The sequence below is a fragment of the Sminthopsis crassicaudata genome, chromosome 1 (genome assembly GCF_048593235.1).
Source record: "Sminthopsis crassicaudata isolate SCR6 chromosome 1, ASM4859323v1, whole genome shotgun sequence".
Lineage (NCBI taxonomy): Eukaryota > Metazoa > Chordata > Mammalia > Dasyuromorphia > Dasyuridae > Sminthopsis > Sminthopsis crassicaudata.
This window is the reverse complement of record NC_133617.1, coordinates 511,083,216-511,144,163: the sequence shown is the minus strand read 5'-3', so window position 1 is coordinate 511,144,163 and position 60,948 is coordinate 511,083,216. Positions and strand designations below refer to the sequence as shown.

The 60,948-nt window shown below is 37.2% G+C and overlaps 1 protein-coding gene across 2 annotated transcripts; it reads left to right on the top strand.

Annotated features, from left to right (window-relative positions):
• The first annotated feature begins 924 nt into the window (after positions 1-924).
• Positions 925-28,647, top strand: NT5M (5',3'-nucleotidase, mitochondrial). Of its 2 annotated transcripts, XR_012484664.1 has the most exons (6): positions 925-1,826; positions 23,497-23,597; positions 24,339-24,399; positions 24,807-24,921; positions 25,905-27,790; positions 28,463-28,647. XR_012484664.1 is itself a non-coding variant. In XM_074281596.1 (5 exons), the coding sequence occupies exons 1-5, from the start codon at positions 1,554-1,556 to the stop codon at positions 26,066-26,068; spliced, it is 714 nt and encodes a 237-aa protein (XP_074137697.1). In that variant the 5' UTR covers positions 925-1,553; the 3' UTR covers positions 26,069-28,647. The 2 variants fall into 2 exon arrangements, 1 of the variants encoding a protein (XP_074137697.1); XM_074281596.1 differs by having other exon boundaries at positions 25,905-28,647.
• Positions 28,648-60,948: the final 32,301 nt, after the last annotated feature.

Below are 60,948 nucleotides of genomic sequence, written 5' to 3'. Positions count from 1 at the left end.
GAATGTGACTCACAAAGTACCTTGAATTTGGGAATAACCATCCCCTGCCCCAGCTTCCCCCCAGACCACAGAGGTACAATACATTCTTGTGGAGTCCACACTCCTTGCTCAGGGAATTTTACTTCATGCACTCTTGACAAAAATCTTAGGATCGTAATGCATATGTATAATTAAAAGTGAAAGCTAAGCTCAATAGACCAAGTCAGAGGGGCCCTCTGAAGCAACAGCAAAGGGAGGTGTTTTTAAGCTCTAAGGCTCAGTGTGTGCGCGTGTGTGTTGCTAAGAACATCGGTCTTCTGGGGCAGCTGAGTGCTAGGTGGCGCAGTGAATAGAGCACCAGCCCAGAAGTCAGGAGGACCTGAGTTCAAATTTGACCTCAGACGCTTAACGCTTACTGTGTGACCTTGGGCAAGTCACTTAACCCCAATCCCTCAGCAATAGCGGTCTCCCACAGCCGATCATCCTTATAATACTGCTGTTATTGTGTGCAGTATTCTCCTGGTTCTGCTTCACTCTGCATCAATTCATAACAGTCTTCCCAGGTGTTTTGAAAACCACCCTTTCTAAAATTATTACCACCTATCAATCCTATGCCGAAACAGCCGTTCTACTATTGATGGGCATCCCCGCGATTTCCAATATTTTGCCATGCCACTACAAAAGAGCTGTATTTTTGTACAAATAGGCCTTTTTTCTTTGAGAAACGGTTTAATGACATTTCTGGGTATGAACAGTTTTATAGTCCTTTAGACATAATTCCAAACTGTGTAAAATTAGTGTCCCAATTTTTCCATATCTAGGGACTCTACTTTGACAGGCGTTGGGAAGGAGAAAAGGGGGGGAGGGGAAGGGAGGAAGCTTGAATGGCCGGCTCACTCTTAAAGGTACACACGCCCTTTCGACTTATTTTCCGTTAGCTCCGGCCTTCCTAAGAGGGTTATATAACTTTAAGTCTTCCACTGGCGAAGAGAACAGGAACTTCAAGGTTAACACTGCCGGGTTATGGCGGTTTCCAGTTGCTGGGCTGCGGAGATACTTGATCTCTGCCGGGCTTCTGGGGACTAGCGGCCAGCAGCCGCTGCAGCTGCCGCTGCCTATCCCTTCCAAACCCCCGAGATTCTCCGGCTCCACCCAGTGTAAGGGTCTTTCCTCCGCTCCCTGTCTGGGCGGCGTGGGGAAAGGTTCAGGGTCCGAGGGGACTCCTGGCCTCGGCAGCTGCTGTTCAAGCTGCCCAGATGTTCGTCCGCTGACGATCGCCCTGGAGGCTCGGGATCTCCGGGGAGCGGTGGCTGCAGTGCCCGGGGAGGCTTTCCTCGGCTCCGGCTCCGGCGGCGGCTGCGGCGGCTCTCCGGCGCTCCCAGCGGGATCATGCACTTGAGTGGGCCCAGGAAGGGAGGGGCAGCTAAGAGAGAAAAAAAGGAAGAAGAAAAGCCCGAGAAGCCGGGAGGAGGAGAAACTCTTCTCCTTCGCGCCTCCGCTCCGGGGCCCGCGCTGCCGGACGGCCCGGGGGCTTATGCTGCAGAGCTGGGGCCTTCCGGCATCTCTTGGGGGCCATGATTCGGCTGGGGTGGTCTCTCTGCTGGTCTAAGGGCCGGGGCACCTGCGGTAGCCCTCGGACCCTAGTCCGGTCCTCCTCTTCTGGCAGCCCGGCGCGGGGCAGGCCCCTGCGGGTGCTCGTGGACATGGACGGGGTGCTGGCCGACTTCGAGGGTGGCTTTCTGAAGAAGTTCAGGGCCCGATACCCGGACAAACCTTACATCACTCTGGAGGACCGGAGAGGCTTCTGGGTTTCGGAGCAGTATGGACAGCTGAGACCCGAGCTGAGTGTGAGTCCCCCTGCCTTTCTCTTGTATCCCTCTCCGAGTGGGAAGAATTGAATACTAACAAACAGTAATAGTGCTGGTAATAATAAATAACAATTATTCTGAGTTGGGGGTGAGCGCCCCCCCCCCTTTTCTGGTACATCTGTCTTCTGCGAGGCAAGGGCTCGATACTATCTAATCATAATATGAAGTTGATAAACTTGACCTGAGCGTGAAACATTCCTTTTCTGTGTAGGAAGAGGGCAGTTCTTAATGATAATAATGACAACATTTCTTGGTTTAAAGTTTGCAAAACTTTTACGTACGTTACCTCATTTCTTCCAACAACCCTGTGAAACATTATTTACATTTTGCAGATAGGGAAAGAGACTCATAGAAGTCACATAGTTAATAAGTGTTTGAGGATGAAATTAACCTGGTCAAGATTAGACTTGAAAGTTACATGAATGTTATCTAAACTCAAAGATGAGTATCTGAAACTCAGAAAAGGGAAGTAGTTTGCCTAAGGTCTCGTAACAAATTAAGAGATAGTAGAGTCAAGATCTTGGTTCAGTTTTTGCCTAAATGTGCTAATGTACCCAAAGCATTCTGTCACTGCCTTAATATCAATTTGAATAATCATATTCTGTAATATTTTCAAAGTATTTTCATACTTATTATCTGATTTTATTAACTATCAATCCAAAGAGAAAAACAGGGAAAAAACAACACATTCCCTTTTGATGTATGAAGAAACCAGCTTTGAAAGTCACTAGTTAGCAAGTCATTTCCTTCTGAGCTTCATTTTCAAAATCTAGAAGTTGATCTCCATGGTAACTTAAGCTCTGACATTGATTTCAATTTCTTCCTCTTCTATCTGGGTTGAGATTAGACAAGTCTCTTATCCTTTCTAGGACTACAGTTTAGGTTCTCTTCATTTACGACATTAGTTCAATTTGGAATTGTAGACTTTAGAACTGGAGAAATCTAAGACATCACTTCATCATTTTTAAAAAGATACATTTTGACAAACACTCCTCAAAAAAAAATCTAATAATCTTTCCCCCATCCTACTATATTCCTTGAAAATAGGTAAGCAACAGTAAACTGTAGTATATATTTGTGGGGGCAGCTAGATGACTTAGTGGATAGAACACCAGCCCTGAAGTCAGGAAGATCTGAGTTCAGATTTGGTCTTAGACACTTAATTCTTCCTATTTGTGTGACTCTGGGTAAGTCACTTGATTCCAGTTGCCACAATAAAAAATAACAAGAATAAAAAGACCTCTAGTGAAGGGGAACCCATTGCTTCCTGAGACGACCCAGTGTACTTCTCTTGTTTGGAATAAAATCAGTTGTGTTTTGCAAATATTACTCATTTCTCCCAGTTTTGACCTTTTGCGTATGTAAGTCTAGTCCCTCTTCTGCTTGTCAATCCTTCAGATTCTGAAGACAGCCAAGATTCCTAGTTCCTTCAACCAATAATCATATGTAACATGCTCTCATTGACCCTTTTGGTCTTCTACTGGATATTCTCCAGCCTTAGCAATGCCCTTGATATATATATATTGTCCTGAACTGAAAATAATATTCCAGATGTAGTTTTAAAAGGGCAGAGTAGAGTGGAACTGTTATCCTCCAGGCAGTCTAAGATTGCACTGGAGAGCATTCTTGCTTAGTGACAGGAGAACTTTGCCTGGGTATTAAGACCTAGATTCATGCTCTGCTTCTGATATTTCTTAGTTCTCCCACTTTTCAGTGCCACAGCAAGTTTTCTTAAGACTTGAAGGTACAGACATTTTGCTAATCTGTACCAATGGAGGGTATTTCTATATTAATAGTAACCTGCATGGATGAAATAATGAGTTTAGACCTAAAATCAGGATCACACTAGCTTTTTTGACCACTATGTTACACAGTTGTTTCCTGTTGATTAAATATAGATTAAGTAATTCCACTAAAACCCAGATCTTTTTATCTGATGAATTGCTTTCTAGCTATACCTACTGATGTATAGTGGTATATCAATAACTACTTCAAAATAAAGATGTAACAAATTCACAATGGCCATTCTCTTTGACAAAAAGTAGTTTTATTTAGGGGAAGGAATTATAGACAAAATGAAGGAATGGTAAATATGAAATAGAGTTGGAAGAGCATATAGTTATAAAAGGAAAAAGATAAGTTCCCCAGAGGAACCAAGAGAAAGAAAATACTCCATGACATTGGAGAAAACTTTTGTCTTTTAGGTTAGACTGATTAATTAACGTAAAGGGAATGGCGCCATTAGAAAGAAGGCACTATGAAGGAGAAAAAGAGAGTAACTCATAGTGGGCTTAGTCCTGAAGAGAATTTAACAAAGATCTTTTATAGGAGAAAAAAAATAGGAGGATTTCCCAGGTGTAAAGGCTTGAACTCAAGAGGGAGAGGTGATCTAGGAGGAGAGGAAATGCCTCTGAGCTCAAAGGTGGGGGAAATCTAGCTAAATTGAATACACCTGGCAGACTAAGTTCCCAGACCTGTCTATAAAGATTTGCTAATCAATATCTCTAAAGACTGTTTGAAGATACCCAGGTTGGGGGATGGACTATGGGGATTGCTAAAGAGTTCCTTTCTAGATAGTCTGGGAATTATTTGTTAATGGAATTATCTGATAATAGCTTCTTCCTGACAAGAAGAATGTAAGTCACTCACCTCTTGTATTTGTGAGGTATGTTGTTGAATCAACATGAAGGCTTTCAAAGCAATTCTTTGGGGAAGTTTTATATCTCTAGATGCTTACTTGCATAAAATAGAGAAAAAGAAGATAATTGAATTGGGCATGTGACTAAAAAAGCTAGAAAAAGAACAAATTAAAACCCCCCCAATTAAACACCAAATTTGAAATTCTGAAAATAAAAAGGGAGATTAATAAAATTGAAAGTAAAAAAAAAAAAACTATTGAACTAATAAACAAAACTTACTGAAAACTTTATGAAAAAATCAACAAAATAAATAAACCTTTAGTTATTTTGATTAGAAAAAGGAAAGAAGAAAATTAAATTTAGTATCAAAAATGAAAAGGGTGAACTTTCCACCAATGAAGAGGAAGTTAAAGAAATTATGAGCTATTTTACCCAAATGTATGCCAATAAATCTGATAATCTAAATGAAATGGATGAATATTTATAAAAAATATAGATTATACAATAACAGAGGAGGAAATAAATTATTTAAATAGTCTAATTTTTAGAAAAAGAAATTGAACAAGCTGTTAATCAGCTCCCTAACAAAAAATCTCCAAGGCCAGATGGATTTACAGGTGAATTCTACCAAACATTTAAAGATCAATTACTTCCAATATTATGCACACTATTTGGAAAAATAGGGAAAGGAGGAACCCTACCAGATTCTTTTCTTTTCTTTTCTTTTTTTTTTTTCTGAGGCTGGGTTTAAGTGACTTGCCCAGGGTCACACAGCTAGGAAGTGTTAAGTGTCTGGACCAGATTTGAACTCTGGTCCTCCTGAATTCAGGGCTGGTGCTCTATCCACTGTGCCACCTAGCTGCTCCCAGATTCTTTTCTTATGACACAGACATGGTGCTGATACCTAAATCAGGTAAGGTCAAAACAGAGAAAGAAAATTATAGACAAATATCCCTAACGAATATTGATGCAAAAATCATATATAAAATATTAGAAAGGAGATTGCAGCATATTATCCCCAGAATCATACACCATGATCAAGAAGGATTTGTACCAGGAGTGCAGGGCTGGTTCAATATTAGGAAAACTATTAGCATAATTGACCATATTAATAACCAAACTAACAAAAGTCATATGATTATCTTAATAGATGTAGAAAAAGCATTTGACAAAATCCAACACCCATTCCACAAAAAATTCTAGAGAGCACAGGAATAAATGGAGTTTCCTTAAAAGAATCAATAGGATCTATTTAAAGCCAATAGCAAACAACATATGTAATGGGGTAAACCAGAACCGTTCCCCAATGGATCAGGGGTGAAACAAGGTTGCCCACTATCACCGTTACTATTCAATATTGTATTAGAAATGTTAGCTTTGGCAATAATGGAAGAAGAAGAAATTAGAGCAGTAATGAGGAAATGAAATTATCACTCTTTGTAAATGATATGATGGTATACTCAGAGAATCAACTTAAAAGCTACTAGAAACAATATACAACTTTAGCATAGTTTCAGGATACAAAATAAATTCACATTAATCATCAGCATTTTTATATATTACCAGCAAAGTCCATCAGCAAGAAATATAAAGAGAAGTTCCATTTAAAATAACTGTAGATAATATAAAATATTTAGGAGTCTTCCTGCCAAGGCAAAGTCAGAAACTATATGAACACAATTATAAAACACTTTCCACAGAAATAAAATCAGATCTAATCAATTCGAAAAATATCAAGTACTCATGGGTAAAAATACGATATAAATTAATCTATTTATTTCATGCCATAGCAATCACATTCCCAAGAAGTTATTTTACAGAGCTAGAAAAAATAATAACAAAGTTCATGTGGAAGAACAAAGGTAAAGGATTTCAAGGGAATTAATTTTTAAAAATGCAAATGAAGGTGACCTAGTTATACCAGACCTACTGGTGTATGTTTTGATGATCAGTGATCATCAAAACCATTTGGTACTGGCTAAGAAATAGTTGAATAGTAGAATAGGTTATGTTTACAGGACAAAATAGTCGATGATTATAGTAATCTAGTATTTCATAAATCCAAAGACCCCAGAGCTTTTGGGATAAGAATTCACTATTTGACAAAAATTGCTGGGAAAATTGGAAATTTGTATGGCAGAAACTAGGCATTGACCCACCTAACACCCTATAACAAGATAAGGTGGAAATTGGTTCATGCTTTAGATATAAAAAGTGATATTATAAGCAAATTAAAACAAAGGATAGTCTACTTTTCAGATCTGTGGAGAAGGAAAGAATTTGTCATCAAAGTAAAACTAGAGTACTTATGGAATGAAAAAATGGATAATTTTGATTATATTAAGTTAAAAACAAAAACAATGCAGATTTAGAAGAAAAGCAATAAACTGGGGGGGGGGATATTTATATTGAATGGTCCAGATAAAGCCCTCATTTCTAAAATATATAAAGAATTGACTCAAATTTATAAGAATTCAAACTATTCCCCAATTGATAAATGGTCAAAGGAAATGAACAGACAATTTTCAGATGAATAAATTAAAACTAGCCATGTGAAAAAATGCTCTAAATCTCTATTGATCAGAGAAATGCAAATTAAGACAACTCTGAGGTACTATTACACTTTTCTCAGATTGGCTAATATGACAGGAAAAAATAATGATGAATATGGAAAGGGATGTGGGAAAAGTGGGACGCTGATACATTGTGGGTGGAGTTGTGAACTGATTCAACCCTTCTGGAGAGCAATTTGGAACTATGCCCAAAGGGCTATCAAACTGTGCATATCCTTGATTCAGCAGTGTTTCTACTGGGTTTGTATCCCAAAGAGATCATAAAGAAGGGAAAAGGACCCACATGTGCAAAAATGTTTGTAGTGGCAAGAAACTGGAAACTGAGTGGATATCCATCAACTGGGGAAATGGCTGTATAAGTTATGGAATATTATTGTTCTGTAAGAAATGACCAGCAGGATGATTTCAGAAAGACTTACATGAACTAATGCTAAGTGAAATGAGCAGAACCAGGAGAACATTGTATATGGCAACAGCAAGATTATATGATGATCCATTTTGACTTCTTTTCAACAATGAGAAGATAGAGACCATTTACAGTGATCTTGTGATGGAGAGAGCCATCTATACCCAGAGAGAGGACTGTGGGAACTGAGTGTGGACCACAACATAGCATTTTCACTCATTTTATTGTTTGCTTGCATTTTGTTTTCTTTCTCATATTTTTCCTTTTTTTTCCTTTTTTTTTTTTTTTTTTTTTTTTTTTTTGACTGAGTCAATTGGGGTTAAGTAACTTGCCCAGGGTCATACAGCTGGGAAGTGAAGTCAAATTTGAACTCAGGTCCTCTTGACTTTAGGGCTGGTGCTCTATCCACTGCACCACCTAGCTGCCCCATTTTTTTTCCTTCTTCTTTTTTTTTTTTTTATTAATTTTATAATTATAACATTTTTTTGACAGTACATATGCATAGGTAGTTTTTTTTTTTTTTTTTTACAACATTATCCCTTGTACTCCCTTCTGTTCCAAATTTTTCCCCTCCTCCCCTCCCATATGTATTAAATATCTTATAGTATATCCTAGGTACAATATATATGTGCAGAACTGAATTTTGTTGTTGTTGTTGTTGCAAAGGAAGGATTGTATTTGGAAGGTAAAAATAATCTGGGAAGAAAAACAAAACAAAACAAAATGCTCACAGTTTACACTCATTTCTCAGTGTTCCTTTTCTGGGTGTAGCTGATTCTGTCCATCATTGATCAATTGGAATTGGATTACCTCTTCTTTATGTTGAAGATAACCACTTCTATCAGAATACATCCTCATACAGTATCATTGTTGCTGTGTATAATGATCCCCTAGTTCTGCTCGTTTCACTCAGCATCAGTTGATGTAAGTCTCTCCAAGCCTCTCTATATTCCTCCTGCTGGTCATTTCTTACAGAACAATAATATTCCATAACATTCATATACTATAATTTACCCAACTATTCTCCAATTGATGGAAATCCATTCATTTTCCAGTTTCTAGCCACTACAAAAAGTAGCTGCCCCATTTTTTTCCTTTTTGATCTGATAGTTGTGGAAATATATATAGAAGAATTGCACATGTTTAACATATATTGGATTGCCATCTGGAGGGGGGGAGGAAGGGAAGGAAAAAAATTTGGAATACAAAGTTTTGCAAAGGTAAATGTTGAAAATTATCTATGCATATGTTTTTAAAATAAAAAGCTTTAATTAAAAAAAAAGAAGGCTTTACCTTTATTGTTGTTGCATTTCATATGATTAGGTTCTGCCCAGTGTCTTAAGTTATATAGAATTTTTTTCAATCTGACTCTTGTATTTGGTGTTTTAGGTATTTCACCCAGCTTTAATCCATATACAAATTTAAGAGGCATGCCGTCATTAACTAAATCATTAATAATTTAATAATTTAATAATTTCAAATCATTAATAAAAGTGTTAAATGGAATCCTTCTATTTTGACTAAAAGCAAATCATTAACCTCTCTTCTTTGGTTTGGACTAACTAGTCAGTTCTAAATTCATGTCATTGTTCTATTGCCGATCTCTGGGGCCTACAGGAAGATTTAGTTAAGAATGATTTTTCCTTTTAAAATAAGGCTTTATTGTATCTTAAATGTAAAAGTAAACATATAAAAATAGGTTCTTGGACTTTAGTTTGCTGCTCCTGGCCAAGTTTTTTTTTTTTTTTTCCAAGTGCTTTATTTTCAAATGCTTTGGCTCTCTGTCTCCAATATGAAATTGTATACCTTTGAGACCACTTTTAGTGCCACAGTACAAAACTAATGCTATCAGACACTTAAGCAAGGGAAAGAGAACTGTTTAGTTGTGTTTGAAGTTGAAAAAGAACTGTTTAGCTGTGTTTAAAATTGAATGAGTACACATAACAAATATAATCTGGTGTTTTTCACATGGAGTATGTTACTTTTGTGAATATTATTCAAGGGCGAATCCAAAATGGGATTGCACTGCAAATGTGATTCATTTAATCCTGTTCAGAAGTAAAAGGATGGCACACATTCTTTAATTGGGCAGACTAAAGGATGGTGAGATAAATAGATTTACCACAGTGCAAAGAAACAGCAAAGACCATAGAAATGAGTTGAGGTGATCCATGACAATTCAGTACTGTTTATCTGAGATCTTGGGAACTTCAGAGATATAATTATTCTCTTTATAGATGATTGCTTCAGGATGGGCCATATGAATGACAGAATAAATATTGATGGAATTTCAGTGGTATCCATCTGGTTCCCAGAATACTTTTCCCACTTAACTTACTAGAAAACTACAGAATTTTACAACTGAATATGAAATAGTTCTGCCCTCAAGGAGTTAAAATTCCATCAAGAGAAAGAGATTGTAGGGATCTAGGTAAATACAAAATATATACAAAGTATATGTCAGATGATATCTGGCCTGAATAAAAAGGCAGTAATTACTTTGGGCATCAGGGAAGGTTTGTGTGGTAGAACATGATCGTGTTGAACTTTGATAAAAGTAGAGGATATAAGAGGCAGAAAGGAGAGAAGACTTTGTGTGCATTTCAGATTTGGGAAACAGTTTTTGCAAAGACAGAGACAAGTGGAGAACAGCACATGCTCAACAGAGGAGTTCATATCTCATCCTACCTTCAGTCAGGGATGCTATTGAAAGGTTTTTTTTTTTTTTTTTTTTTTTTTGTAAAAGAAGATAGCTTGCTCAGATTTTAATCATTTTTGACAGACAGTTGAAAGATTGATTGGACAGGGGAAGTGTAAGACCAAGAAATCAAATTAATGACTAATGCAGTAGGCTCTATTATTCTGTGTAGTAGAAGGATCCAGCAGAATGAGGATTGAAAAAAGGCTATCACATTTGTAAATTAAGAGCATAACTTCTAATTAAGATGGAAAGGAAAGGAAATATGCATTTACTAAGTTCTATCATGTACCAAACATTGTACTAAACACTTCACAAATATCTCATTTGGTCCTTTAGTACTGTTGTGCTAAAATTATTATCTTCATTTTACATTTGAGAAGATAGAGGTTAAATTGCTTGCCCAGATTCATATAACCAATCAGTATCTAAGGCAGCATTTTAACTCCGAACTACTTGAAGCTAGCCTAGCACTTTATTCACTGTATCACTTACTTGCTTCTGCAGATAGAGATATGCAGAGAGAGGACTGCCAAGGAATTTGATTCCTTCAAACAGATGTGAAACTTCCAATACTCTGAAATGAGGGGGCAGACTTTCAATCTAGTGCAAACTGTAGCTTTCCATAAGAATAGTATATGAACACACAGAACTAGAACAGAACTGTCCAAGGAGAAAGGACCTATCTATGTAATCCTTGGATCAGGAAACAGAACTAGGGTAGAGTCCTAGATATTAGTGTCAGGTGGATCATATAGGAGGCCTGAGAACATCACAATTTATAATATCATCCTGGGGTCTATGAGGACACAATTAGAAATTGTAACCAATATATAGCTAGGAATTATATCAGGAGAAGACAAACTAGCCAATGCCAGAATCCTTTGTTAACCACCAAGAAAGTGACAAAAATTGTGTCAAAAGCGGAGTTCTAATTATACTAACATAATAATTCTTTATAAAATTAATAGAATCTGGACTATATAGAGGACAGGACCAAACAAGAAGATGCAATGTATCTAATAGTGCCAGAGAGGACTTGACTGAGCTTATATACCCAAACTAAGAATTGAGGCTTAAAATGCAAGTAAATAGAAGAAAAAAATTAGAAAGAATAGAAGAAGAAAAACCAAACAGTGAAAGAAATATTTCTCTTAACAGAGAAGCCCAAGGGGTAAATGCTGAAGAAAAAAGTAATACCACTACAAATGAGTTGAATCTTGAAGGAAAAAAATTTGGTTTGGCTAAAATAGTAGAAAAGGAGCTAGAGGAAATAAAGCAAGAGATTTAGAAAATGAGATTTTAGTTCTGAAGGGAAATAAAATGGAAAGAAGAACAAATAAAGAACAGATAATTGGAAACCTTACCAAATAGTGTATTGCTTGAAAAATCAAATGGAGCAATCAGTGCTTAATTACTCTATGAAAAAACAAAAAAATATTATAACAAGGTCAAAAGATCAGGTAGAAGAAAATGTAAGATATCCACTGTATTTAAATACATACACACACACACACACACACACACACACACCCCTGGAAAACAGGTCTAATAGAGATACTTTAAAAGTCACTGAAAATCATTGACTCTTTGAAAACCATAACTAAACAAAAAAGCTTAAATACTATTATATCAAGAAATCATAAAAGAAAACTTGTTCAGTCCTATGAAAACCAAAGGAAAAGTGAAAATAACAAGAATCTACTGATCATCTTTTGAAACTCTAAACTGTCAATACTTATATCATGGTCAAAAGCCAGAACTTCCAAATCAAAGAAAAAATACACTATAAGAAAGAAAAAAATAATTCCAAGTACCAGCCACACTTAGTATTATACAAGAATTTGCTACATCTACTCAAAAGGAAAGAAAACCTTGGAATACAATATTACAAAAGAAAAAGTAAAAGATTACAAAGAGTAGCTCACCCTGCAATAACATTATCTATAAAGAGGGGAAAATGTATTGTTATTAGAATAGAGGGTATTCAAGTATTCCTGGTAGTAAGACCACAGCTAAATAAAAACTTTGAAATTCATATACTGGAGTCAAGAGAAATCTAGAAAGGGAAATACATTGGAACAATTAGAAGAGGTTAAACTATGATAAAGGGCTTACATTCTAATGTAGAGAAGAGATAAATGGCTCTTCAGAATGTCATCTGTAAGGGTCATAAAAGGAGTTAAATAAGACAAATTAGGATGTGTGGGTTTTCAAGGAAAACAAGCATTTTGGTGTAAGGGCTGCTTATCCGCCTTTGGTGTCTACTTCTCACTTGACTCTCACCTGCAGCTCTAAGAATCTGTAGCATGTGCAGTAATCCTCCCAGGTAAGATGGGCTAAATCAGGTTGAGGGGAACCTGTGGGTACAAACTCATCATTGTTACCGGCATGTCTACTCCAAATATATGAATACTTATCCAGGCGGAATGGGAGGATGATAACAATTGTTACAGCAGCCATGAAGGCAGCTGAAGCAAGTGCTTTGGAGGGCTTAGAACTTGGTCAGACATTGAAGATGCTAAGATCATCCCTTGCATGCCTGGCCATCATCAGTCATCTTTTGTCTTGCTACTGGACTTCATTGACTTTGGAAGAGAGAGAAATTGACAACTTTGTGCAATTCTGCATCACTTAAATCCTGTTTGAGCATGAGTCAAGATATCATCCTGAAGTGTCATTGGTACTCTTAAAAGCAGAGAACAAACAACAACTTTCTACTCAGTAGGAATATAAGTGGGCGAGGGAAAGGAAATGTGGGGCATAAGAGGAAGTTTAATAGTCATGACTAAAACAAATTCCAGTTTTAGATGTTTAATTATAAAGAGGGATTTAAAAAGAGAGTATAAGGAGGTCTAGGTTTGATAAAGAAGGGACAGGGGAGTAGGAACAGATCATTTCAGTTAAAGAGTACTAGTGTTCATCTTTTCTTTTTCTTTTTTCCACTCTCTTCATAAAGACAAGAAGGAAAAAATTATGAGAGGGTAGGTTATATACAAAAAATCATAATAGTGAATGTGAATGGCATGGACTCATGAGAAGTAGGTAGGAAGAATAGATTAGAAAGCAAATCAAATAGTATATTGCATTCTTGAAACATAAAAATTCATTAAGTATTCAAATGGATATATTTGATCTCATTGATTTGAGAGTTCCCCTCCCATACTCCATAGCTCAATCCCACCCTGTCTGGGATTTCCTTTCCAAAATTTCCTTATCAAAGTTTAACTACAGAGGATCCACTCAACATGCTAGAGACCTTCCTCATATTCTTTGATCATCAAGGGATATTCTGACTATCTGACTGTCATTCTCACTCTTACCACAGGACCAACCCATCTTTTCTTTCTGTCATACTATTTCTTTATTACCTTTACTTCTCTTCTTCAGAGTTTCTTGTTGGTTACGTTATAACCGGCTCAGATCCACCACATAAGTTTTCATTGGCCTCTGTGTGATGCTTATCTTTAGTTCTTTAGTTGCAGTTGTGTGTAACATGTCAAACAGTAAAATGTTTGAATTGAAAAGATCTTGAGCACTCAGTAAGAGTGCTCTGCAATTTCTACAAAGCAATCCAGTTCTCTTTCTTCTTTCTTTTCAGCTATGGGCCTACCTTGTTGCCCATTTGTACTATCTCAGATAAACATACTGTTGAATAACCTCCATAGAAGGTCCATTCAGATAGCTGTTGAAATCTGGACAATAGATATTTTTCCCTCTATTTGGTCTTTCTTATGTGGATGGACATCCCAAACTCCATCGAGTGATTATAGATCTTTTTCAGGAAGGTCTGCAGCATCTTGGGACTTGATGCAATCAAAACAATGTCATCCACAAACAGGAGCATCTGGAGGACCTTTTTACCCACAGAAAATCTTTCTACTATCTGGATCTCCTCCATCTCTCTGGCAAATACTTTTGGTGAGCAAACATCTTCGTGTTTTATGCCTCACCTGATATTTAGTATCAGAGGATTATTGAAACATGTTGTTAAATCTTCTAAGGACTCCTGAATGATTTTGTTCTATAATAGGAGACATGTTGTTGTGAAAGGCTATTAGAAAATATTTTTGTCCTGACAAGTTAGTTGTTTATTGTTATTGTTGAAATTAACAAACAATAAATAAAATGGGATTTTATTTTCTCTACATCTTTCAGTTAGTTGTGAAGTGGTAATCATGGGGGCCATTGTTCAGTATGACTTTTGAATACTAATAACTCCCACTGAGAATGCCCTTTGTTCATTTATAGGTGACCTGCATAAAGATTTTGTATGGTCTGTACAATAAACCTATATGCTGATATTTATTGTTGTTATTCTCTCTATTATCTTTTTAGGGGCATTAATAAGGTTTGAGTTGGTTTCACTTTTGATATTTTCCTCTCCTTCAGATGGCTTTGCTGTTAGTTCTAAAATGCCTTTACATTTATGTACTCTTACCAATGAGCTCCTTTCTGAATATTTATTACAGTATGGCTGCTTTTCTCTTCCTTTGTTCTTTTAGTGCCATTTCTGCTTTCTGTATAAGCACCTTATGAACTGTGAAATTAAAGCCCAAATGTGGTCCTTATTCTTGGTGATCAAAAAGTTGGTCGAAATGGTTTTTGCAAATCTATTTCATATTTCTTCTTTCTATGGTCTTCTTCCATTTCATTCTTAACTATTCTTGGGATTACTTTGCTTGGTTGAATATTTTGCCAAAATTTCTTTAAACTGGTTTTATCTTCCATTGCTTCCCTTTGCTTTATGACATATGATTCTGCTTGTAATTTGTGCAATATAATAAGATTTTAACAGATTAATAAGATTTTATATAATTATAAGATTTTTACAGACCAATTTATATTCTAAAATATGTTACCTTTGGCCACTGTCTTTTTTTTTTTTTTTTTTTTTTTTTTGGACAAATGGTGTTTGCTGCCTTAGATTCCTGGACTATTTTGGCTTCTTTGTAGCAGTCAGTTTGCTGCATGAAATTATTATATTTGGTATTAATGCCATTCTCATTGTCCATTTTTCCTTTTCCATTTTCTACAGCCTGTTTAAATAAGTCAGAATCAAATCCTTTATATTTCTTTTTTTTTTTTTTAATTTTTTATTTTATTTTATAATTATAACATTTTTTGACAGTACATATGCATGGGTAATTTTTTACAACATTATCCCTTGCACTTACTTCTATTCAGATTTTTTCCCTTCCTCCCCCAACCCCCTCCCCCAGATGGCAAGCAGTCTTATATATGTTAAATATATTACAGTATAATTTAGATACAATATATGTGTGTAGAACCGAATTTTTTGTTGCACAGGAAGAATTGGATTCAGAAGGTAAAAATAACAGTTTACATTCATTTCCCAGTGTTCCTTTTCTGGATGTAGCTGGTTCTGTCCATCATTAATCAAGTGGAATTGAAATCCTTTATATTTCATCTTTTTTCTTAAATTGCATTTTTCTTTGTCTCTGAAAATTACTATATAAACCCTGATTCAGGGATAACTTAATTATAAATATTTACCATTTTCCTGTCCTTAAATTGTCAATTTTCACTCTTTGTGCTGTTATTTAGTGCTGACCAAGTCTAGCACTTCCCATTTGGTCTCTTTGAAGATAGCGTTCATGATATTAAAGGTGTGGGGCTTCTTTATAAGACTTTGGCTTCTTTCTCTCATTTCTTTTTCTTGAACTATCCTTTTCCATGTGCTTCTTCTTAACTTTACTTTTTCTCATCTTTTCATTGAAGTTACCAAACAAATAACAGAGTATAATTAGTAGAATTTCTCTACCATTTAACCCTTAGCAGTCCATATAAGATGCATATAAGTTGTAATTGTTATTATGGAGATTTTTTTGTAAATACTTATCTTCAGTTCTGTAATATGTGATGAGTAAATATTCCATGAAATACTATTTGTTATAGCTTTTGGGCTACAATAAACTTACTTTATCAACTCCTTTCTTTGACAAACCGAAGAATACTTAGCTTTCCCTCTCATTTTATTTATAACAAGAATGACAAGATTGATACTATTCAGTTTCTTCAGCAGTATGCCTTCTTAATGATCACTAGACCCTTGAGGATATCAGCAAATTAAAATTTCCTGACAGTCTAAAAACTCTGTGATTGATAATACCTTCTGCCCCTTTCCACATATTTTTCAGCATCAATCACTGGAGAAGCAGGAGGATATGCATGACTGATGATCATATATAATTTTTTCTTTGTTTTATAGATTGCTTGTCCTAAAAAAGATTTATTCACAGAATGGCCAGCTTATTGGTGATATCTTTTCTGTCATTAGCTAAGTTGGTCCTTGGAAAACAGACTTGGTCTATTTTCATACAGAGTTAAAATGAAGGACTGAAAATTTTAAAACCCTTTAACTGAATATATAAAACTAAGTGTTATTTTTATAAAAAACATAAAAGATAAAATATTACCTAGTGTGATGTAAAAAAGGAAGATTAAACTAGTAATATAAAATTAAAAATAATTCATAACAAATTAATAGAAAATAAAACAAATTATTAGTGACTGACTATTTTGCATAACAATGTCAACAAAGTTGGTAACATAAATGAAATGGAATGTTTAAGAAAATTATATGTCTAGATTAACATAATAAGAAATCAAGAATTAAACAATATAATTTAAGAAAAATAAATTGAAAATTCCATAATGGAATTCCTAAAGAAAAAAATTCAGGGAGCACATAGAGTTGCAAATGAATTCAATATTCAAAGAACAATTAATTCCAATATTATGTAAATTTTTTGCAAAAATAAGGAATGGAAATATCCTACCAAACTCTGTAACAGAAATATCTTGTCTGTGACAAGATACTTAAATTAAGGAGAGGTAAAGCAGACCCACAACATGAATTTCCCTGATTATCTTCCTTCTTGATGGATTTCTATAAGTATGTGCCCATTCTTCCCAACCAATACTATATATAATTTGTGGAAGAATATGACCCAGGTTTATGGGCAGACTTTTATGTTTGTGTTTATTTTGCTTTAATATTGAATTATTAACAGTAAAACAACAAGAAAGAAATCAACTTGTAAAGAATGTTACATACCAATACTTGTAATGGTTGTTGACATTAATTATTGAATAAAATATTAATAAAGAGGCTATATCAACTTATTAAAAAGATTTTGCACTATGATCAATTTTTTTTGCCAGGAATATAGGATTGCTTCAATATTAGAAAACTATAAACATGAGGATCATATTAATAATAACAAAAATAATAAAAATGACATAAGTATGATGCAGAAAAACCTTTTGACAAAATATAGCACCCCTTTCTGTTAAAAATATTGAAAAACATGAATAAACAGACTGCTATGTAATATAGCACATAAAACCAAGTTAAAACTAAGAACTAGCATTGTTTGTAAAAGCCAGACATTTTTCCAGTAAGATCAGGACTAAAGCAAAGCTATCCATTGTCAGAACTATTATTTTATATACCATGGTACCTCCGCACTCATCTCTTCAAACCTCGTCAAATACTTGTTATATTTCAACAAGAAAAAAATGATTCAGCACTTGACACCTTTGGTTGTTGTTTTGTGTGAGCAGTAGGGATGTGGTCATGGGCAACTTTTCTCCCCATGGAAGGCAGAACTGTGAGGTTGGAGCCCAGGATGTGGAAGTTGAGCAGGTAAATAGGCAAGTTCCAGGGCAGTTCCTTTAGGAAGATATGGCTGCACTGATTAGTCTTCTAGCTCCTTAAACAGTAACCCCAGAAGGGGCAAGGAGAGACTGGTGTGCCCAGCAGGAGAAGAAGCAAGGAGAGCAGATGCTGGGAATAACAGTGGTGGGAGCTCAGGCAGAGGGAGTGGTAGAGGACCCAGGACTCCTGGCAGCCCTGAGGACAGGACCCTGGACAGAGGAAGGTGCAGCGACTGCATATGGAGCTTCTGCTTCCATATCCAAGGCTCCTCCTTCCTCTCTCTCCACTAGGAAGCTTAGAAAGTGGGAGTGGAGAGAGGGAAAATATAAAGGTCCTCCTCTCAGAAAGTGAGATGGGTTAAGAAGGGAAGAGCCCAGCTAGATTGGTCTGGCTTGGCTTGTTTTTCCAGAGCTGGAAACCCCACTTACCCTTGTAGGGAATTTGGTAGGGAGGGATGGTTAGATTGTGGGCTGGAGATGTACTCCTTATTAAAAAAAACTTGTTCAGTACTCAGCCTTTTTGCCCTTCATAGTGCCCTCTGGAACCATTTAACAATGAGTACCAAGGAACCACTTTACTTCTAGAAACAGTACCTGTAGGTATAAGGTAAGGAAAATAAATTGGTAAATAGGCATAGACAAAGCAAACAAACTTAACTGCTTTTTGCATGGTAATTTACTTAACTCTAAAGAATCAACTAAAATTAAATGAAATAACTTCAGTATAAAATAACAGACTGTATTCAAATAACAAGCATTTTTTGAATTAGTAAATTAGCAAGTATTAAGTGCCTTCTGTGTGACAGGCACTTTGTTAGATGCCAGGAATATGAATAATTTCAGTGAAATAATCTAGACTTGAAAAGAAAGTTGGGAGAAAAAGAGCATTAATTAGTCGTTAAATATGTTAAATTTGAAATAGATAGCATCATCAGCATTTCTATGTTTTGTATATTTATAGTATATTACCAACAAAGTCCTGCAGAAAGAGATTGTAAGAGATAGAAAATATGAAATACCTGAGAGTATACCTGCCAAAACAAACCCAGGAACCAAAATTATAAAATACTTTTTACACAAATGAAGTCAGATTTAAATAATTGGAGAAATATTAATTGTTTATGGGTGGGCTGAGTCAACATAATAAAAATATCAATTTAACTAATCTCTTAGAAAAAAATAATAAAATTAATTTGGAAGAATGAAAAGTCAAGCATTTTAAAGGAATTAATGAAAAAATGTAAAGGAAAGAAATCTGGCAGTACCAGGTTTTAAACTGTATTATAAGGTAATAGTTATCAAAAGTATCTGCCACTGGCTAAGGAATAAAATGATGGATCAGTGGAATAGAGTAGATTATATAATATACAGTAGCAGATGACTATAAAACCTTATGTTTGATAAACACAAAGGTCTAAGTTTTGAGGATAAGAACTCATTATTTGATTAAAATTAATCTGGGCAGAGACTAGGTTTAGAAAAATATCTTATGCCATTTGCCAAGATAAGATCACATTATCTAAACATAAAGGGAGATATAAGTAAGTTAGAAGCCATGGAAAAAATTGCCTATCAGATTTATGGATAAGAGAAGAATTAATGAATAAATGAGAGAGCATTGAAGGATATAAAATGTAATCATTATTACATTAAGTTAAATACCTTTTGTGTAAATAAAACCAATGCAGTCCAAATTAGAAAGAAAGCAAAAGTTTAAGAAAAAAAATTGTTATAGCTAGTTTTTTTTTGGGGTAAAGGCCTCATCTTTCAAATATATAGAGAACTGGGCCAAATTTACAAGAATATGAATCATTCCCCAACTGATAAATGGTCAAAGATTATAAGAGACATTTTTGGAAGAAATCAAAATTATATATAGTTACATGAATAAATCTATAAATCATAATTGCTTAGAGGAATGTAAGTTAAAACAATCCTGAGTTATTGTCTCACATCTATTAGATTGGCTAAACTTATGGAAGAGAAAAATGACAACTATTGGAGATAATGTGGAAAAATTGGGACACTAATAAATTGTTGGTGAACCAACTGAACTGATCCAACAACTTTGGAGAAGAGTTTGAAATTATGCCCAAAAAGATATCAAACAGTGTATATCTTCTGACCTAGACCATTATTAGATCTGTTTTCCAAGGTGATCAGAAAAAAAAGAAGAAAAGAACTTATATGTTCTAAAGTTTTTACAGCAGCTATCTTTGTACTGGCAAAGAACTGAAAAGTAAAGGGTTGCCCATCAACTAGGGAATGGCTAAATAAATTATGGAATAAATTGTAATGGAATCCTACTCTTTGTAAGAAGTGACAGGTTGGTTTTTAGAAAAACATGAAAAGACTTACATGAAATAATGCAGAGAAGGACAAACAGAAAGAAAGTAACTTTTTAAATAATAGCTTTTTATTTTTCAAAATACATGCAAAGATAGTTTTTAACATTTATTCTTGCAAAACTTTGTATTCCATATTTTTTCTCTTCTTCCCTCTTCTCTCCTGGACAACAAATAATCCAATATAGACTAAATATGTGCATTTCTTCTAAACATATCTCTACATTTATCATGCTGCACAAGATAAAAATCAGATCAAAAAAGGAAAAAAATGAGAGGGAAAAAAAACAAGAAAGGTGAAAATGCTGTATTGTGATCTACATTCAGTCCCCACAGTCCTCTCTCTGGGTGCAGATGGCTCTTTCCATCACAAGTCCATTGGAATTGGCCTGAATCATCTCATTGTTGAAAAGAGCCAAGTATATCACAGTTGATCATCATATAATCTTGTGGTTGCTGTATACACTGTTCTTTTTGTTCTACTCATTTCATTAAGCATCAGTTCATGAAGGTCTCTCCAGGCCTTTCTGAAATCATCCTGCTGGTCATTTCTTTCTTTCTTTTTTTTTTTTTTTTATTCATTTTTCCAAATTATCCCCTCCCTCCCTCCACTTCCTCCCCCCGATGGCAGGTAATCCCATACATTTTACATGTGTTACAATATAACCTAGATACAATATATGTGTGTAAATACCATTTTCTTGTTGCACATTAATTATTAGCTTCCGAAGGCATAAGTAACCTGGGTAGATAGACAGTAGTGCTAACAATTTACATTCACTTCTCAGTGTTCCTTCTCTGGGTGTAGTTATTTCTGTCCATCATTGATCAACTGGAAGTGAGTTGGCTTTTCTTTATGTTGAAGATTTCCACTTCCATCAGAATACATCCTCATACAGTATTGTTGTTGAAGTGTACAGTGATCTTCTGGTTCTGCTCATTTCACTCAGCAACAGTTGATTTAAGTTTCTCCAAGCCTCTCTATATTCCTCCTGCTGGTCATTTCTTACAGAGCAATAATATTCCATAACCTTCATATACCACAATTTACCCAACCATTCTCCAATTGATGGACATCCATTCAACTTCCAGTTTCTCTGCTGGTCATTTCTTACAGGACAATAATATTCTATTACATTCCATAACTTATATAGCCATTATCCAACCGATGGGCATCCACTCAGTTTCTTGTTCCTTACTACTATAAAAAGGGCTGCCGCAAATGTTTTTGCACATGTGGGTCCTTTACCCAAGGGAAAAAAAAACTTTGTATACAGTAGCAATAATTGTTCAAAGAGAATGTCTAAGTTATTCTGAATAATATCAAATCAACTGTGAAAGACTTATGAAGGAAAATGCCATCTATCTCCAGAGAAAGAACTCTGATATATGGAAGTATGTATTGTATGGTTTTACATACACACATACACACATACATGCCGCCTCCCCCAAATATTGACTTTCTCTAATTCAAAATTGGAAGGGAGAGTGGTAAACAATTTTGAACTCAAAAAACTTGTTTTTAAGAAGAGAACTATACAGAAAACAACTATATGTAAATAAAATAGATAAGAATGTACACAAAAAAGAGAGAATACTATCATTAAAGAAAGTAGTTTCAGTTTGATGATAAGACCAGATTATAAGGACTTGAAAACTGAATGAGAGGAGGAAAAGTGGGTTTTCTTTTATTAAGAATTTGACTGAGAAAGAAGAGAGAGCATGATAGCTTGAGGAGATGATTGGGTCAAATGAAGGTGTTTTTAATGTTGGAGGAAACCTGGTCATATTTGTGGGCAGCAGAAAAGGAATCCAAAGATAGATAAAGTAATGAATTAGGGGGAAAATGGTAATTACCTCTTGTACAAGGATTAGTCTATCTAGATTAGAGGGGTTCATTATGGCCTTGTCAATGAATGAATTTTTTTGTTGTTGTTGTTCCAGCATAACTCAAAAAGATGAGTTATAGAAGGATTAAGATTTTTATGGAAGAAATGCCCACAGTAATGAAAGTATAAATTCCTAAAGTACTAGGATCCCTGAAGGAGGGAATGAATTTATCAGGCATTTTTTTGAGAATAGATTTTGTTAAATGATAGATGAGTGTCCCAGGACACTGAGGACTACCCAAGTTGGGGAATAGGGAAAAGGGCAAAGAAGAGGCTATGGCCATCCTTATGTATGGTGACTTTCTTCTTCTGGAGCTAGGCATCTAAAATAAAGGTGTTTAAAAAAAAGCTTTAAGGAGTACAGTGCTAGCTTTACTTTCTTCATGTCTGAACTTAATCTCTACTCAATTTGTCAGAAGCTGGTCACAAGATTTCAGTTAAAAGTTCTTCCACTTTGTGACTTAGGCCCCCTAATTCAGTAATGTAAAATAAATGGAGCTTGTAACTTCAGTTTTGACTTTAAATCTAAAAATTCAAACCTCATCCTTATCTAGTAACATAGAGACAGGTGAAAACTAACGGTGGTTTAGAGAGAAAAGCAGAAGCTTCTGATGGAAATTAGAGTTTGGTTTCTATGATCATAGATTTTTAGCTGTAAGGGACTATAAACAGCCATTTAGCCCACTCTACCCCCCTGTTATTTTTCAAATGAGACCTAAGAAAAGCAATGTATGACTTGCCTAAGGTCATAGTAAATGGCAGAGCTGGGATTTGAACCTATACTCTCTTCAAATCAAATACTACTATTCTGAATTAGGAAAAGAAGATAAATTAGCAAACGCTTTCTGGATGTATTTGAAAGGTCGGAATAGCTAGAATATCAAAAAGAAACTTAAGACAAAACTTTATGGATTTGCTTTATCATTACACTGGGGTGCATTGTTTTAGCAGGCAAACTTGGGGCATATAATTTCTGTCTGGCAACAAGGGATCAATTTAGCATAGTTGAAAAAACCTTGGAGACATGGTTTTAGTCCCAACCCAGCCACTAGATTTCCATGGATTCCTTTGTACATTTGGGAGTCTTTGGTGTCCATTTGTCCATTCTACCACTCTACCCATCCCTCTTGGCTGGTCCACATAGGAGCTTACCAGGAATATGATTGGTCCACAGAAGGAGACTTGGAACCAATATAAATATCAGCCTGACATCCAAGCCTAAATATTGTGATTTCCATGAATAATGAATAGAAGAACTGGGAACCTGTCTCTGCCATCTTCATACTAGCACATATTCTTAGTCTTGGTGGATGAACTCATATGACTGAATCTTGTTTTCAAGAATAATGTAGTATGGAGAACAGAGGAGAGGAGCTGAGGGCTCTAAGCAATAACTAGTTTATCTTCCCCTCTTAGGAGAAAGCCATCAGCATTTGGGAGTCAAAGAATTTCTTTATTGAACTTGAACCTCTACCAGGGGCTGTGGAAGCTGTGAAACAGATGGCCCGCTTAGAAAAGTAAGTTTATCTTCCTGCTCATACTGTAGCCTCCTACACTTCCTTTCTCCCTTGCACCTCTGCTTTCCTTTGCTGACTGATTTGTGAGAACTTCTTAGGTCTTTTTCTCTGCCTTCTTTTGATTTTCTCTTCTTTTCCCCAGTGGGAACGACTCTTTTTGTCTTCTTGGCAGTAGGCCAATTTAACTTTCAAGACAAGAACTCTAATTGAATGAAATATTGATTCAATTTGGGAGCACATGCTCACATCTAACGAATATTCTAATGTTAGATTTTTTAATGTTATAGTTTTTTTTTTTCATTTCAGTAGTTTTGGAAACCATCTAGGGTTCCTTCAAACATATTTGTGTGTTGTTTCCCCCCAACTTAGTTTGTAATTGCTAAATATTGATTGGGACTTTGCTGGGGGTATCAGCCACATAATCTGTATTCACATACTAAATGACATCAATCCTAAAAGACATGTTCATTTGAGCTGAACCTTGAAAGGGGCTAGTAGTTTTAAGAGGTAGCAGTGAAGAGGGAAAGCAAAGGCAGAGTATGAGGATGAAATGCCTGTGAATGAGCAAGTCAGTTTGGCTGAAAAGGTAGAGTGTGTTGAGAGGAAATAATGTGAAATTAGCCTGGAAGGATAAATTAGAATCATACTATAGAAAAAGATTGACAGGGAAAGACTAATTGATCATGGCTATTTCGATGGCTTAGAAGTTTTTTCTCTTGCTTCTTTTTCTTCTATCTACAGCACACATGTCTTCATCTGCACAAGCCCCATCAAGAAATATAAGTACTGTCCTTATGAGAAGGTAAGACATAGACTTCAGGGCTCTGAAAGTCAAGAGAGGGAGATTTCAGCCAAACTTACCTATTCCACAAACTGTTAGGTTTTGGCTGAGCACTTTTATTTTGGCTTCTGGACTAAAGGGATGACCTGCTTTGGGAATCTCCATGAATATTCCTTAATAGCTTCATGGAAGGAAAAGGAAGATTTTCTTTCCACCCTGTGTATAGTGATTGGCCTTTGATGGTATACTATTCAGAGACTGGTGATCCAGTGTCAAGAAAAGCTGATCTTAGGATACCTTTGCTGCTGGGCTGCTAGTAATTGTATCACACTGGATATTATCACAATTGGACCCTGGAAGTCATTTGTCTTCAATACTTGAAATAAGGGTGCTAATGAACCTCTCATTTCTTCCTGCTTATTTTCTAGTATGCCTGGATAGAGAAGCATTTTGGCCAGGAGTTTCTGGAGCAAATTGTGCTCACACGGGATAAGACTGTGGTCTCTGGAGACCTCCTTATAGATGACCGACCAGATATAACAGGTAAAGGGCATCTGGAGGAGAGAGAATTTTTTTGGTTCAGGAATTAGGACTTAATACAAAAGGCCTGATTCCTATCTTTTTTTCTTCTACCTACGATTTACCCCTCTCCTATCAGTGACCACTTATTAAGTGTTTACTGTCTGCCCAGCAGTGTGTCAGCCACAGTCAAAATTTTTTTATAAGATAAGATTTTTTTTCCTTTAATTTATATGTGACAGTATAGTGTGATGCCAAGCATTTGGCTTAGATTTGAGAGACCAAGGTTCAGATCCAGGCTCAGATAATAATAGCCTAATGAATTTGGGCAAGTCACCTTAGTTTCCTCATTTGTAAAATGGCGGGTTGGATTCCATCTCCAAATTCTATGAACTATGATCTTAGTAGGAAGACAACACTTAAATTCCATGTAGGATAATAGAAAGAACTGAATTAATAGTGAGAAGACTTAGACTTGATTATTTTGTGACCTTAAGCAAATCATTTAACCCTTCTAGGTTTTTATTTATCCGTAAAATAAGTGGGGTCGACTTAGATTGGGGTTCCTCATCCTATTTTGGGCCACAGCCTAGTGAAGCCTATAGACTCCTTCTTAGAATAATGTTTTGAAGAAATTGAAGGATCCATTAAATTTCATTTAGTGGTTAATGAAAATAAAGATTTTCTCTATCCCCCCCCACTATCTATGTTCACAGACCTCTGGAAATACATTTCCTGACTCCCAAGAGAGTTAAAGCCCCAGGTTATGAAGCCCTGACCTAGATGATTCCTAAAGAGATTTAAACACCTACATCCTAAGCTTCTGCAAGAGAGCAGTAAACAGCTATATATAATCAAGAGTTACAGACTTGTTCATAGGAAGGAAAGATCAGTGAACTGGCTGTGGTATATATTGGATGATAGGATGGCCATAAAATTTCCAGATTACAGGGACCCTTGGGCACAGCCCCGGGGCCCCTCACCAAGCTCCTTCTTCCTCTCTCCAGGGGCTGAGCCAAACCCCAGCTGGGAACACATCCTCTTCACCGCCTGCCACAATAGACACCTCCAACTGCAGCCACCCAAGAGGAGGCTGCACTCATGGACAGATGACTGGAAGGCCATCCTGGACAGCAAGCGCTCCTCCTCACATTGGGTCCTCCCTCCTTAAAGGGACAGGCACCGGCTTCTCTAGGATGTGGAAGATGTCCTAGGCCTGATGGGGTGGGGTGGGGAAAATCAAGGAGGGAAGAGGGGAGTGAGTAGCTTCCTTTGTAACCTTACTAGGAAGAACTGGAGCTTGGAGCTTTCTCATAGGAGAGGAAGAATTACCTGTCCCAGGCTTGGGAAGGAAAGGAGACTGGGCTCAGTAAGTCTCTGGCTACCACTGTAGTAGCACTTGTTGGGTCCAGGACCTCTTTGTGTACGTCCCCTTCCCCACTGTACTAGTTGGGCTGTTAAAAGACAAACAGACTTTTACCATATGTCAAGAAGGGAAGTTGACTCTTGCCTTTTGGTGTTCAGTGGCAGAATTTAAGGCCATTCTCTCCAGAAGTTATCTAAGACAAAGTTCTGTCCCTTGAATAGAGGTTTGTCATTTGAACAAAAATCTGGCCCTCCTCTTGCCCCACACTTGAGGTTGTTCAAGCCAGTGTAGACTATAACCTTATCATTTACTCAAAGAGAATATGATATATCCATAAAGGCTCCAAAAATCAAATTTTTAAGCTAGTGGGTTTTTGTGACTGAGATCTGAGCGGGAGCGGAATGAGACAGAGTAATGGGTTAACAATGGATGGCAAGTTGTCCCTCACCTCTTCCTGTAATAGGTTCATCCCCAGACACATTTTGATAGGTACGGCCTTCTCTGTCCCCAGATTCTATTCTATTTAGATCTCTTTCCTATTCCTAATGGCTTTGGGGTCAAGGTGTGTTCTTAGTGTTTCTTCATTTTGCCTATTTGGAGGTTAGAGAGTTGGTGGGTCTTGGGAGACAATACAAGTCTTACAGTGGGGTCTGCCTCTCTCTTGCCTACCTAGGATGTGAGACTTGGGACCTTTCTACTCTGGTCTCGTGGTCTGGCCTTGAAGCAACCTGTACTTGGAGGGCTGTTGGCATTATAGGCAAGTCCTCAGATATCTGGATATCTGATTTTCTGAGGCTAGTAGGATTGAAGGCTCTAACCATACCCTAACCTGTTTTTCCTGGTTCCAGGAAGACTCTCTGCTCCATCTCCATTACTGTCCCCACTCATCCCTTCCATCTCACTGCTTTGATGAGGATAATACTGATGTAGATGCAGACTGGATGAGCTTGTGTCAGGGAAGCTTTAGGAATCCAACAGGCCTTCATGTTGGCTCTTCTATGATATCAAGTAGTCCCCTTTCCTGCCTGCCTTGGGAGTGCAGGTGGGCAGAAGCAGACTAGAAATTGGCCCCACTGTCTAGGCGCCCTCCGCCCACCCCTAACTCCTCCTCCTAGACAGCTTATACCACCTTCCCTTTGGCCCTACTGGTGATCCCTCATCCCATCTCAGTGAAAATGAGTAGCCTGACCCACCTCTCTCTCTTCTTTATTATCATAGTAGCTGCATATTCTATCCCTTTCCCCAGCTGTTAATCCCTCTCAAGTGCCTTTCAGCTACTCATTGACATCTTCTGTCCCTTACCCTATTTTTCCCTTTACAAAAATCAGGATCTCTTTTGGGGCCTCATCCTATTGCCAAGAAGTGTTCCTGCAAACCCTTAGGAAAGATTTGAGGAGTGATTACAGGAGTATAATAACACTGAATTGGATTCTGAGCCTTGCCCAAGGGGAAAAGGGAAGAGCACTGAGCTTCTTGGACAGAATGAGGGAACCAGATAGAAAGTTCATCCCTTCCTTGATCCTTACTGCACCACACTACCCTTTCCCCAGGAAAAGAATCTTCCATTTTTGCTGTATGTTTAGTAAGAGCTGAACCAAGATATCCCAGGATCTCATGCCCTCAGAAGCTGAAAATTATCATCCCTCTTTGGAATGTCTGATGAGGTCTTAGAGTCATAGGATCCCAGGTGGGAGAAGGCTGCTGGTAAGTGCAGGAGTCACTTAGCTGGCTCCAGAAGGAAGCTGTAACTAGAGATGATTCCCTGTCCCCAAGGGAGTGCCTACAGGGAACAGCCATTCTTCTGAATATCCTAGCACTCACACACAGGTAGGTCTGAGAATAAGAGCTGGGAAAGAGGCTTATTTTCTAGAGCATAATTGCTTTTATTCTCCAAAAACACTTCTATGAGGAAATTGGTAATCTTGAGAATTCCCAGACCAAGACTCTTAACTCAAGATAAACTTGCATGCCTCCGTTCATTTGTGGATTCATAAGGAAGAAATAGTACCAGCTGTATAGTAACTAGTGACAGATGAAGGGTGGAGGAGGAGAGATGGTTGCTTTCACAGATCAAATTATCCCAGAATCTGAGAGCTGGAAGGAACTCTAGGGATAATCTAGTCTCAGCCCCCTAATGTAACAGATGAGGAACAGGCCCAAGGACAATCTGGTCTCTTTCCTCCTGTTGCAATTACCAAGGCACCACACCACCTCCTGTTGGAACCAGTTTGCTCCTCCCTTTTTATCTTCTCCCAGACTCACTCCCTTCCCCCCAAAGGTCAGTCTAGGGGGAGCTGCGTCCTCCTTAGTGACTCAGCAAGCGTTAAACACTTACCCTGTGTTAGGCACTGCAATAAGCATTGGGAATACAAAGAAAGAACAAAGCACTGTCTGCCCTTGGAGTTTTTATCCTGGTGGGGGAAATAACATGTCTACACACAGGGTAGATAGGCGGCACCCTGGAGAAGGTGTTGATTATCAGTTTAGATAGAGGCAATGCATAAACCACATAAGCAGAGCTCTGATCAATCCTGTGGGATGTGGTACTGAAGGTGCTGGGCCTGGGCTTGACCCCTTCTCTTTGAGCCTCATCTTTGGACATCTGTAAAACGAGGAGAATAATACTTGCACTTATCTACCTCACAGGATTGTGGAGGAGAAAACACTAAAGCACCACATAAATAGGAACTTTTATTCGTGTCAAAGAGGAAGGAGCCATTCCGTCAGGCCTTGGCTTGTCAGTGATGGATCTATTGCTTGTCTCCTGTTTTCAGAGACTGCAGGCAGAATTTTCCTCCCATGCTAAATATCTTACGCGTAACATTACTGCCACCTTCTGGACAAGAGGGGGAACTCTACCTTCTCATCAACCTGATATCCAAGGGGGGGATAATCTAGTCTCAGCCCCCTAATGTAACAGATGAGGAATGGGGGAGGGGAGAACTGGTTTAAATCAATATTCCAGAAGTTATCCATCCAAATGGTTATCTCCTTAAAGCTTCTATGAAAACCTGTGCGCTTATTTCATTGAGGTGGTTGCTAGGAAATTTCGGAGAGGCCTTTTTTAGAGGAAGCTATAGTTATACTTTTCCCTCAATTCCATAATGAACGATGATGCTCCTTCCCCACCTCCTCTCTGTGCTGTGGAAGCAGCTAGAATGCATCAAAAGTCAAACCCGTTCTCAGTAGGCAAAGATTTGTCACCCCACCCTGTCATGGTTCGGAGAAGGTGCAGCAGGTTCTGAAGCCAAAAAGAGTCCCCATGCCTCCTGGAGGGAGGCTTCCTTAGGCCCCTTATGGGGGACTATACAAACTGGTATGTTTATTAAATCAGTCACATTACTTTTTAGTTACCCATTATACACCTGTCTTTAAGTTGTATGGACGCCTTATGTTTTGGCATCGCTTACATTTTAAACACGAGCAGCCGAGTGGCGCGGTGGATAGAGAGAGAGCTGGGCCTGAAGTCAGGAAGAGTCATCCTCTGGAGGTGAAAGTATCTGGCTTCTGACAATCCCCAGCTCTGGGTGAGCCTGGGCCAGTCACTTAACCCTGCTTGCCTCAGTTTCCTCATCTGTAAAATGAGCTGGAAAAGGAAATGGCAAACCCCCCAGTATCTCTGCCAAGAAAACCCCAAGTGGGCTCACAAAGAATTGGACACGACTGAATAGTGACATTTCCAAATATGTCCTTCCCGCATCTCTTGTTAGCCTTCCCCCCAAATTAAAACAGAGCTCAACAAAACCAGATAAAACAGTGACTATCTGATAAATGCATTCCTTCGATTTGTACCCAACTTTCACATCCCCTCTGCATTGCCTCACTTCCATACACACAATTTTGGGTGAAAATTTGGTTAGCTGGAAAGCTGAACCTGATAACTTGGAGAATCAGAGGAGAGCAACAGAGGCCTCTTACTCTCAAAAACAAAGAAATGGAAGCCCAGATTTAGGATTGTAGATGTAGAGTGTTCATCTAGTTTAATAACTTTTTACAAAAGAGCAAACCGAGTCAGAGGCTAAGCAATTTGCCTTTGGTTAAACAGCTGCGTGATTAGGACTTCAGAGTTAGGGCAGGTGAGGACTGTTCTAAAAGAACCGACAATTCAGTTTGAATATGCAGCTGTCATGTGCACCGGAAATGGGAAACCCATCCTGTATTGATACCCGTGGAAAGGGGGACGGGAATTGTGCTGCTCAATGGCAGCATACTCATCCACTCTTGGAGCTTTACTTTGGCTAATTCCTTTCTTCCCTCTGCTCTTCATAAAAAATCAAGAGGACTACAACAGTACCCTTAACACCGAGCTGTAGGCCAGGTATCAGGTCTGGTGGAAGTGCAAATTTAGGGCAATTAGAAGGACCAGACCAGTTGTGTAACAGGTAAGTATTGATTATTCAGCTCTGTGGGGGATTCAGTCTTTAAAATTAAGCACCACTTAAAGATGTCAGATACTGTACTAGATGACAGGAGGAGACAAAAATTCCTGCCCTCAAAAAGCTTTTTTTTTTTTTTTTTTTTTTTTTTTTTTAAAGCATACATTCTATTAGTGGGAAATGACCTATGTAGAAAAGTAAATAGAAAATCTTTTCAGGGAGGATACTGGAGACATCAGGACAGGCCTCTTGGGAGGTGGTACTTCACAGCTGAGCCTAGAGAGGAGATAGGAATCATAGGAGGGAAAGATGCCATGCACTCCAGCATGGGCTGGGCCATAGAGTGGTTGCAAAGGAATGACTTGTAATAGGCCTAAAAAAATAAATTGGAGCTAGATTATACAGAGTAAATGTTAAGATACAATCACTGCCTGCAGAGAAAATAAAGTATTTTTTTGGTGGATTGAACCTTTCATTCAAAGTAGGGAGTTCCTGGTGAGGTTTAACATTTATTTTTATAGTATTTTTTTACATGTAAAGATGATTTTTAATATTAAAATTTTTGAATTCCAAATTTTTCTCCTGAACATGGTAAGCATAGTTCTATGTGATGCTATGTATCATGTAAAACATTTTCATTTTAGTCATGTGAAAGAAGAAAAAAGGCCAAAAGAACCACAAAAAATAAAAATATACTTCAATCTGCATTCAGACTCCATCAGCTTTCTCTTTGGAGATGGATAACATGTGGGTCAAGGCAAGTCACATTTTATTTCTATTCCCTTGTTTCAGTTTTTGTTATCATGAACATCATAATACTTCAAAAAATGTTTTCAATGAACAAAGATCTATTTTCTCTTCCATCCTCCTCTACAACACTGAGAAAAGGAAAAACAACAATCTTGTAACAAATTGTGCAGTCAAATCCAAATCCAGCTTTGGCCATGTCCAAAAAAATGTGTCTTGGTATGGCAGTTTCATCCATTATGATGCTTCTAGATAGCTATGAAAGGAATTAATTACAGTGTTAACAACTGCTAATCCCTCTTACTTCTGTCCCCCTTCTTCTATCCTGCTACCTAGGGGAGGGAGATGTATGTATTTCATTAATTGCCCTCAGCTTACTTGATTTTAGCAAAGCACTTGAGGATGCTGTTCTGGTGGATAAAATGAAATTGGAGATAAGATGAAGAGATGTTGATTAAACTATTGCGTTGGGTGTGTGGACTTAGAATTGTCTTAAACAGCCATATCCAAAGAGTGGTCATGAATGGTTTAATATCAGCTTCAAAGTACTGTCCATTAGAGTGGCTCAGAGATCTATTTGGCCCTGTGCTATTTAAAGTGTTTTTGATTTATTTTTTTTTAAACCTATTAAATTTACTGACTTAGGCCTCTTAATGTACATATAAATCATTATATCTTAACATTTAATAATTATACAGCGAGTCCCTTTTTGGCTACTTTCACCTATTTTACGTGATTTGGCATTGATTTTTCAAGATTTTGACATGTATTATTCTATAGAAAATCACGTGATTATTAAGCAAACCTTTGATAATATATCTGTGGAACTTATTTCAGGCAAGTTCCCAAACTATAAAAAGCCTTGCTTATCTTATTGGTGTTTTTTTTTTTTTTAATCAATAACTTGGATAAAGGTATCAGTGACATGCTTATTCAATGTGGTAAGCATGATGAAAATCCGAAAAGATCTCTTCATATTAAAAACATTAGACCAAATCTAATATATCTTCTCTTCACTTAGAGCAGTGTCTTACATATCACAAATGCTTTGTTTGCACCTTTTAATTTTCCTGCTACTTGATTTGACAAAATGGCATCAAGATTAATATATGGTATTCCTAAATAGTTCTAAACATGGGCAGGTTTTTAATCCTTTATTAGTTGACAAAGTACAGTTTCTGTGCACAATTCCAGCCAGAGGTAGTACATCATCACTGCCAAAGAAAAATATTTCTCTCTAGGACCTATGAATCAGTGGAGATTCTAGGAAAGTCATGGAAAATACAAGGAAGTCAGTAAATCCGATTCCTAGTCCCTCATAGGTTTTCTAAACAAAGACAGGGAAAGGCTCAACTTTTAATACATTTACCCAACTCTCTCTCTCTCTCTCTCTCTCTCTCTCTCTCTCTCTCTCTCTCTCTCTCTCTCTCTCTCTCTCTCTCTCTCTCTCTCTCTCTCTCTCTCTCTGGTGTGGGGGGCATCTAAAATTTTTTAAATACAGGTTTATTTCATATCTGTTGCGATAATTATAAAATCCTATCAAAATTAAAGACAGTAGCTGAAATCCTTCAGTAGTTTTTTTTTAAAACAAGTCTCTCAATCATCTACACCCAGAGAGAGGATTGTAGGGACTGAGTGTGTATCACAACATAGCATTTTTACTCTTTTTGTTGTTTGCTTGCATTTTGTTTTCTTATTTTTTTCTTTTTGATTTGATTTTTCTTGTGCATCAAGATAATTGTATGAATATGTATGCATATATTGAATTTAGCATATATATTTTTTTTACCATGTTTAACACATTGGATTATTTTCCATCTAGGGGAGGAGGTGAGAGGAAGGAGGGAAAAATTTGGAACACAAGGTTTTGCAAGGTCAATGTTGAAAAATTATCCATGCATATGTTTTGAAAACTAAAAAGCTTTCATTAAAAAAACAAGTCTCTCATTCAAAGTTGGAGTCTCTACTTTACTTGTGTTCCACATGGATGCTATCGTTCAAGCCCCTCTATGGTGTGGACTATTCTTCTATGTTAATTATTTTGAAGTAGGCGTTAAGGAGGTGCACATAGAGAAGTGGAGAGGAAAGACTAAACTGTTGGCTTTTTCTGCATAATGGTTAAACCCATGGCCCTCTGATACGTTATTGAATTCATAAAAATAACTATGTGATGATGTTCTTGGAACCTATAGGGAATCAGGCAGTGGGTCAAAATGAAGTCAGTAGCATGACCTAGTAGCTAGCTCTATGCCTATGAGGAAAGGGAATACTCCCTGCTGGGGTGGTCAACATGAAGAATTAGGAGGTAAATGTTTTCCCATTTTGGCTTCAGCTGCTAGAGTTAGAAAAACATGGCTAAAGAAAGAGGAACAGTGAAGAGGACCATAAAACAAAAGGAAATCTGAGAAATCCTCAAAGAGATTACAAAGCTCTCTTAAAGAATATTACAAGACAAAGGAAAGTGAATCAATACTTGATGAGTTCTGCAGACTCCCAAGTACACTATGCTCTAAGAAGCATGATATAAGTAAGCATGATGTAAGTAAGAACATGATGAATACAAAAAATATATATGAAAAGACTCATATGAACTATTGCTTGGAGAAGTAAGCAGAAACAGGAAAACAGTTTACACAATGACCATAGTAATATAAATGAAAAGATTATCAAATATGAAAAAAATTGGAACTGAACTATATTATTTATGATAAATTATAATAGTTAAGTTTGGTCTCAGATAAGATAACACTTCCTGGTATTTTTTTTTTTCTTTTTCTGAGGCTGGGGTTAAGTGACTTGCCCAGGGTCACACAGCCAGGAAGTGTTAAGTGTCTGAGACCAGATTCGAACTCCAGTCCTCCTGACTTCAAGGCTAGGGCTCTATCCACTGCGCCAGCTAGCTGCCCCTCATATTTATTTGTTCTTAATCAGAACTAAAGAAGCCAGAGAATTGAAGGTAGATATACAGAACTGGAGCACCATGGATTAAATTAGAAGACTTTCCAAGATGAATCAATGTATTTTGCAGTATGGAATTGAAAAATGGGAAGATGTATAATTGAGGACAAGGGAGGTGGGGATAGAGGACAATAGATGATGAACTCCTACGACATCTATGGAAGAATAATAGCAAAGAGATAATGTTCCTTATAGTTTGTTTGCAATAAGGAGAAACTTCAGAATTATGGTAGAGGTGATAAAAGGGAGAGATTGAGTCTGGAGGAGGTTAGGCAAAAATAGTTCTAATGAAGAGCATAAAGTGATTGTGGACTGTTTTTGAGCTTTGGGGTCAGAAAGATGATGGGAACTTTGCCAATAAAATGAAGACTTGGCAAAAAGAATATGGCAATTTGTCCCCTAAAATCAATCTATCCAACTATGATCAAGTTGGATTTATATCAGAGATGTAATCATGCATGAATATTAGGTAATAATGAACAAAATTAATAATATAAAAAACAAAGCTTCTCAAGCACTTAATATTTCAATCATTGCAGAAAAAGCCTATGACAAAGTAGAATACCCAATTATATTAAAATTGTACATAGCATGGCATATAAGGATTTTTCTTAATATGATTATATATTTCAAATATACATATGTGGCACATATGTATATTATATATATATATATGTATATATATATATATATATATACACTTAAAATTGAAAGCATCATATGAAATGGAGATACACTATAAATTTTTCTGTACATATTGGAGTAAAGCAAGGATGCCTCATTTCTTCTTCTTATTTGACATTACAAAAGAAAGAAATTGAAACCATAAAGAGGATACAAAATAATCCCCATTTTTCAACATAAGTTAGTTTATGTAGAAAATGTTAGGAATCAGCAAAGAAACTATTGAAAATGACTTTAGCAAAGATGCAGGTTTAAAAATTAACTCACAAAAATGAGCATTTCTATATAATAACAAAAAGCAGAAGGCAATAATAGAAAGGGAAGACCCATACAAAATAGCTATAGAAAGCATAAAACAATTGGGAATCAATGCACCAAAGCATACTCAATAGTTACATAAATTCAGTTACAAAAGGAAATTAAATCAATAAGGTATAACAAATAGAAGAACATAAAATATAGCCAGTAAGAGGTTATGGAAGACACAGCTATACCATATCAAAACAATAAAATAATCACAATATTACCAAAGTTAATTTATAGATTTAGTGCTATGTCAATCACATTATCTAAGGGACACTGTACAGGGCTAGATAAAATAACAGCAAAATTCATTTGGAGGAATAAATAACCTAGATTTCGAGGAAAATAATGAAAAAAGAGATGAAGTATTACTTTTAGATTTGATACTATTATAAAATAGTATCAAAATTATTTGGTATTATGATGGACAGAAACAACTACACCCAGAGAAGGAACACTGGGAAGTGAATGTAAATTGTTAGCACTACTGTCTATCTACCCAGGTTACTTATACCTTCGGAATCCAATACTTAACGTGCAACAAGAAAATGGGATTTACACACATATATTGTATCTAGGTTATATATTGTAACACATGTAAAATGTATGGGATTGCCTGTCATCAAGGGGAGGGAGTAAAGAGAGGGAGGGGATAATTTGGAAAAATGAATACAAAGGATAATATTATAAAAAATTACTCATGCATATATACTGTCAAAAATTATAAATAAATAAAATTAAAAAAAAATTTTTTAAATTATTTGGTATTGGTTAAAAAATAGAAACGTAGTCCAATGTTACAGGCTAGACAAGGAAGAATCAAACATAATTGAGCTGAAGAATCAAATATTTGATAAACATAAATTATCTTAAAAATAGAACTTCCTATTTGGTAGGAATTGCTATGAAAACTGGAGAGCAAAAATTAAGCTTATGCCAACATCTTAAGCAATATTCTATAATATATTCAAAATGTACGCACAGCCTGAATATTAAAGACCACAGCATAAATGAAGAAAAAATGATTATAAACCTTTCACTAAACAAGGAATAGAGGCAATTATAAAAGATAAAAATAGAAAATTTTGAATACACAAGTAATACAATCTTCAAAGCGCATTTGTATGGCTGTCTTTTCCTTGGTGAAGATTGATAACTCAATGCTTCATCCCTCAGTAAGGGGCCGAGTTGGTGAGAGAAAGAAAAAGACTTTAATCTTCTGATTTCCAACTTTGAGAAAGAGGATACACAGTTCCAATCTTTCTTCAACTTAAAGAGAGATAAAAACTGGGGAGAAGCAAATACATTGAAGAACAACCCCCTGATCATATCCCTATTTCCAGATTACTATCAGGGAAGCTTTCCCTGTAAATTAAGTATTCCTAATGGGTGAGATCTGAGACTCTCTCTTAGCTGAGTTACCTACCTTATTGCCAGAATGAGAGTTCATTCGCTCTGCATTGTATATTATATAAATGCCTGTGTATATATTTTTCTGATTCTGTTTGCCTTTATTGTTTCAGTCATGTCCGACTCTCTGTGATCCTATTTGGGGTTTTTCTGGCAGAGATACTGATTTTGTTTGCCATTTCCTTTTCCAGCTCATTTTACAGGTGAGGAACTGAGATAAACAGAATTAAGTGACTTGCCCAGGATCACACCGCTACTGAGTATCTGAGGCCAGATTTAAGTCTTCCTGATTCCAGGCTCAGCACTCTGTCCACAGTGCCATCTAACTACTTTTTCTGTTTGCTACCTGTTTGAATAAATGGGTTTATTTGCTATGTAGGGTCAAGCTTTGTTTATATAGACATTCTTCCAAGAAAGAATAGTAATTAGGAGCACAATATTAATTTTAAAAGTATTTCCTATAGACTAACAATATTTAAGAGAGCAGATATAATTCTAGCTTAATTTCCCTTCTCTCTGAGGAGAGCCTCTGTCCCCAACCTGCTGCTTCCCTCCTTGCAGGAAGTGAAGTTTTCCTTGGAGAAGGGTATGAGGAAGAGACTTTGGAAATAGCTTCTCTTTCTTTTTTGTGAGCCACATCTGAACAGACCCATGTGGGGTCATAATAAAACTGTCATCCCCTCCCCAAGCTCCCCCACAGTTCCATGTATGAAATTGAAAAACTTTTGTTCAAACAAAATTAACATAGCTAGGATAAGATCATATGAGATAAAACATTTATTAAGTGCTTCCTATATTTGAGGAACTGTGCTAAGCACTGGGAATACAAATAGCAGCAAAAGCCAGGTATGGTGCTTGTGTGCCTGTGGTCTCTATGTGAGGGAGGCTGATGATCACCTGAGTTGGGAAGTGGAACAATGGCGAGTAGGGCAGTAGAGCAAAAGCTGGATCTAGTGTCTGTTCTAAATCTTACACTAAGATATTGAACTCCCAGGAGAAAGGGTTGGAGAGTCACCAGGTTACCCAAGAAGGGATGAATTGGTTTAAGCTTGGAAAAAAGATCAAATTAAAGCTTCTATACTGATCAGTATTGGGATCTTGCCTAGGAGCAGCTGTTGCACATCCTGCCTAAATGACAGACCCACAGTCTGAAAAAAAAAGTGATACTTGAATTCATAGTCAAGATCTTTAACGAAAAGACAGTTTTAATGAGAAATAGTATTCATGGGACCTAAAAGTTAGCAGATAGAAAGATGCAATACTACTCCCTAGGTAATTGTAGAAATACTGGGTGACTTTCCTGTTTATAACATCATCCTGGAGCAGGCTGATTTCAGAAAAGCTTGAAAAGAATTACATGAGCTGATGTGGAGTGAAATGCAAGAGAACATTGTACATAGTAAGATTATGTTATGATCAACCGTGATGGACATGACTCTTTTCAACAATATATTCAAGACTTGGGATGGAAAATACCCTCTGCATCCAGAGAGAGAAGTATGGAAACTGAATACTGATTGAAGCGTAGTATTTTCACTTTTTGTTTATTTCTTTCTCACGTTTTCCCCCTTTGGTCTGATTTTTCTTGCACAACATGATAAATATGGAAATATGTTTAAAAGGATTGCACATATTTAACCTATATTAGATTACTTGCTGAAAAATTTTGAACACAAAGTCTTACTAAATGAAGGTTAAAACTATATTTATGTGTATTTGGTAAATAAAATATTGTTGAATATTTTAAGAACGAAACACTTCATCACAATGCACTCAAAAGCAAAAAGTCATTTTTACATTTTTAGTAATAAAAATTTTAAATTTGTCTCTTAAGGTCTGATTGGAAGGGGGAAGGAAGAGGGGAATAAGCGTTTTATATAGCACAACTCTGTCCTGGGAACTGTACCGATTCACACAATCCCGGGGTTTCTCTGAATTTGCCCTTTCACAGTTTTTATGGCAGTAATGTTACATTCATGTACATCATTTTTTCAATCATCCCCTAGTGACGGACGCTTTTTTTGTTTCCCGTTTCTTGTAACACCGATGCTAAATTTGCCTTTTCACAACAGTTATCCATCGTTGCTGATTCAGGCAGGACACACATGATTTTCACATGACAGCATCCCACAGACTTGAAGACAGCTACAGATATTTACACGGTTTCTTCCAACTGTTTGTCAGCATCCTTGTCAGGGGGAGCACTGGGTGGCGCTGTGGTAACGTACAATGTTCTTCACTAACGGGCCCTAGGTGCGGGCTGGCTGTCAATCTTCGGCTGGATCTGATGTCATTTCAAGGCAGGTCAAGCTCTTCACTCAGCAGCTCATTTTGTGGCCCCGCTTATTGATGGTTTTTCCCCCTTCCCTTCACAACTGCAATCAATCAAACGCCTTTGTGCTAAGGCTGCTTGTATTAGCAAATAGTTTAATTGCTTTTAGGATAAAAGGTAAGATGAATAGAAGCGTTTCTCCCGAACGAGGTATTTTACACGGCAGAGAATGCACGGAGAGGATGCTGCCCCATGCAGCAAGCACTGAATTAGCCCGGCCGCTGTGGGAACAGGCTTTCCTCTCTGAGGGACGTGTCACTTGGGAATGTCGCAGCCGCCTGGGTGGTCCCCGATTCCTCCACAGCTCCCTCCCCTTCTGTGATGGCTGTGGGAAAGCTATTATCGGAGAAGGCTGGCCGCCGCTTCAGTGACCCACTTAGTGGGGCTTCAAAGGGGCTGACTCCTCCTTTATTTCTGGGGGTTTCTTTCTCGGCCTTTCTCTCTCTCTCCATCTCTCTGACTCTGCTAATCTGCCTCTGTATTTGTATTTCTTTCCACACACACATAAAACACATGCAGACACGCAAATCCACACAGTTATCCTTTCTACTTCATGACTTTCCCCTTTGCTGTTTCAGTATAACATTAGCCTAAGAAATTAAGTGGGGGATTTGGGGGGGGGTTTGTGGAAGCTGCAGATGACACAGAGATGGTTTAGGAACTCAGAAATGCACAAAATATATGCATATTACATAATCTCAACATTTTTTATCTTTTACTACCGTAATAATTGAGACTTCTCTGGTTGAAAGGAAGGATCAAAAAATTTTACTCAGATTTTCTAAATCATGGGGGTGCCATTCCCCTAAACCCCTGATGTGGAAAGGAAAACTGTACATATAATATATAATGTCCTCTCTGTTACTGTCTCTCTTTAAATTTATATTTATATTGCTTTTATGCAAATTATGCATGTTACTTTCAAAGTTATCTAATCTCTATCTGTCTCTCTGTGTTTTCCAGAATCTTTTTCAAAGATCCCAAGTGGCTCAGCATCAATTTCTGCCAGGCTTATTTGGGAAACAGTTGGCTCTGTCCTAGTCACTTGAACTCACTGAAGATATCTAACTGTTCTCTTTTGATTTCCTTACTTTTGCTGTGTTTCAGCTCCCCACTGGCCATTTTTGTTCTGTCTTTTCCAGTCTCAGCAGCATTTTCTTTGACAGAGAAAACAGAAGCAAAATGAGAATTAAGTAGATTTATCATTTATCTTTTCTGTTATTCATTATCATTGTCATTGTCTTCCACTTCGAGTAACAGTAACCCTTATTTGGTCCTCTTTTCCTAATATAGGTAAAAAACACATTGAAGACTAAAGTTAGATGTCTGTCCTCATGAAATCTTACTTGATCTTCTTCCAATATATTAGTGTTCTTTTCCTTCCAAATTATCTTGTATTTATTACGTGTCTTCCCCCAAAAAGAATATATTTCATAAAAAAATTTTTTTAAATTTCTCTGTAATGAATTGAAGCATTATTTCATAACATGTAGTGTGTTGTTTGCTGACAGATTTCCTAGTGTATATATTCTGTACATAGTTAATGTAAGGGAAGGGAACAAATATTTAATAAGTGCCCGCTATGTGCCAAGTACTATGTTAAGTACTTTTTACAAATATGTCAGTTGATCCTCAAAACAACTCTGAGAGGTAGGGACTATTATTATCCTCAATTTACAGTTGAGTAAACCAAGGCAGGCAAAAATTGAGTGACTTGCCTGACTTGCCTGGGCTCACACAGCTAGGAACTGTTTGAGTGTGGATTTGAATTCAGGTCTTCCTAATTCCAGCCTCAGTGTTCTCTCCACTCTATCTCTTAGTTACTAAAAGACTTACTATAGTTTTAAATTAATAAGGACTTTTCGGACACCCTTTACCTGTGTATTTTTATGTATATGGATACATATATACATTGTAATATATTAATGAATATATAAATTTTATATTACATAGGCTTATACACATTTTATATATATATATATAATATATATATATATATATACACACATGCATACTTCTGAAACCATCTCCACTATACCAGATTGCCTCTGAAATATATATGCTATATATGAAATATATTATACACACTATACATATGTATATATAACATATTTCATAGGCAGTCTGGTATAATGAAGATGGTGCCAGACTTGGAGTCAGCAGAAACTTCATATTATATCTTTAAAACTTTATTTTAACTGTGTGGTCATATAAATCATATTATAATCTCTCTAAATCTGTTTCTTCATTTATAAAATGGAAATGATATCTGTACTGTCTACCTTGTAGGGTTGTAGTGAAAATAAAATGAAATAATGCATATAAAGTATTTTGTAAATCACGAGGCAATGTATAAATATTAGCTAGTATTATGAATGAAATGAATGTATAATGAAAAAAAGTTATTGAATGTAAGTACATATGTAGAGAATCTCCCCTTGAGTGTGTTGGGCAGTCTGTTTATTAGGTAAATAATTTGTTTCCTCTGGAAACTGAGTGGGTGCCCATCAATTGGGGAATGGCTGAATAAATGGTGGTACATGAATGTTATGGAATATTATTGTTATGTAAAAAATGACCAGCAGGATGATTTCAGAAAGGCCTGGAGAGACTTACATCAACTGATGCTGAGTGAAATGAGCAGAACCAGGAGATCATTATATACTTCAACAATAATACTACATGATGATCAGTTCTGATAGACATGGCTCTCTTCAACAATGAGAGGATCCAAATAAGTTCCAATTGGTCTGTAATGAACAGAACCAGCTACACCCAGCAAAAGAACTCTGGGAGATGACTATGAACCACTACATAGAATTCCCAATCCCTCTAATTTTGTCCACCTGCATTTTTTATTTCCTTCACAGGCTAATTGTACACTGATTCAAAGTTTGATTCTTCTTGTACAGCAAAACAACTGTTTGAACATGTATACATATATTGTATTTAATTTATACTCTAACATATTTAACATGTATTGGTCAACCTGCCATCTGGGGGGGGGGGGAAAGGAGGGGAAAAATTAGAACAAAAGGTTTGGCAATTGTCAATGTTGTAAAATTACCCATGCATGTATCTGGTAAATAAAAAGCTATAATGAAAAAATAATAATTTGTTTTTCACAGCTCTCTGCTTTCAAGGCAAGAGAAAGATGAGTTCTGTTTTGGACATTTTGAGTTAGAGATGTCTAAGCAAGGCATTTATGATACAGGGATTGGAGCTCAGGAGAGAGAGTAGGGCAGAATATATAGATCTGAGAGCCATCTGCATAGGGATGGGAGCTGATGAGGTCACCTAATGTGCTAGAGAGAAAAGGGAACAGATACCAAAATAGAGCCTTGTTATATATAAGGAGGCACGACACAGAAGATGAACCAGCAGAAGAGAGAAGAATCAGGAGAGAATGGAAATCCACAGAGGAGACTATCTGTGGCACTCTTTCCCCACCCCTTAGGGTCAAAGTGTTTCCCCTCATTGGTTTTGAGCAAAAAAGCAACACTTTTCTCTGAGTCATATTGATCCCAGGCCCGGCTCAGGGTCAGCTTTATAAGTAGACCACTGGCTAGCTATTTATAACTATAGTGATTTCCTTGATTCTCTAGGCAGCCCTGAGATATCTCCTCCATTGGTTCAACTACAATTTCTGAATTTTATTCCTTTCACTTAAGGCTTTATTGTCTTTTGAAATGCAGTTCTCCTAGGAAGGTGACACATAAAACCTTATCAATCACTTTTATCTCAGTGTGAATGAGTTTATAATCTTCCATTTTGAGATTAGATTTTCAAAGGGAGAACCAGGAGGTGGAATATGAATTCTGGCTTCTTAGTGGGCAAGGGTGATTTCAGATCCTGAGTAAAGACATCTGGGACTTTGCAGTTTTTATGCACCTAGGTTTCTGTCTTCCCTGAATTTCACTACTTCCTCTTTCTTCAAGATGAGTTCTTCACAGTACCAAATTATTCCTCTATCAACTGCTTTCTTCCAGAACGATTGCCTTGGACTGATTGGATTTTATTATTTAAGGGTTATGGAGGTGTGGCCAATTATTTCTCCAATGATTGCTCCTTTATGACTCTCATATTTTATAAAGGGAAAATGGATGTAAATACCTTAACACATTAAAATCTCATTTATGATTCTATTCAAGAACTTCATTACTCATGGCGGGGTGGGGCAAGGAGGGAGATCTAATAGACATGGTAGGATTACCTTCAGCCTTCAAAACTAAGTAGGCAAGGATGGAGGATGATGTGGATTAACCCTCTGTGTGTCAGACCCCACCTTCTATCTAGTGCTCTAGTATTTGAGAGGAAAGAGTCAGACAGAATTGCAAAAGATGAGGGAGCACTTTCTCAGTGCCTTGATTTGTTCAGCAAATATTTGATCTTGATTTATGTCTCAGATACTGTACACTCTCTTGAGAAAATTTCTGACTATTTTTGCAACTTTTTAAAGTTCTGTTGGTGGACTGATAAAGATATGGTGTGGATTTTGTTTTAGTTTTTCAATAGATTGGAGGGGAGGAAACTCTTTATGATAGATTTGGAAAACTAACTGCACTGGTCCTGGCCTTATAATCCATGTGTATGTGTATGTATGTGGGAGAAGCAGAGTAAAAGGCTTCTTCCTCAACTACTGGGGCCCAGTCTCAGAAGATCAGGCCATTGGAGGAGAGTCCAGGGGTTTTCTTTACTGATCTCTTCTTTTTTGTTCTTCTAGGACTGATTTCAAAGGGCAGTTGGTCTACTGTGTTTAAACTTTCCTAGAGGGAGTAGGAACAAAACAGGTTTGAGAACTTGAGTCTTCTTTTTTTTCCCTCCCTCCCTCCCTCCCTTCCTTCCTTCCTTCCTTCCTTCCTTCCTTCCTTCCTTCCTTCCTTCCTTCCTTCCTTCCTTCCTTCCTTCCTTCCTTTCCTTCCTTCCTTCCTTCCTTTCCTTCCTTCCTTCCTTTCCTTCCTTCCTTCCTTCCTTCCTTCCTTCCTTCCTTCCTTCCTTCCTTCCTTCCTTCCTTCCTTCCTTCCTTCCTTCCTTCCTTCCTTCCTTCCTTTCCTTCCTTCCTTCCTTCCTTCCTTTCCTTCCTTCCTTCCTTTCCTTCCTTCCTTCCTTTCCTTCCTTCCTTTCCTTCCTTCCTTCCTTCCTTTCCTTCCTTCCTTCCTTTCCTTCCTTCCTTTCCTTTCCTTCCTTCCTTCCTTCCTTCTTTCCTTCCTTCCTTCCTTCCTTCCTTCCTTCCTTCCTTCCTTCCTTCCTTCCTTCCTTCCTTCCTTCCTTCCTTCCTTCCTTCCTTCCTTCCTTTCCTTCCTTCCTTCCTTCCTTCCTTCCTTCCTTCCTTCCTTCCTTCCTTCCTTCCTTCCTTCCTTCCTTCCTTCCTTCCTTCCTTCCTTCTTTTTTAGCTAAGGGGTCCAAGACAGGGAAAACTAACTTTTGTTATAAGATCATTTAATAAGCATCTATTAAACATCCAGATTATATTCAGGTACTGTGCCTGTGGCTGGAGCTTCAAACACATAAATGAAACAATTCCTGTCCTCAAGGTACTTATGCTAGGAAAGACAATATGTAACCCATTTCTGTAGAGCAAAGTGAGCTGTGTACTAATTTTTTCTCCCCATCAGGAAAAAAAAAAAAAAAAAGGCAGGAGAGGAGGTGATTCCTCTGGGTGAATTTTTGTCCTACTCTATTCCTTCCTGTTAGAGGCCATAGACTTGCCTAAAGCATAGTAACTTGTTCTGGTTACAAAGAGTTCTTTTAGATGATGCAAAAGAAAATGCCTAGAAAAAGTTTAAATTCTGCCTTCTGGAAATCAAATATTATTAATTTTTAAAAATCACATATTTCCCTTCTTATTTTCATTTTGTGAAATTCCCAGTTAAGTAGCTGGCATTTTGGTCAGATACTTGACCTGGTTAAATTCTGTGTATTCCTAGCTAGCTAGAAATATAAGCTACATATAAAACTATCTGTTAGTCAATAGATCTGAAGAGAGGCGTTGAAGCACAGTAGTAGTTCCAGCACTCCTGTCTGGCCATACTCTACAGAGTAAAGGAGTTAAGTAAAGAATTGTGAGCAAGGAAAGCTTCATCCCCTAGAGATGAGAAGGGTTTCCTATCAGTTCCACTCCTGTTGGAGTCCAGCTCCAGTAGTGATAAAGGGTGTGGAATCAAGGGCCAGGTGGAAAAATGGCTTTTGCAGTCTTCAAATTTATCGGTCAGAGAGACAAATATGTGTGTGTGTGTGTGTGTGTGTGTGTGTTCCCAATGCATATAGAGTTAATATATAATACACTCTTTGATATTCCTTTATCAGCTCTAACAAACCTAATCCACAGAGAAGCAAGTCTGGATTTTGGCCACTTCGACAGAATTGTAAATAGTTGTGATACACATCAGAGCAAAATTATCATACCAATGTCTTCAAATACATTTTTCCCCAATGTCTTTTATCTCCATTGGACTGCTTTTTTCCTGTCCTAAGTTCAAAGGTATGTCTTTGATCTATTGTATAGCCGAGTTTGCTTTTGTTCCATTTGCAGGCATTCTCTAATGTATTAAACAAGTCTGTCTCTGCAAATATTTCTTGGAAGAATTGATGAGGCCAGAGTAATATTTTTCCTGGTGCTCTACCCATTCCAACTCCTATCTGCCATGGGGAATCTCTACTCTGACCCAACCTTGTGATAGACCCAAGTCTCATCCAGGGCCATGGAGACTACTACTTCCAGAATTCCCAATAAGAACCTAGACCCTTACCTTACTTAGCTAAATAAAAATTAATTTGAATATCCTGTTTAAAATACATGTATATATATATATATATATATATATATATATATATATATATATATATATATATATATATATATATATATATACAAAAGAATTAGGACCATAATTTTAAAGGAGCGATATTAGCAGCTGGAGGGATCAAGAAAGGTCTCATTTAGTAGTTGGATTTGAGCTAAGTTTTGTAGGAAATAATTTGCTGATCTCTCCCTACACACCTCCAACCTGGGAAAGGGCCTTGCAATAGAAACATTACCAGATTATGTCAGAAAATCTGGGTTTCAGGCTTATCTATCCTACCAATGACCTGTGTAACAACTGTTTGCCTCTGAATTTCAGTTTCCAAATCATCTGTCAAATGGAAGACATTAACTCGAAAGGACATTTGAGGTAATTTAATCCAGCTTCTTCATTTTCAAGATGAGGAGTTGGTGGAACCCTAAGAAAAAGGGGTTAATTTTAAAGAAATAGACATTTTAGGGAAATGAAGAGAAACAAAGAGAGAGACTTGTCTGAAGAATTCACAAGCATCAGCAGAAAAAACCTTAGTTTTTTCTAAGGGGTAGCATGTTGACCCCAGAGCACATGACTGACAAAGACCACCTGTTAGTTTAGCTTGATGGCAATACCTCAGACAACAATGAGGCTGCTACTGCATAATTGGGGGAAAGTTGAAAGGACTTGAGAAGCCAGACTGTAAATGTTCAAATAGGCAATAATTTGGGGAGGCAGAAAATTTGTTTTCCTTGACAGGGGAATGAAAAAAAATTTTTTTAATTAGCCCAACTGACCCTACTTCTTGGGAAAACAAACCACAGGCTGAAAGGGAGTTCTTTTATTTCTCCTTAGAGGTTATCCTGCTTTTATAGGGCTGCATGCTGAACATAACCATAGCCAGGGTTGGTAGAATAAGTGGGTGCTAAGGGACAAATGCGGTAGTCAATAGGTCTAGTAGAGACACTGTTGGATCAAAGGGACCAAATTCAAAGCACTATGGGGGGTTAATGCTTATTCAAGCCCTCATTTATGAGGCCCATCCCCATATTTTTACTGGTTAGCTAGAGGACAGATTAAATCAAAATAAAAGGCATATGATCAAACAGTATATCAAAGAGACAGACACAGAAAAAGGAGAGACAGAGACAGACGTAAAGACAAAGAGAGGGAGGGAGGGAGAGAGAGAGACTGAGAGAGACAGACAGAGAGAGACAGAGAGACAGAGAGAGAGACAGAGGGGGGAGAGAGAGAAAGAGGGAAGGAGAAAGAAAGAGAGAAAGAGAGAGAAGGGAAGGAGGAAGGGATGGAGAGAGAAAGGGAGAGTGTGTGAATGAGAAAGAGAGGGGGAGACTGAGACAAAGAGAAATAGAGAGGGGGGAGAGAGAAGAGAGAGACAGAGAGACAGAGAAAGCTAGACAGAGATAGAGAAAGGAATAGAGAGATGGAAGGGGGAAAAGAACAAAGAGAGAAATAGAGAGAGAGAAGGAAAGGAGGAAGGGAGGGAGGGAGAAAGAGAGAAAGAGAAAGAGAGGGAGGGAGGAAGAAGAGAGGAAAAGAGGGAGAGAGAGAGAGAGACAGAGAAAGCTAGACAGAGATAGAGAAAGGAATAGAGAGATGGAAGGGGGAAAAGAACAAAGAGAGAAATAGAGAGAGAGAGAAGGAAAGGAGGAAGGGAGGGAGGGAGAAAGAGAGAAAGAGAAAGAGAGGGAGGGAGGAAGAAGAGAGGAAAAGAGGGAGGGAGAGAGAGAGAGAGAGAGAGAGAGAGAGAGAGAGAGAGAGAGAGAGAGAGAGAGAGAGAGAGAGAGAGAGAGATTGAGAATAGAGGGTGCCCACATGCACACATAAGAGATGCTCTCCTGCAGAATGCCACATCACTGTTGGAGGAAGGGTATACATGCTGACATGTAGTCAAGACAACTTACACCTCTGACATTACAGAGATGCTGATGTCCTCTGCTGGCGTCATCATGATGCTCTTGGCTGTTGTGTCTCTGCTGGTGATTGAAGAGCTAATCTCTCTGTTGCTGTCTACTGGGGTGCAGTGACAAGAAACCCTTTTTCTGTCAGGAAGGTCCACGAGCCATCACACCTAGCCAGGCAGGCAGCCAGGCAGTTAACAAAAGACGGCAGAATATCCCCAGCCAAGATGAAGTGCATTTTTCTGTCTGCCTTTTTTCTTTCTTTCTTCTTTGCTGTGGACTTGAGCTTGTCAGTCTCAGACAACTATCTCATTTGGGGCTAGAAAATTACATTTAACTCCTCTTGGCGGCCTCAGTGGCAGATTTAGCTGGCTCCACAATTTTACATCCTGAATAAGTATCAATCACACAAAAACTTCTTATTCCGAGATGGAGAAAAAGGGACATTATCATTAATTTGCCAGTCAGAAGCAGGTCAAGAGCCATAACCTTTCAAAGGTGGAGTCTCTGATCAAACAGCACTATTGCACAAAAGTAGTTACATCATCCTTAGCTAATGGAATCATATGATAATGAGCCACTACAACATAGCATAGCCTCCAGATCCCTATGTCCAGCTGTCAAATCTTGATATTTTGGTAAGGTCATCAACTTGATTATTCAGTTCAGCAAAGGGCACATGTTGTTCTGATTGATGCCTACATGAAGGTCCCTACAAACAACTTTATGGAGTGGGAGACATCAGAAAATTCCTTTGCTGGAGTGGGAGACGACATCAGAAAATTCCTTTGGTGGTCTTTATCCCAAAGAGGAAAATCTTTAATTTTCTAGTCCTGCTCACTATGGGCCCCACGCTACTCAGCCTGACCCATGGCTATTGCCCATGGATCAGTATAAATAAAATTCATGCTTGTTCTGTTCCTCAAACTCTCTCACATGCCAGCCATGCAGCTTGTAGCTAGACCCACCGGGAGGATTTGGCAAGACCTCAGTCCTTCAGAGTGTCCCCCATTTGTAGATTAATGGCTACTCAGGGTTCAGTTGTTCCTACCTCTCATAATGGGCACCGGTGAACAAGGCAAAAAAAACACTCCTCAAGAGGCCAATCTGAATGGAAATTCAACTAAGACCTCTAGAACACCATTTCCCAGTAGCTGGGCCTTTTATGGCTGTGGGGGCAAGGAAGCCAAAACAATAATTCAAATCTTAGTCACCTGTGCCAGTGAAATCCCAAAGACAGTCCCCTTAAAGGAAAACTGGCACAATCTACATAAACAGATGATATTCCTACCATAGACTTATCTGTATCCAAAAAAATGAAGATTAAGAGAGTTCCTGTAATAAACATTACCTGAATGCAGTCAAAGAAGAGTGGCTAACCTATGAAATAATGACCCCAAATGATTACCAAACTGGCAAATTCAGAGAATTGTTATATTTTAATCTAAATTGAAGCTTTTGATAAATGATCTTGAACATTCTTGTGAATTTGGAGAGATGTATACTAACTTGCATATTCTCCTGAGAGAAATGGTTATTTCTCTCACGTTAATAGCCAATTATTATTATTTTTAAATTCTATTTCTTTTTTAAATTAATTTTTATAATTATAACATTTTCTTTGACAGTACATATTCACAGGTAATTTTTTTTTACAACATTATCCGTTGTACTTCCTTCTGTTCCAAATTTTTCCCCTCCTTCCCTCCACCCCCTCCCCTAGATGGCAGGCATTCCCATACATATTAAATATGTTATAGTATATTCTAGGTACAATATATATGTGCAGAACCGAATTTTGTTGTTGTTGTTGTTGCAAAGGAAGAATTGTATTCAGAATGTAAAAATAATATGTGAAGAAAAACAAAACAAAACAAAACAAAATAGTGCTCCCAGTTTACACTCATTTCCCAGTGTTCCTTTTCTGGGTGTAGTTGATTCTGTCCATCACTGATCAATTGGAATTGGATTAGCTCTTCTCTATGTTGAAGATATCCACTTCCATCAGAATACATCCTCGTACAGTATCATTGTTGAAGTATATAATGATCCCCTAGTTCTGCTTGTTTCACTCAGCATCAGTTGATGTAAGTCTCTCCAAGCCTCTCTGTATTTCTCCTGTTGGTCATTTATTACAGAACAATAATATTCCATAACATTCATATACCATAATTTACCCAACCATTCTCCAATTGATGGACATCCATTCATTTTCCTGTTTCTAGCCACTATAAAAAGGGCTGCCACAAACATTTTGCACATACAGGTCCCTTTCCCTTCTTTAGTATTTCCTTGGGATATAAGCCCAGGAGTAGCACTGCTGGATCAAAGGGTATGCACATTTTGATAACTTTTTGGGCATAATTCCAGATTGCTCTCCAGAATGGTTGGATTCTTTCACAACTCCACCAACAATGCATCAGTGTCCCAGTTTTCCCACAGCCCCTCCAACATTCATCATTATTTGTTCCTGTCATCTTAGCCAATCTGACAGGTATATAATGATATCTCAGAGTTGTCTTAATTTGCATTTCTCTGATCAATAGTGATTTGGAACACTCTTTCATATGAGTGGAAATAGTTTTAATTTCATCATCTGAAAATTGTCTGTTCATATCCTTTGACCATTTATCAATTGGAGAATGGCTTGATTTCTTATAAATTAAAGTCAATTCTCTGTATATTTTGGAAATGAGGCCTTTATCAGAACCTTTAACTGTAAAAATGTTTTCCCAATTTGTTACTTCCATTCTAATCTTGTTTGCATTAGTTTTGTTTGTGCAGAAACTTTTTAATTTGGTGTAATCAAAATTTTCTATTTTGTGATCAATAATGGTCTCTAGTTCTCCCTTGGACACAAACTCCTCCCTCCTCCACAAGTCTGAGAGGTAAACCATCCCATGTTCCTCCAATTTATTTATGATTTCGTTCTTTATGCCTAAATCTTGGACCCATTTTGATCTTATCTTAGTATGTGGTGCTAAATGTGGGTCCATGCCTAGTTTCTGCCATACTAATTTCCAGTTTTCCCAGCAGTTTTTGTCAAATAATGAATTCTTATCCCAAAATTTGGGATCTTTGGGTTTGTCAAACACTAGATTGCTATTTTTATTCACTATCTTGCCCTGTGAACCTAACTTATTCCACTGATCAACTAGTCTATTTCTTAGCCAATACCAAATGGTTTTGGTGACTGTTGCTTTATAATATAGTTCTAGATCAGGTACAGCTAGACCACCTTCATTTAATTTTTTTTCCATTACTTCCCTTGAAATTCTGGACCTTTTGTTGTTCCATATGAATTCTGTTGTTATTTTTTCTAGGTTATTAAAATAGTTTCTTGGGAGTCTGATTGGTATAGCACTAAATAAATAGATTAGTTTAGGGAGTATTGTCATCTTAATTATATTCGCTGGGCCTATCCAAGAGCACTCAATGTCTTTCCAATTATTTAAATCTGACTTAATTTTTGTGGCAAGTATTTTGTAATTTTGCTCATATAATTCCTGACTTTCCTTTGGTAGATATATTCCCAAATATTTTATACTATCGACCATTATTTTGAATGGAATTTCTCTTTGTATCTCTTGCTGTTGGATTGTGTTGGTAATGTATAAAAATGCTGAGGATTTAGGTGGATTTATTTTGTATCCTGCAACTTTGCTAAAATTCTGAATTATTTCTAATAGCTTTTTAGCAGAGTCTTTGGGGTTCTCTAAGTATACCATCATGTCATCTGCAAAGAGTGATAGTTTGATTTCATTTTCTACTCTAATTCCTTGAATTTCTTTCTCCGCTTTTATTGCCGAGGCTAGCGTTTCTAGTACTATATTGAATAGTAATGGTGATAGTGGGCAACCTTGTTTCACTCGTTATCTTACAGGGAAAGGTTCCAGTTTATCGCCATTACATATGATGTTTACTGACGGTTTTAAATATATGCTTGTTATTATTTTAAGGAATAGTCCATTTATTCCTATACTCTCAAGCGTTTTTAGTAGGAATGGATGTTGGATTTTATCAAATGCCTTTTCTGCATCTATTGAGATGATCATATGGTTTTTATTAATTTGATTATTAATATGGTCAATTATACTAATAGTTTTCCTAATATTAAACCAGCCCTGCATTCCTGGTATAAATCCCACTTGGTCATAGTGTATTATCCTGGGGATGATTTTCTGAAGTCTTTTTGCTAATATCTTATTTAAGATTTTAGCATCAATATTCATTAAGGAGATTGGTCTATAGTTTTCTTTCTCAATTTTCGATCTACCTGGTTTAGGTATCAGTACCATGTCTGTGTCATAAAAGGAGTTTGGTAGGACTCCTTCATCCCCTATTTTTTTCAAATAGTTTATATAGCATTGGAGTTAGTTGTTCTTTAAATGTTTGGTAGAATTCACATGTAAGTTAATAGCCAATTATTAAAATTGGGGGAACCCAACTTTTTTTTTTCCCCTCATCCTATTTCGTTGTTCAGTCTCACTCTCTTCATTCTGGATGTTACTGTTCCACCCAACTAGATCTGACTACTATTAAGTCAAAAATCCTTTCTGCTCAGGCTTCAGTGGGGGATAATTTCTTTGAATAGATTGTCCAAGACTGGGAATAACTTGAAGTAAATAATGTAATCAAAGTTCATTGGAATACTTTCAGCTCCTCATTGTAATATTAATTCTCTCATTAATTATTAACCAATCAGAGTTGTTTGCTCCCCTTTGGAACACCCCTCTTCCAAGGATATTTAAGTTGTGAGACCACTGCCATGATTGTCTTTGGCATTTAGAGTGTCACTGACTCTTTATTAAAAATACTGACATTATTAATAAAATGACTATAAATTATCCAGAAATTATGTCTCTTGAACTTTTTAAATGCCACCCTCCCCTGAACCCCAGATCCCCTCATGATCAAAGCCAGCAGCCCTTTGAAGAGGGGATTCCAGTGGATCAGAGTGTCATCCAGGATAATCAGGACTGGATGGGTTAAAATCTTTATCTCAGATATCATTATATTGTCTTCCTTCCTGCTGGACTTCCCTATTATTGTCAAGGACATTGCCATCTTACCATGTCACCTGGGTTCACCATTTCAGAATAATCAACTCCTCACACTTTCCTGCGCATGTTTATAAGTCACCAAATCTTGTTTCTTTCTCTACAACATTTCTCCTTTTTTATAACCTTCTCTTATAAAATCACTACCTGTTCTAGGCCCTCATCACCTTTTTCCAGGGCTATTGTAAAAGGCTCTTACTTGGTTACTTTTCCTCAAGTCTTTCTCTATTTCAATTTTCTCTGTACACAGATGTTAAACTCTAGGGACTCTCTATTGATTCTAGAATTAAGTGTTATTTTACTTTTATTCTTTTTAAACATCCATTTTTGTGGGTCTTTGTGTATGTACATAATGATTAGAATAGTAATACAAGTATTTAATTCACAAATAAAGATATATATATACATGCTATGGATGCATGCATACAAAATTCTTTATTGAGAGGGATGTATGATCAAGAAAATTTAAAGGCCACTGGACTAGAAGATAATACAATATGGATCCTTTGGGTTGACTGAGTTCAAAGAATAGTTATTCAAAGTTCAATGCCATTGTGGCAGAAGGCATTCAGTGGAATACCTTAGCAACCTGCATCTGGCCCTGTGCTGTTTAACATTTTTTAATCAATTGATTTAGATAAAGGTGCAAATGACTTGATAATCAAATTTATAGAAGAATGAATTAATGAAAAATAAATTATTAAGCATTTACTATGTGGCAAACACTGTACTGAGCATTGGGAATGCAAACAGAAAAAAATGAAATAATCCCTGTTCTCAGACTCTAATTGGGGAAGACAACACATAGTATAAGACATTTAATTTCCGGGTAGATGGAAAGGTCCTGAAGTCCTAAGGATACAGGGTGGGGTAGATGACAAGACCCAGGGATTCATAAGATGCACCAATGTACCAGATGATGTTGTTTAGGTTTCTAGAGAGAATAGTGATAAGGAAGACAATAAAGCACAAGGGGCTTCAGGACACAGTATCTGGACAAAGGGTCAGGTCTGGTGGTCCTCCATCTTACTAGAAAGCTTGTAGGAGGGTGGGAACAGTCACTTCATGGAGTCTGGGCAACCTAGATTGGGGGGAAGGGTGAAAAGAAGGCAAGGGGAGGGGTATCTGTAGTAAGTTCTCTTGGAAAGGAAATCTGGAGAGGATTGCTACGACTCTGATTGATGGTGTCAACATCTAAAAAGAGTTTGATAGGCTAGAGTATTGAGCTGAATCTACTAAGATGAAATTGAATGGGGATAAATGCCTTATCCTTGAGTAGAATAACTCTGCTTCTGTCCAAGCCTGGAGTTTTGTGGATGGACAATCCTAAAATTGTTGTGTACATGGAGAGAGACATGACCCCTGATGCACTGAGAGGATGCTGATTGAAGAAGTCCTGTGTGCCTCCAGTGAGGGATTCACTTCAGGTGCCTTAAGACATATCCGACAGACAGGAATCCATTGGAAGAATTTTGAATGGTGGACTAGAAATCTCTAATTCTCAGGAGTCATTTCTAACATGTTCCATAACTCCTTGCTATTCTAGAGATTGCTGCAAGTAGGCCATCATGAGTGAAACAATTGTTCCCCCAAAGAGATCATAAAAAAGGGAAAAGGACCCACATGTGCACAAATGTTTGTGGCCGCTCTTTTTGTGGCGACAAGGATTTGGAAACTGAGAGGATGCCCATTAGTTGGAGAATGGCTAAATAAGTTATGGGATATGAATGTTATGGAATATTATTGCTCTATAAGAAACGATCCACAGGATGGCTTCAGAGAAACCTGGAGAGACTGACATGAACTGATGCTGAATGAAGTGAGTAGAACCAGGAGAATATTATGCACAGCAACAAGATTATACAATGATAATTCTGATGGACGTGGCTCTTTTCAACATTGAAGTGATTCAGGTCAGTTGCAATGGTTTGTGATAAAGAGTCATCTGAACCCAGATAGAGCACTGTGGGGCCTGAATGTGGACCACCACATTTTTTCATTTTTACTTTTTTTTGTTGTTGTTGTTTGCTTGCATTTTGCTTTCTTTCTAATTTTTTTTCCCTTTTTGATCTGATTTTTCTTGTGCAGCATGATAATTGTGGAAATATGTGTGGAAGAATTGCACAAGTTTAACATATATTGGATAACTTGCCATCTAGGGGTGGAAGGTGAGAGGGAGGAAGGGAAAAAAATTTGGAACACAAGGTTTTGCAAGGGTGAATGTTGAAAACTATGCATATGTTTTGAAAAAAGTTTTAAAAAGAAAGAAAGGAAGGAAGGAAGGAAGGAAGAAAGGAAGGAGGAAGGAAGGAAGGAAGGAAGGAAGGAAGGAAGGAAGGAAGGAAGGAAGGAAGGAAGGAAGGAAGGAAGGGAAAGAAACTGTTTTTTCTAGGTTTGAACTCCCAGCTAAAGAATGAATCTACACTTATGTATTCTTGCTATAGAAAAAGTTGTAGGACTTTTCCAATTCCTGCTTGAATAAATGAATTTACTGTTGATATTCATAATGATCTTTTGTATGATCAAAGTTTATTGGCATGGAGCTAAGCTGATATAAGTAAAAATGACCAAAGGAACAGCTTAAATATTATGCCCCTAGAGTAGAGATATTTGTTGGGGGATAGATGCTTGGAGGATGAAGAGTTTTAGGTTTGTACCTTACCTACCCCCTATTATGTCAGTGGGGCCTATTAGAAAAAAAAAAATTAACTTCACAAATACAAGATAGGAGAGGCAGCTTATTGTCCGGAAAAAAAGATGTAAGAACTTGCATAAAATAATGAAGAACAAAATGAGCAGAACCAAGAGAATATCATATATAGTAACAATACTGTTTTAAGAATGACTTTAAGTGAATAAATTATTTAATCTGTTATAAATACCCAAATTAACTATAAAGGACATATGAAAAAAAGTTACTATCTGTATCTAGGAATAAATAGAAGTATTATAGAATTATTTTACATATAGAGGTATATGTGCACACTTATATACATGTATGTATATATACATAAATATAATATATATACATAAACATATATACACATACTTTTTGAGTCTAATGGTAGAGATTTCTAGGTCAAGAATGGGAAAGAAGAAAAAAAGAAATTTATGATAATTTTGTTGTGTATTTGAAAGAATTGTACATTGTACAATTGTACATAGTAGATTTGCAGTTTCATGTGCAATCATCTTTTTATTCTACTATGTTATGAAAATGCTTATTTTATTTGCATAAAATTTTTTAAAAGATGCAAGGGTTTTTTAAAGGAAATACAGCATCCAAAAAGGATTAATGTGATCTTGGGCATATGTTTAGCTGTTTTGATCATGTCTGATCTTTGTGAACTGTTCCTCTGCCCAGCACTGAGGGTTTTTAGTAATAATTTGCCATTTCCTCTTTCAGTTCATTTTATAGATGAGGGAACTGAAGCAAATAGGGTTAAGTGGCTTGCCCAAGGGCACACAACTAGTAGGAGTCTGAGACTGGAATTGATCTTTGATCTTTCTGCATTACCTAACTGCCAGAAGGAGGTGATAATACGGTTCTTTGCCCTATCAGACTTCAGCTGGAGTTTTGTGTCCTGTCATGGGTACTACAATTTAAGAGGCATATTGATAAATTGAGGAGAAGGATAACTGGGAGGATGATGAGGATCATTAGAAGGAAGTGGGGATATTTAACTTGAAGAAAGAAACTCACAAAAGGGATGAGATAATATCTGACAGGCTAAACTGCATTTATTCTCTTTAACCTTGAAGAACAGAGCCAGGAGCAAGGGAGGAGCAAGGAAGGAAAGGAAACAAACATACTGAATTCTTGCTATGTTTCAGACACTGTAATTATTACAACCTTACAATTATTCTCTCTTTTGATTCTCACAAAACCCCTGAAAAGTAGGGCTTGTTATTATTTCTATTTTATAGTTGAGGAAATTGAGGTAGACAGGTTAAATGAATTATAGCTAGTATGACCCAAGAAAAGGAAAATTTAGCTTTAATTTAAGGAAAGTCTTCAACCATTAGAGCCAAGCAAGAAATGGAAGGGATTGCTTTGGGGCTGAAAGGGGCAGCAGATAGCACACTGGATCTGGAGTCAAAAAGATTTGAATTCAAATCCAGCCTGTGACTTGGGCAAGTCATTTAACCCTTATCTGCCTCAATTGTTCTTCTATAAAATGGGAATACACTGAAAAAGGAAATGGCAAACTACTCCAGTACCTGTGCCAAGAAAACCCCATGAACCGTAGTCATGAGGAGCCAGACACATTTGAGTGACTGAGCAACAACAATCACTGAAAATCTTCAAGAAGAGTCCTTAATGGCTACTTATCAGGGAAGATATATTAAGACTCTTTTAATGAGGTAGAGATTGGAATAAATGAACTTTGAAGGGGTCTTCCAACACTAAGATTCTGTGATTTAGTCCCTACTTAATATAAATGGCCCTATAAAGAGATAAAACACAGGAGAAAAATACAATCCTCAACAGAAATCTTTAATAATTCATTATAAGGCACTATTTAAATGTTACATAGGTAATAATAGATATTAACAGGATTCCATTCCACCGGTTTTGTTTCATTTTTTTCATTCCACCCCTTTTGTCTCATTTTGTTCAATTCCATTTTTTCCAGTTCTATTTAATATCATTTAATTCTGTTTTATGTCATCCCATTCTATCCTTTTCAGTCCAATTAGTTCTGTTATATCTTGTTCTATTCTGTTCTTTTGGGCTTCAGGCTATCTGGGTCTCAAACATGAAAGGGATATGAACCTCCTTTGCCATTTCCTCATGCCTGGTTAGAAAAGAGAAAAGCTCAGAAAATGTTGGCAGCTGTGCTTTGGCTGTCCAGCTGCCGGGAGACATCCTCCCTCCACCCCCTTTTTGAGCTATCCCCCGGGATAGGAGTGGGCAGAAACAATGCTCTCAATGCTCCAACTCTTCCTCCCTCTGCTCATTCAGTCCTGAATTCCTTCCAATTCCCTCCTTTGAGAACTTCAGTCTGTTTTGAATTTATTAAGCCTGTATTAGTAGGAAATGTAAATGTGATCCCCCTCCTCTTCTATCTAAGGTGGGAAAATAGACCAGGGAAAACCTGAATCCTCTCATCAGCTTTGTTGTTAAGTTGGGCAGGCTTTGTGCTTCAGTTTCTCCATCTATGAAATGGGTATGAAAATACAATAGCTACTTTATCTTCCTCCCAGGCTTGTGGGGAAAATAAAACCAGACAATAAACTTTTCCTGCTTTGTTGACTTGTGCTGTCATTATGGGTAGAATGGTTTAAAACTCTCACCAAGGGAGACAGAAAAGCGGCAGAGGAACAGAGGGAGAGAAAGAGCTGGGGGTGGAAAGGAAAGAAAACCAACTGAGAGAAGACAATGCTAGCTGCCCATTTCCCGAGTCTCTGGAGCTTTTCACTGCCTCCAACAACCATTTACTTAATCCCAAGGGTAATTATAGCCATTTTGAGGCTAGCTAATGCCGGGCAAATTAAAGAGGAGAATGTTCCCCTGGGGTCAGAGAGAGTGATTAAGAGAAATTAGAGATGTCAAGAGTCATTTTGCTGTCAAAATCCAAAATATGAGAAGGCTGGCTTCCTTCTTTCCTGTCACTCAGCTACAGCCTTGCCCTTTCACTCACAAGCCCTCTCACTGGGCTGGGCTGGGAGCCCAGAGCCAGGCAAAGCTTTAACCCCTTCCGGAGCGGATGGGCAAACTTATGATTTTGGTGTCAACCAGCGCAGGACTTGTCCAGGAATGGGTGAATGAATTTAGTAGCTCTATAATCAGCGTCTGAGATACAGATTATTTCATCCATTTTTTCCCATTTTATTTATTTGTTGTTTGGTTTGTTTTTTTTTTTTTTTGCGAACACTCTTAGGACTTTGTAATCATGCAGTGATACATTGTGGCACCCATATCAACTAAAATCCTGTATTTTATAGAAAGCGTTTCTCTTAATTTCATTGTCTACCTTCCATTAATTGTCTCCTATTTATCTTGTATATAACTTACCCTGTATACATTTATTTGCATAGTGTCACACATTAAATTATAAGCTTCTTGAGGAACTATCTTTTGCCTCTTTTGGTATCTTGGGTGTGTAGCCTAGTGACTGGCACATAGTAAGCACTTAAAAAATGTTTATTGATATAACCCAAAGCTTCACACTCTAAATTCTGTATCTATACTGACTTGAGTTTGATTTAGGAGGTCAGAACCCAGTACTATCACACTTTGCCTTGTTAGGGCTCCGCTGAGGGGTTTCCTCTAGAACTTCTGAGAATACAATTCGTTTCTTGACTGTCACAAAATGTGACAGTCTGAAATGTCTTCTGTTCAAGCACTCAAGGAAACAAATGCATTTTTCCAGTCCAGAAAAATTCTATCATATAGAAAATAGAGAAAATGGAAAGCGTTTGCAGGAACTCCATAAATAATGCAGAAAGAAAGGAGTCCAGTAACCATAAATGATCATTATGCTTCAGTGAATCCGACTTTCCATGACTGGGGTCTTAAAGTCCTCCTGATTCAACACCATCCCCTTGCTAGAATTCCCCTTGAAAGAAAACTGGGAACTGAAATTGGGATGGCCAGTGGACCACTCCTTCCCCAGTATTCAGATGAATCCCTTTTTTGAATAATGGAGAGCTATTCAGACATTTGGGTTTATGGTTTACTAATCTGAGGACTTGAATATCCCAAGTTGGAAAACACACTTGGAGTGCTAGACAAGCAACCATTATTTCCACTGAAGTCATATCATTCAAATAGCTCACTGTAATACTATTATGCAAAATTTAGGTCTTGATTCTCCATATCTCTTGCCTTTGTCCCTTCCTACTTCTCCAGGAGGAGGAGTACCAACACCAGGAAACACATGAATGCTACTCCTTTGAAGCTCATGTTGTCCAGAAAATTTCCCTTCTCTTAAAAGAAAGTTAGGTCCCTGGACTTTCAAACTTGGGGTTACTTGTAAGGCAATCGCTAAGGCTGGTCCTACTCAGGAAATTCCTCCTTTCTTGGCCAGAAGGTCAAATTCTATGATCATTTTTAGCTTAGTGATCATGAAAAAAACAACAACAACAACAACAGGCTGTAGGGCACATTTGGCCATCAGGTCATAGTTTGGGAACCCCATTTCTTTTTTCTTTTTCTTTTTAAAATTTGCTCAGCTTTTAATTTTTTAAACTAAATAATAGCTTTTCATTTTCAAAATATATGCAGATAGTTTTCAACTTGCAAAAACTTATGTTCCAATTCTTCCCCCTTCCTTCCCTCAACTCCTAAACAGCAAATAATCCAATATATGTTAAAATGTACAATTCTTTTATACATATTTCCACAATTATCATGATGCACAAGAAAAATCAGATCAAAAAGGGGGGGAAAAGAGAAAGAAAACAAAAAGCAAGCAAACAACAAGAAGACAGGTGAAAATACTATGTTGTGATCCACACTCAGTTCTCACAGTCTTTTCTCTGGGAGGAGATGGCTCTCTCCAACACAAGTCCATTGAAACTGGCCTGAATCATCTCATTGTTGAAAAGAGCCATGTATATCAGGATTGATTATCACATAATCTTATTGTTGTCATGTATAACAATCCCCTGGTTCTGTTCATTTCACTCAGCATCAGTTCATGTAAGTCTCTCCAGATCTCTCCAGAATCATCCTACTGATCATATCTTACAGAATAATAATATTCCATTACATTCATATACCATAATCTATTCAGCCATTCTCCAACTGATGGGCATCCACTCAGTTTCCAGTTTCTGGACACTACAGAAAGGGCTGCCACAAACATTTTTGCACATACAGGTCCCTTTCCCTCCTTCATGATCTCCTTAGGATACAGGCCCAGTAGAGACACTGCTAGATCAAAGGGGATGCACAGTTTGAGAGCCCTTTGGGCATAGTGGGAACCCCATTTCAAGGGTATGTTGGCCAGAATCTTTAAGGCCAGGGTTCTTTTTTTAAAATAGTATTTTATTTTTCCATATATATGTGTAGATAGGTTTTCAACATTCATTTTTGTAAAACTTTGTGTTCCAAATTTTTCTTTCTTCCTCTCTTACCTCTCCCTTCCTCAAAGACAGCAGGCAATCTG

Bases quoted from the DNA above. Each gene is read 5' to 3' on its own strand.
- NT5M (XM_074281596.1), top strand. From the start codon at position 1,554: ATGATTCGGCTGGGGTGGTCTCTCTGCTGGTCTAAGGGCCGGGGCACC. The intron at 1,827-23,496 runs GTGAGTCCCCCT...TTCCCCTCTTAG, and splicing joins AGCTGAGACCCGAGCTGAGT to GAGAAAGCCATCAGCATTTG. The intron at 24,922-25,904 runs GTAAAGGGCATC...TCCTCTCTCCAG, and splicing joins TGACCGACCAGATATAACAG to GGGCTGAGCCAAACCCCAGC.